This window comes from Eumetopias jubatus, unplaced genomic scaffold (genome assembly GCF_037043125.1).
Source record: "Eumetopias jubatus isolate StellerSeaLion01/CBP00866 unplaced genomic scaffold, mEumJub1_p1.0 scaffold_13, whole genome shotgun sequence".
Classification (NCBI taxonomy): domain Eukaryota; kingdom Metazoa; phylum Chordata; class Mammalia; order Carnivora; family Otariidae; genus Eumetopias; species Eumetopias jubatus.
In genome coordinates, this window is record NW_028274819.1 from 14277977 (window position 1) to 14350065 (window position 72089).

Below are 72089 nucleotides of genomic sequence, written 5' to 3' on the forward strand. Positions count from 1 at the left end.
CAATCTCTGCCCCGGAGGAGCCGAGAACTCGGGGTCTCACTCCTCAGTGCGCCCCAGAGAAAAGCAGTCAATCACTCCCATTTCCCCGGTCTCCGGGCGCACTCCGTCCTCACCCGGCCTGTGACCGAGCGTTTCTATCTCTGGCACCCGACCCCGTGTGGAGTCTCCAAACCCAGCAGATCCCCGCGGTGTGCTCCCGCGCTGCTCCTCCTGGGGGAGGAAGGGGAGTCTCCCCGGCTCTGCTGCTTGTTGGGTCCCTGCTGGAGGAGCAGTGGCCCGACTGGGCCGCGGATCACGGTTTATGGCAACCCCGAGCTGAGAGCCCGTGCCTCGGCTCTGTCTCTGCAGCCGGTTTCTCCACTCCGATACCTGGGAGCTCTGCCACATTCAGGCACCCCCGGTCTTTCTGTGACCTCGAGGTTCCTGAGACCACACTGTCCTGCGAGGGTTCCACCCCCAGCTTAGCCACTGGAGCGACGTCCCTCAGCGGAGCTGACTTCTAAAATTTCCGATTTTGTGCTCCGTGGCTCTATCACTTGCCAGAAGTGGCCGATGGAGGCCCCCTCCCCCGCTGTCTACCCTCCGGAATATCGCCTCAGATTGACTTCTCCGCACGTCCTACCTTCCAGAAAGTGGTCGCTTTTCTGTTCAGAGAGTTGCTGCTATTCTTTTCTTCAATCTCCTGTTGAGTTCCTAACATGTAAGCATTTCTTCCCCCTTTCAGCAACTCAGCCTGTCTCGTGGTGGTCACCCCCTTAATATTCCAACCACCTTCATGGTCACTCTCATGAGCTTTGGCTTGGACACACCTGGACTTGGATTATGCCCATCAATGAGTAGCTTAATGACATGACATATTACTCTCAATATTCTTATCCAAAATATGAAATTAGTAATAAGAGTGCAGCTTTATAGAGAGCCAATCTTTGGAATCAGGAGCTTGGGTTTCGATCTTTTTCTATCACATCTTACCTCTCAAACTCTTGGTGCCTTAGTTTCTTCATCTGTAAAAGAAAGAGGACAGTGAGGAAAACTGCATTGTAATTTTGTTAGTTTGTGTGTGTGTGAGACAAATTATATATAATGTGTTTAGAATATTGCATTGCATGTAGTAATCATTGTATAAGTGACAGCCATGATTAATAAAGCCTTGCTGCCTAGCACTGCTCATAAGCTAAGGATGGAAGAGAACAAGGGAGTAATTGAAACTAATCTTTGCTATTTACATACCATGTGTCAGTTTCTCTAAAGTGTGACCACATAGAAGGATAGACAAATAAATGATAGATGATAGATGGCTAGATAGAGATAGATGATGGATAGATAGAGACAGACATAATTTTTTCTAACCCATGAAGCAACTGTCTGAGATACCTGTCATTTTTACAGTACAAAGATATATACATTAAATTGCACAAGGTCACACATCTCACATGTGGCCAGGATGAGATTCTAACCAAATTCTTACTAACTCTAAAGTAAAATCTTATCTTTTCCAAATATCTTGATGACTTTGGAAACAGACAAAGAATAAATGAACCACTGTCTTATTGTAGTCCTGCATCTCGTTCACCCTCTGAAGAAATAGCATGACAATATATTAATCCTTCTGGTTCCCTTAGGCTTCTCTGTGCCTGTGCCTTAGGGTGTTTGAATGATTATATGACACAAACAAATGAAGTTCATACCACTGTCACTGAAAGAATAGGTTTTACATAAATGAGAGAACAACCCAAAACAATTTTGTTCCTTTCCTGTCAATATTACCATGGATCACTGAATACTTTCCTTGTTTGTTTTATGTATTTCCAAGTACATCTTTTAAGGTTAAGAGAAAGGCTTTTGTATTCAAGCTCAAGCTCCATTTTTTTTCTACTCCTGGAAAAATTCTGAGATCCCTGAAGCGAGCACTGACAGAATTTTTAGACTCAACACCCTGAATTATACTAGCATAAAAATAAATGGGAGCTATTTTTGTTTGCACAGAACATATAATCAGTGAGGAGGCCACACACAGTAATATTTTTGAATTAGAAGCCAACTTATTACTAAATTTTTTGCCCACTTTTTTCAGTCAGTCAACTAATATTCATCAGGCACTCACTAGAAGCCAAGAATTTTAATAAATGCCAAAGATAGAGAAATGATTAATTTAATCATTTTGGTTTAGTCTTTTTTTTTTTTTTGAAGATTTTATTTTTTTCATTTGAGAAAGAGAGACAGAGACAGACAGAACACAAGCAGGGAAAGAGGCAGAGGGGGAGGGAGAAGCAGACTCCCTGCTGAGCTGGGACACCCATGTGGGGCTTGATCCCAGGACCCTGGGATCATGACCTAAGCCGAAGGCAGACGCTTAACCATCTGAGCCACCCAGGTGCCCCATTTTGGCTTATTATCTTGATAGGATTTGTGGAGTCACCCTAAACACTTTCCTATCAAAAATATACTCATAGCTGATTTTAATGGCATTTGTTTTCACTTCATTAATATCACCTTTACTTCATATTAACAAAATAACCAGCACTGCTCTGCCTAGAGTATAGCATACTACTATCTATTAAATCCTGGAAAGAAAAAGCAAATTGCTCTACAGTTATCATTCCAAGGCAGACTCTAAAGTCAATTTATGTTTTTGGGCGCCTGGGTGGCTCAGTTGGTTAAGCGACTGCTTTCGGCTCAGGTCATGATCCTGGAGTCCCGGGATCGAGTCCCGCGTCGGGCTCCCTGCTCAGCGGGGAGTCTGCTTCTCCCTCTGACCCTCCCCCCCTCATGCTCTCTCTCTCTATCTCATTCTCTCTCTCAAATAAATAAATAAAATCTTAAAAAAAATCAATTTATGTTTAATAGTGTTTTTTTCTTCTCTTCATATCATTATTAGTCCATCTATGAATCCATCACTTTAATCCCTTGAACCAGCTATTGTGCTATATCTGGGTACAAAAAAGTAAGCAAAATCAGATCCCTACATGCAGCAACCAACCAACCAATGGAAGGCAGAGTCATTCATCAAATAAGATAAAACTATTGAACATGGGATCTGATGGTTACTAAATTCTGAAATACATCTCTCAGGGTTTATATTTGAAAGGAATTTTGGGCTTGGAGTGTTTATTTGCTTGTTTGTTTGTTCACTGCAACAGTAAAATAACCATGTAATTATATCTGTTTTTCTCTTTCCCTCAATGTACCATTTTAGGATGTTAGAATTCTCATAGAAAGAAAACAACGTGGAATATGGAATTGATGGATGGAAACTACAGTTTGGTGACTGAGTTTATTCTTTTAGGGTTTCCGACCCATCCTGAACTGCAGATTGTCCTGTTCCTTACGTTTCTGACATTGTATGGTATGATTTTAACAGGGAACATTGGGCTGATGATGTTAATCAGGATCGATCCTCACCTTCACACCCCTATGTATTTTTTCCTTAGCAACCTCTCATTTGCAGACCTCTGTTACTCCTCAGTCGTTGTTCCCAAAATGCTGTTCAATTTCCTCAGAAATTGAAAACAAAGCTATCTCCTGTTATGGCTGTGCCCTACAGTTTTATTTTTTCTGCACTTTTGCAGATACAGAATCCTTTATTTTGGCTGCCATGGCATATGATTGTTATGTCGCCATCTGTAACCCTTTACTCTTTACAGCTGTGATGTCTCGGAGCATCTGTACATGGTTGATTGTCTTGTCCTACATTGGAGGTAACATGAGTTCCCTGGTTTACACATCCTTTGCCTTTATTCTGAAGTACTATGATAAAAATGTCATTAATCATTTTTTCTGTGACCTCCCTCCCCCCTTGAGCTATCCTGCACAGACACATCAGTTAATGAGTGGCTTCTCTCCACTTACAGCAGCTCAGTGGAAATTACCTGTTTCACTGTCATCATCATCTCCTACTTTTTTCATCCTTCGTTCAGTTTCTTCTTCCAGTGGGAAGAAGAAAACCTTCTCCACATGTGCTTCTCACCTGACTTCTGTGGCCATCTATCAAGGAACACTTCTCTTCATTTACTCACCGCCCAGCTACCTGTATTCTCCCAACACTGATAAAATTATCTCCGGGTTCTACACCATTATCATCCCAGTGCTGAATCTGTTGATTTATAGTTTGAGAAATAAAGATGTAAAAGATGTTACTAAGAGAGCTATAAGGTTAAAGGTGGATTCTTTATGAACTATAATGTTCTGTGATTCATCTAAATCCCCAGTTACAAACTGTAATTGGGAACATGCAACATGCCTACCAGCAGACACACAAGGGATATTATAAAGCACCTGGTTTTCATAAAGCCAAATTCGAGTCATAACCCCGTGACATAAGAAAGCATTTAAAAGTTTCAAAATTGCTGCTAAATAATAGACTACCATTCAATGATTACTCACTTGGAGTCAATGCTAAAAGGTGTTTTATCAGATTGTCTTAAGGATATAATAAATAAGTCAGAAAAGTGTGTGTGTGTGTGCATGTGTCTGTTCATGTGAAATATATCTCAGTTACATGGTAGATTAGTGGATGAGGGAGGAGGCCAGATTCCCTTGGTTCTTATGCCAGCTCCGTATCTGGCTAGAGAGTGGCATTTTGAACAAGTTACTTCATTTTTCTATGCCTCAATTAACTTATCTGTAAAATGGGGAGAATATAGTACACATGTCATCAACTGTTGGATGATTAACTGAACAGATGCTGTGAATAGTACCTGTACCACTTTAAGTCCTTGATAGATGTTAATTATATATATATATTTATAATAGTTCACATTAATTAAAATGTATATTGTACAGTGAGATGGTAAGAGGCAGGGATGTCATGGGAGCAATAATACAAAATCAAATCCATTTTCTTAAGTTCAGTTCAGTAATATGATGCTAACCTTCTATACCCAATCTACTCCAAAGGAATTTGGAAACTTTTTCTAAATAGCACCTTGAAGAATACAGGTTAATTGCAAGGCAAATTATTTGATTTGTTTCCCTGTCTATCTTTTATATTTTATACACCGAAGTATTATTAGAGGGATGGAACATTTTTCTCTGGCATCTCAGAAACAAAATCAGCTCTCCAATATATCATCTGTATCTCCATGCAGAGATCAACCCACATGCCCTGATGGACATCTGAAGACTGAAATTAGAGGCATGTATCAGCAAAATGTATTTCAGTAACTGATATTTTATACTGTACATTGTTTTTTGTTATTATATTATTTTTGTCTCTATGATAATAAATATTTACAAGCTTTGACCCGGAAATATTAAAGTTTAAAAAGTATGTTTAAATCCATGTAATCTTTGTTGCAAAAATCCCCACAAGATACAGCCCAAATCGTTGTCAGTTTTAAATTCCCCTAGGAATCTTTGGATTTCAGACCAACAAGGCTTCTCCTGAGCATTTCTGTTGTTTCATTCGCTAAGAAGAGAGCGCAGTCACTCACAACTACACACCCACCAATATACTCTAATATTAAATTTATATTTACTTAGCCAAGATTTGCTTGGCCAAGATTATAGAGACTCACACAGAGCCATACAGATGAGTATCTATCAACAGCTTTTCATGTTCGCTAAGCTCTTAACATATGCAAGCATCTTTTGGTGAGAGGGTTCACAGTGCAATATTACATACCCAGCTGCCTACGAAAATCTTAGTTTTGCAACACCATTGTCTTTTCATGCTCAATAATTATATCACTAAATATTACACCACTTAGGAGAAAATATAGCTGTTTCCAAGTGAAGGAATAACTAAAAATACAGGGTATCAGAATTTTTTCAAGGTCAGAAGGGCTGTTGTTATTTGTTGAGCTTTCTAGATGGCCCACACTGCTTTTCCCACTGGGAGCATCCTATATTTCATCCCCGGGTTAAGGGGGGGTGGTGGTTTCCAGACACCTGCTAAATTTCCAAGACTGCATGGTACAGCAAGGCCTGAATTTGTACTTTAGGTCCAACACAGTCAGAACTTTCTGAGGCCACCCACTTAGCTAGGCCTTCCTCTGCGGTTTTTGCTGAAGCCTGTGTGGCCCCCGTATTCCTGAAGCTGCTGAATCATCATTTAGGTAATAAAAGCAGAACCACTATAAACATTATGGAAATAGGAGGTTTATGCCTGAACTTCATGCAAATTTCTTTTTACTAATTCTAACCTGAAACCACACTGGAAAGATTTGGGAAATGCAGATCCCAGCCATAACCACACTGGCAGCAGGATCCCAAATAATCCACCCCTTTTCAACATGCTCTTCAGAGACACGTCTCATAATCACAATCAACTTTCAAATAAAACAGCAAAAGGATGCTTATTTTTAACAGATGCATGCATACAACTGACAGAAAAAGGGGCTACACAAAGTTTTATATGCCATTTTATCCTTATGGGGTGGTCTAGGGTCCTTCTAGCTAAGTCACACGCCTTTGATAGCCTATAACTTACAAAAAAATTTAAGATAGAAGTTTAAACCTTCTTCCCATATTTTGTGTTAAGAGGCAGGGGGATGGGAGAGGTGGAAATATTGGTTAATATATTTATATCAAAACAAGGAAAATCACGACCATAACTCCTACAGTCTTGCTCTCACTACTGGCCACATGATCATAGCTGGCCCATAGAATTTCCTTTTCTCCGCAACCCCTTCCATAGTCCCTTTCATTTCAATGAGCATCCCAGGTGCCTTCTCTTCTTGTCTTGTGAAGTGGCCCAAACCTTTATCCCTCAAGTACAGGCATCATTATTAGTTCTTTCTATCTGGGACTGTTACGGTTTTCTGTCAACTTTTTAATCCTAGATATGGAACACTAAAAGGTGCTCCTAGAGGCTCTCTAGGAACAAGTCTATTGTCCACTCCCTATTCTCATCGCAGAGACAGATGTACATGTAAACACATGACACACATACATAAACACACACACAAGGAACAGAAGCTTGTATCTCTCAGAAGCATTTATAGTTCCTCATCTTACTTCCTTTTTTTTTTAAGAGAGAGAGAAAGCAGGGTTGGTGGGGACAGAGGGAGAGGGAGAGAGAGAATCTCAAGCAGACTCCGTGCTTAACGTGGGAGCCCTACTAGGGGCTCAACCTCATGACCCTGAGATAATGACCTGAGCCAAAATCAAGAATCAGATGCTTACCCAACTGCGCCACCCAGGCTCCCCATCTTATTTCCATTTTTTCATATAGAGGTCCATTCAAAATCCAAAGAGATGCAAATGTGTGTGTTAAATTCTGTTGTTTTTACCTTTTTTTTTTTTTTTGACCTTTTCTTTGGTTAAAAGACTCCTCCTTCGGCACCAAACCACTCCAAAAATAGGTCATGAGTACTGTGGCAAAGCAATAATACATTTCTAGAGAAAGGTGAATAATGCTTACTTCATGTCTCAGCAAACAATAAAGACAACTCAGACCAGGATCATTAACATAATTATTTTCATTATTATTAATGTGGGACATGATCATTGTTTCTAAAACGAATACAAAAAATCTTTTAACCTAATCATGTTTTTTGAAGATATAATAAATATACTCTTTTTTGTGTGTTCATGGAATATTTTCAAGCATACAAAATTGCTTAGTCCTACATTTTACAGCCTGGTTTCTCTAACATTGGTGTTTCTCCAATATAATTTTTTTTAAAGATTTATTTATTTATTTATTTATTTATTTATTTATTTATTTGACAGAGAGAGAGATAGCAAGAGCAGGAACACAAGCAGGGGGTGTGGGAGAGGGAGAAGCAGGCTTCCCGCAAAGCAGGGAGCCCGATGCGGGGCTCGATCCCAGGACCCTGGGATCATGACCTGAGCCGAAGGCAACCTCTTAACAACTGAGCCACCCAGGAACCCCCTTCCATATAATTTTTGAAGATGTAATGAGATATCAATTCATCCAAATATCTTCCTTGATACAAGGGAGGAAATGCTTGGAGAAATTAAAGAGCTTGTAGAAAGTCTCATACCTTATAAATGTCATCTAGATTTAGATCAGAGTTCCTCAACCTACCTACCATAAATATTTTTTATTACTGTCACATTATATAGTAATGTGTCTTTAAAGAGTGACTATTGACCAAGTAATTTTATGAGTATACAAGACAATTGCAGAAAGAAATTGTGTTCTGCTTTACAGATATTGTGTGGTTGTCAGAAGAGTTGTATGTGCATCTATCATTTTCTTGATCATTTTCTCAAAAGTTTAGACAAGAATATAGAAGAATGGATGAAGGAAATTGCACATCCTTGGCAGAATTCATTTTCTTGGGCATTACCAATAACCCTGGGATGAAAGTGACCTTATTTACAATGTTTCTTGTTGTTTATCTCATTAATCTTGTTGCAGATGTTGGAATGATCATTTTAATTAGAATGGATTCCCAGCTTCACACACCTATGTACTTCTTCCTCAGCCCCCTCTCCTTCTGTGACCTCTGCTATTCCACAGCAGTTGGGCCCAAAATGTTGGTAGACCTTTTAGCCAAAAACAAATCAATCCCCTTCTTTGGCTGTGCTCTTCAATTTTTGATCTTCTGTATATTTGCTGATTCCAAGTGTCTACTTCTGGCAGTGATGGCCTTTGATCGGTACAAAGCCATTGGCAACCCCTTACTCTACACAGCCAACATGTCCAACAGAGTGTGCTCCCTGCTCATGGCTGGAGTTGACATGCTGGGAACGGCAGATGCTTTGATACACGCGACTTTAACATTCCACTTATGTTTCTGTGGACTGAATGAGATCAATCATTTCTTCTGTGATTTACCCCCACTCTACTTCCTTTCCTGCTCAGATACAGAGATCAATGAGTTGGCATTATTCATCTTTTTTGGATTCATTGAACTGAGTACCATTTCTGGAGTTCTCATCTCTTATTGTTATATAACCCTATCAGTCATGAAGATCCACTCTGCTGAAGGGAGGTTCAAAGCTTTCTCCACCTGCACCTCCCACTTAACTGCTGTTGCAATTTTCCAGGGAACCATGCTCTTCATGTATTTCCGGCCGAGTTCTTCCTACTCTCTTGATTAAGATAAAATGACCTCATTGTTTTATACCCTTGTGATTCCCACATTAAACCCACTGATTTATAGCCTACAGAGCAAAGATGTGAAAGAGGCCTTGAAAAAACTGAAAATTAAAAAGTGGTTTTAAGTATTTGTATCACATACACAGGCATTGTGGTTGTTGTTTTTGTAAAATTATATTGCATAACACAAGAGACACAAAGTTGTCTCAAAAACTTTAATTTAACAAAATGAGTTCGTTTTAAAGCCCTATCACTATAATTTCGCATTTCCCTAAATATATCATACTTTATTATGTGTCTACATTTTATATATAGTACTCCCACTTTGTGGAAATCTTTTCTGACCTTTCTAATTTTGTCAGATATTTATTTGTTCATTCTTTCTTTCAAACATCAATTTATTACACTTAGATGTATTGTGTGTTTACTAAGCGAACTTGAGTATGTAACTGCTTTATATCCTATGGTACATCTAGTAGTGTTCATCCTAATGAATCTTATAATTTATTCAAAGTAACCAACATTACTTACTTAAGCACCAAGTAATTCGCAAGTCTCAAACTCATTATGAAGTAAAAACATGGGGCTTTTATCCAAAGAAAATGTCTAAATCTAGAGTAAAAGAAAGGCTTCATTGGCTAGAGATACTGAGTCTCAGATCTCAAAAAATGCAAGTTGGGAGAAGTAAAGATAATAGGCAGACTATCTAACAATTAGAGACATCTTGAAGTGGACAAGTGGTGACATTTTAGAAGTAAAGAAGTGTGGTTGCCAAAACATGGATGGACCTTGAGGACGGAAGTTATGCTAAGTGAAATAAGTCAGACAGAGAAAGACAAATACTGTATGATCTCACTTGTACGTGGAATCTAAACAAGTTGAACTCATAAAAGCAAGAGTGGAATGGTGATTACCAGGGGCTTGGGGAGCGGAGGAAATGGGAAGATGTTGGTCAAATAATACAACCATCCTGTTATAAGATGAATAAGTTTGGGGGAATGTACTGTACAACATGGTGACTTTAGTTAGCAATACTGTATCGTGTAACTGAAATTTGCTAAGAATTTGCTCTTAAATGTCCTCAACACTACAAAAAATTGGTAACTAAGTAAGGTAATGAATTTGTTTATTAACCTTATCAGCAGTGATGATTTCACAAATTATACATATATCAAAACACACATTGTACACCTTAAAAAGGCCCAATGCCATATGTAAATTTTATCCTAAGAATGCTGGGGGAAAAAAGAAGAAAATAAGTCAAATGGTTAGGTTATAAAGAGTAGTGGAAGGGGCCTTGGTAGAATATTTCATTGTCCTATAATTATCAAAAATCGATTCCTCTATCAACGCTCCAGGGAAATTTCCTTCTTTCCTTGTCCCTTCTCAGTCCTGGATAAATGTCCATTTTTGTAATGCACAGTAAAACCTCTCCTTTAAACACTGTTTTAATATCATTCTGTTTATTAAATCACTGCTTCTAATATGAGACTGGAAGCATTCTTAATCAAGGATTGAACATTTCATCCCCATTATCCAAAACACCTGCATACACCCCAGGACACAAAATGGAAAAGCAAATAAATAATAAATTAAAAACACCAGATAATATTTTTGAGTATTTATTATAAGTTAGTAACATAATTATATGATTGTAAGTCATGGGGCCAGAATATATATATTATATATTATATTATGTTATATATATTATAACTTTTAAGAAAGTACATAAAATCATAAAATGGTTGTGGATACTAAAGTAATGGATCAATAAAGGCCTACATATTAATTACACAAGAAGTAAAGAGCATTCGTCTGTGTATGTTCTTGATATTGGTCTATTTCATCTTTCTCTGCTCTAGTTTCTAATGGTTAAAGCAAAAGGCAGCTTGTTGAAATAACATGGAAATATCGTTATGTTTAAAAAACTGTATCAGACCCAAGGACACTCTTAATTATCTATTAAAATTGTAGAAGCTAAAAGCCATTGAATTTCTTAGATTTTGTAGCTGCTATTTTTAAATATTTTGTGCAGAAACACTTCAGAGTGGATGAAACAGCTCCTCTGCTTTTTAAGGGGACGTTTGTGGAAGACTGGTCAGTCTTCCACTAGGTATCATGCTGGGGGAAAAAAACAAAACAAAACGGCAAAGAAATGTATTCTTTTTAATAAAGGCTTTAAAGATTTCCATCTGTACCATATTTTCTCAATGAACACATACACTTTTGAAATTGTTACTTATGAGCGGCAGAATGGAAGAAAAAGTTGTTTTAAATACACAAGTCCAAGAAAAATAGAGTGTGGGTGGGTTGTTGTTTAAACTTAGAGGATTTCAATATGTAATCTGATTAACCAGCCTTGCTCCCTTATGACAACCATATTTTACAGCCTCTAAAGATTGATTTGATCTACATGTTGACTGTTTTATCAGATCTAGGGAGTTTGAACAGAGAAATAGAAATGGAATTCCAAAAATAGAATTGACTGATTTCGATTAATTGTGGGCTTCCTCTCCCTAAATTTAAAGCCAGGTAATATAAATTTCAGAAGGCCAAGTGCTTGTAAATATGACCCATTTGAGGGGACAGTTATGCAAATTCAGAATTTCATAGACACTTCAAGAGTGGATATCCAACTTTCTTGGTATTCAAAGAATAAAAATGAATACTTAAATGTAGTATATTATGACTCACCTACAGAATTGCAAAATATGTAAACAATTGAAATGCTGAGTATTGATGAGGATTTGGAGCAACCATGGCTCTTACACACTGAGAGTAGAGGGGAGAACTGGCATTTTACTTTGTAAAGCTCTATGCTTGTCCATGCTGAACACAGAAATGTCTTATGACATAAAATTCTATTCCCAGATTTATACTGAAGTGAAATGAGTGACTATGTTTGCCCAAAGACATGTACAAAAACATTCATCATTGCGTTATCATAGTATTAAACTGAAAACAACTAGGATATCTCCATATATAGTTAGAAGTCTATTTCTTGGTTTGTCTCTCTTTCTCTCTCTCTTTTTTCCTTTGCTCTTTTGTTTTGTTTCTTAAATTCCACCTATAGTGAGATTATATATATATCCCAACATGATGTAATATTATACATAAATACATTACTCAGCCATCTAAAAGAATAAAATCTTGCCATTTGCAATGACGTGGATGGAGCTAGATAGTGGTTTTTTTTTTAATATTTTCTTTATTTATTTGAGAGGGAGAATGAGAGAGAGAGAGAGAGCACATGAGAAGGGGGAGGGTCAGAGGGAGAAGCAGACTCCCTGCTGAGCAGGGACCCCGATGTGGGACTCGATCCCGGGACTCCAGGATCATGACCTGAGCCGAAGGCAGTCGCTTAACCAACTGAGCCACCCAGGCTCCCCTATAGTGTTTTGTTAAGTGTAACAAGTCAGTCAGAGAAAGTCAAATACCATATGGTTTCACTTATGTGTGGAATTTTAGAAACAAAACAGATGAACATAGGAGAAAGAAAAAAAAAAAGAGAGGGAGGCAAACTATAAAAGAGATTATTAACTACAGAGAACAAACTGAGGGCTGCTAGAGGGGAGGTGAGTGGGGGATGGGCTAAATGGGTGACGGGTATTAAGGAAAGCACTTGTGATGAGCACTGGATGTTATATGGAAGTGATGAAACACTTAATGCTACTCCTGAAACTAATATTGCACTATATGTTAACTAACTAGAATTTATATAAAAATTAGAAACATTAAGAAATAAAGTAACCACCATCTTATGAAATTAAAAAAAAAACTTACAAATTAACCTATCACACTAGACATCACTTTGCGGTGGTTCTAGGGATGATTTCTGAAGATGCTAGTCGTGTTCCTTTTTTGCCTCGTTCTGAGTGAAGGGAATCTTTGTTTCTGAAAATATCTGCAGTACACTTTCTCAAATAAAAATTTTCTAGAAATATCTATATCTATACCTATCTATCTATATCATATATATATGATACTCTAAATATATTTTCCAAAAACAAAATATATTTTCTATCAGATTGTAAGCAACCACAGGGTTTTTCTTAAATCTTGTGTTCCTTGCACACAATCAGTGATGTTCATAATATATCCATAAAATTGATGCAATGCACATATGTCATAGAATACCTCTGTGTACATTCTTCATGTTACTGAAAATTCTGACTTGCTTAGAGAACAATGCCTTTATCCACCTACGGGCACTTCTAGTGTTTCCTCCAGCGGCAGGGAAAGTCAGTGTATTTTGGTACCAGCATCATGCCAGGAACCCTTTGTCATGCTACTCAATGTTTCAGGGACAGATAACTATATTCTGAAAAGTGTGATCTTCTGGGTGGATGCTTGCCTACAGAGTATTGCTTTAGTATCACCAGGGTTGTCCAGAAACCTGTAGTTAGAGATATTTTTTTCTCAGGTGCTTGTAACTCATGTATAGAATTTCTCCTAAAAGCATTCTTTTTTTCAATTATTTATAACTCTATTCTTAATGAAAACTGAGATCCATCGGGAATTAACTTAGGTTATCTAATGTGTAGTCACACAACCTCAGGTGTAAATCATGGGAAGGAGTATTCTGAAGGGAAGTTAGTTTACAGGATCTTGAGGAGAAGCCCTGTTTGAGAGGCTAAAGTTAGGTCCTGGTTGAACCAAATGGAACCTGAGGGATTTTCAGGTCCCTCTGGGCAAGGGAGTGCCTGAGGGAACAATTAATTTGAAAGGAATCAGAAGAAAGGACCAAGGACAATTCCACATCCTCCAAATATGTACTAAAGAAGTAAACAGTGGTAGAAAATGTCTTGGGAAACACAAATGCATCAGTTTCTTGAGTTTAACTCTTGGGCAATTAGTAACAATTGGTTACACGGTTTTGCCTTGCATCCACAATATCTCCCACAGCAATATTTTTGGTATCTTAGTATTGGGACCATCACACTTTCCAAATTTAAAAGTGTGCTAATTTTGTCGAGGATTGTTCTAGCTTTATAGAAAGCAAAGAACAAAAACAACATACTAATAAAAGAGAGAGAGAGAGGGAAAAAAAAAAGAAAACAAACGAAGCAATCCTGTGCCCCTGCTAACTCTCAGGTGAAGTTTCTGAATAAATAGGAGAGTACCCGGAGGACTCAAGAACAGAAACTCGTATATGCCTAACACAGCTTACTTTCTTCCTTCCTTAGCTTATGCATTTACTGGTTTAGTAGCAATTAAATTAACTATATTAAGACTCAGAAAATATAGTGGGTGTGCATAATTATTACACATTATCTGGAAATATCTATCAACAGTAGCAATCTGTGGTGTCAGGTGTCTTGCCCTGATTAGCATATTGTAAAATGTCACTCAGGATATGACCAGTCCAGAGAGCATCCCCTGGGGTTGCCATGGTGCACCGCCTCAGGGCCACCAATTTTCTTATTTTCTATTTACGCAATGCAGCCCCCTCCACATTATATTCTCTTCATACCAATGTCAGTGATGTTCTAGAGGTCAGTTGTAATATAGAGCACAGAGCATGTCTCCATCTGGTGACCCTCCTCTATGCTTCCCTCGGTCATGAACCGCGCAGGCTGAAATCCCGCTGCATCACAGAGCACACTTAGAGGAACTCTTAGTGGTTTAGACCCTGAAAATCTGTCATCACTGTTTTTTTTTTACTTTTCAGATGAGACTTTAAGGTAAACACACGTTAGTCTTCCATGAGATTAAGATTTTATTTATTTATTTGAGAGAGAGAATGAGAGAGAGAGAGAGCACAAGGGTGGGGGGAGGTCAGAGGGAGAAGCAGACTCCCTGCTAAGCAGAGAGCCCGATGTGGGACTCGATCCCGGGACTCCAGGATCATGACCTGAGCCGAAGGCAGATACTTAACCAATTGAGCCACCTAGGCGCCCTAAGAATTATTCTTTTAAGATTTTATTTATTTATTTGTTTGAGAGAGAATGAGGGAGAGAGAGAAACAGCATGAGAGAGAGGGGAGAGGGTCAGAGGGAGAAGTAGTCTCCCCATCTAGCCAGGAGCCCGATGTGGGACTCGATCCCAGGACTCTGGGATCACGACCTGAGCCAACTGAGCCGCCCAGGTGCCCATTAGTCTTCCATGAGATTAACTGAGAGAATTATTTCCTAGATGGATTTATTTCATGATGCTGTCATTAGGAATCTATTGAGAGCAAGAGGTTTGCAGCCGGAAAACCTTAGTATCTGTGAGACTTCAGATGCCACTGTCTGTATCTGTAGGAGGAGATTGTTAATAACCAGTTGGAATACAGGAGATAACGTAGTAAATATGTGATATTTTATAGTAATGAAAGAAATAATTTATGAAAACTCCTAGCATTTGAAAGCAACTCCCCAAAATGGTCTCTTTTCTCCCATAAGTCCATTTCTAAGAATTTCCATAAAGAAATACAGCAAAGAAGAATTATATATGCACACTCTCACTCATTTCAAGTTATTTATGATATAAAGAATTGTATATTATAGGGAAGGGGAACTTTCCCTTTCTTCCCTTCCAGGTTCTCTGGCCGTTCTAATAATTAAATTAGCATAAAACAGATTAACAGGAGAAAACAAAATTAATTTCGTATGCTCGGGTACACATAGAAATATGAGACTCAGTGACCAAAGCAGGCAGCTTTTATACATTCTATACAAAGAAACAATACAAAGAAGTTTGGGCTTTGGGTAGTAAACTAGTAAAGAAGTAACACGGGTTATTTATATATCCTTTTTGAACCTGAATTTCTCTGGCAATAAAGATGTCCCTCTCCTTTCTGGTACAGGGGAGGGCACTTTTCACATGGGAAATTTAGTTCCTGCTTTCAGGAGGAAAAAGGTGGGTCAGTGTGTCCTTCTTACATCTAAGAAAAACATCACTAGTTCAGTTGTAGATAATTAACTTTTTTTGTGGTTTCATATTTAATTTTTTTTAGTTAATTTCTTTCTTCATAAAAATAAAAATGTTCAGTTCACATAAACAAAGTTGTCCCATTTATTGTGGAGAAAATCTTAATTAACTACATATTTTTACCACATAGTGAATTAGGATAGACTTTAGAGGTGTAAGTCCTAAGTGTCATTGAACAAAAATGGTTACTCTCTTCTTATTCAGTTTCAGAAAGAAATAACACATTATCAGTCATTTTTATTCAGGTTGACTCTTCTCCAGTTAAACACAGATCCCTATTATTTTTATAATAAAGACATGAACTCAAAATAAGGGTTTTATGGTGATACCATATTTAATGCATGTTTACAAATTTTAAAAGCAATCACTGTCTGTTAAATATGGCCAAAAAAGATATTTGATTTGAATTCAGATGTATATATATGTAGATGGATTGATATAGATAGATATAGAAATATCTAGTGTGTGAAAGAGAAAGAGAAATGAAGAAAAACACTATCCCTGCCCATTTTTAAACAGAATAGAAAGAATATTCTAACAATTATATCTATAAACCATGTACGAAGTGCATTCTTGCTATTTATTGATTTCATCTATCTCTGTTCTAGTTTCTAATAATCAAAGCGCTGCATCAGCCTGTTGAGACAACATATATATGGCATATATTTGAAGGACCATGTAAGGCTCAAAGACACTCTTAATTAACCATTACCATTGTAGAAGTTAAAAGCCAATGGACTCTGAGAAACAAACTGAGGGTTCCAGAGGGGAAGGGGTAGGGGATGGGCTAGACTGGTGATGGGTATTAAGGAGGGCATGTATTGCATGGAGCACTGGGTGTTATACGCAAACGATGAATCATGGAACACTACATCAAAAACTGATGATGTGATGTATGGTGATTAACATAACATAATAATAATTTTTAAAAAAGCCAATGAATGTCTTAGATTTTTTAGCTTCTATTGCAAAATGCCTTTGCGTGAAAACATTTCAGAATGGAAGTAAAGCCCAAGAAGATTCTCTGGTTTTCAAAGGAGCACTTGTTGAATGTTCTGACTTTTCACAAAGTATCATGCTGGAAAAAAGCCTATGGAGAATTTTATTATTATTATTATAATTTTTTATAATTATATAATTTTTATTATAAAATTATATATAATTTTTAATAAAAGGCTGTAAGGGTTTCCACCTGTATGATATTTTTCCAATTAACACATACTCTTTTGGAGTTATTACTTATCCGTAGCAGCTAGGTAGAAAACACTGTTTGAAATGCATTGTCCAAAAAGTATGGGGTTTCAGTGGATTACTACCAATTAAGAGCGTGTAAACCTGTAATATGATTAACTTATCTCACTGCCTTATGACAACTATGTATTACAGCATCTAAAAACTGATCTATGTGTTAGCTGTTTTATCAGATCTAGTGGTTTTAAACTGAAGAATAGGACATTTTAAGCCCTATAAATAGAATTACAAAAGTAGAATTGACTGATTCAATTAGTCGTGGGCCTCCTCTCTCTGAATTTGTGTAATTGAATAACATTATGGAAAATATCTTTTAGGGAATTGTGACTCAAATAGAAGCTGGGGCAGATGGCCTATAATGAATATCTAGGTATTTTACATAAGTAGGGGACACCGTATCAAAAGGTTTTGTATATTCTCACCTGTCTACTTCAATCCTCATCATTCCCTTCCCTTCTTAGTCACTCTACATCACATCCTTCTCACCTATCCCCAGGGACTGATGGCAAATAGCTGTTTCCAAAGGCAGTATTATCAGGGCCAAGGGGAAGTCTTTAAATAGGGTAACAAAGGAGGCTCCAACACCTCTCTTCCCATGGACACACCAAATGAATACCTACAATTCCTTCTGAAAGAGATCAAGAAACTAGCTGAGTGACTTCCACACATGAGGCAAGTTAGCAAAAACTGGTACAAATGTAGTCTTTGTAAAAACGAAGTGGTATGACACAAACTTTTAAAAAGTGGGAGAAACCTGTACAATCTTACATGTCAGTATCTCAGTAAAACTAGGAAATAATAGCCTCATGGAAATACATAAATGAAAACACACACACATACACAAACATGTAATTTTTTAAAAATGAGATAATCTTACAGACTTTTGAATTTTACTTTCTTAGTGGATAATCTTTCCCTTCATTACTTTATTTCACACATTCATCTCCAGTATGCTACATCTTTTTTTCCTAATGTACACTTCAAAAATCCCATGACCTATGATAACAGCTTGTTCTTTATATTTTCTTATTTTTCACCATGCTCATTCATTAGTAAATATATGATCATCACTTGCTTTTCAGAAAATAGTGTATATATGATTCATTGCATGTTAAATTTCCCAATTAACTTTAGTCTCTTGCAAATCCTTTTGCACCAATATAAAGGACTCCAATATATTCCTTTTAATGATTTATAACGATCCATATCATGGAACTATCTTAATCCATTAATTTGTTCCCCTATTCATGATCATCTCTTTGTTTCTAGCTTTGATTATTATTAACTTTGTTAAAATAATATATTAGTAAAAAAGTATATGCCTCTTGAAAACTAGTCCCAGAAAGATAATTATTTTTTCCATACTGTATTCATCAAAGCAGTCAAAGGCTAACTCAATTTAATGGGGGACGGGGGAAGACATCATGTGTCCATGGGAGAAATGTCAGAGAATTTGAAACCATCTTTAATTAGACACAACTACCATCAGTCAGTAGTAGAATCTTCAAAAATCTCATTTTCCCATTATTTTGTTATTAGCTTTTCATATATTCAAATTAAATACATAAGTATGTGTGAATGAATTTTTCTTATTCCTTGCAAGCACACACAGAACAAAATGCACTGATTGAAAAGAGAGTTGAATTTTACATTACAGAAAGGAAGGGTAGATGAAAGTTTATACCAGTCAGGTCAGTGTGAAGGACTGATTAGCTCTGGTTACTTCTGATGGTCATCAATAGTGACAGGGACCAAGACGATAGGAAAAGGTTCAGGGATCATTGAGCGTTACAACACAACTGTTAGAAGGGATTTGGAGAGGACACAAAATTACACTCCAATACTTCTCAACTTTGTAAAAATTGGAATAAATAAAAGCAAACAAAATTTTTAAGGAACGAATAGAACCTTGGTTTTTCTTAAACCCTCTTCCATGCACACATGTAATATATGATCTATGTTAGTTGAAACAGTTTGCAAAATCTCTGTATTTCAACTATTTGTTGATCACCCATGAGCCTATCCACCTAAAATACTTCAGAACAAAGATTCAATTAGACATTACTTGTACCAGAGCTGGTGCTAGGGCTGTAGGGTATAAGGAAATTAGCTTAATGCAGCTATTATTACTAAAGAAATAACAATGTAGACATATAGCTCAATAAAGTGAAGATAATGCAAGGAAAAGTGTGCTATGCACAGTGGATATGATAGTCATAAAATAATTGAAATCCGGTTAGATGATGTGGTTGGAGGAATTGAATCACATGTACTTAATGAAAAAAATGTATTTAATATAACCATTGAAGAAGTGTTCTGTTTCTAAGTGGGAAGGTGAAGGAGTTTGTTTCAGAAATAAAAGAAACAGGAAAAAAATTAGGGTAAGCAATAATTAACAGGAAAATAATCATTTTATTTAATAAACTTATTAATGTAATAAATTAAACAGAATAGATAATAATTAACAGATAAAGTAATTAAGTAGAAGGTCTCTTTGAGTTTCATTAGAAGCCTCATCTGACTGGAGGAAGATGGTATAGACTCAGAACAGCAATGAATCATACTATAAAAATCATTTTATCTTCCTAAAGATCTATTTGGTACAAGTGCAAAGAGTTGAAACTCAGACTTTGCTGAAATTGTTGCAATATTCATGAGGGAAAACACAGAACTAGAAATCTAATTAATCAGATTTGTATAGTATAAAAGTGTGAGGCCAAGGCGTGAGAGACTTCAGCCCCAAATGACGCTGAGTGAAAATAAAATGCAATCTGTCTGTATGGTTCAGCTGCTAGGGGCAAGCACAGAAGGAGTTACCCATCACAGGTAGGTTTCTGAGTCATTAAATTTAAAAAATCAAGAAATAAAATGCTTATATTTGGAAAAACGAGGAATCAAATTTTTAAAAAATTATAAATTTTTTTTTACTTATTTCCTTTGGTTAATACTCTGCAATTTAATGGCAAAAAAGGAGGTATTTCTCATTTAAGCAAGGTAAATCACATCCATTTTGATTAGCAAATAAACAATTTTACTTATTTATATCCTAATCAAAATTAAAAAGAAAAAAGGTGGGTTTTTTTAATATCTACAAAAGGGTATATGCAAAGTTAATATTTTTTTCTATTTTTATCTGTAATAGTTGAGGTATCAAAACACAAATGCTAATTTGTGTAAATTCAACCCCATATGAACCACATATTGTATTTATTCAAATCGAAAACAAAATCAGATCACCCATATTCCAGTTTTCACCTTTCAACAGGAAGACAGGGGCATGTATACACACACACACACACACACACACACACACACACACACCCCTATAAAAGATACATTATTCTTGTTCCCATCTCTGTTTTTTTAAAAGTTTTTATTTATTTATTTATTTGAGAGAGTGAGAAAAGAGTGCACAAGAGGGGAGGTAGAATCAGAGGGAGAAGCGGACTCCCAGCTGAGCAGGGAGCCTGACGCGGGACTCTATCCTGGGACGCCAGGATCATGACCCGAGCCAAAGGCAGTCATCCAAACAACTGAGCCACCCAGGTGTCTAACAGCCACCCAGGTGCCCACCCATCTCTATTTTTAATAAAAAAGTCAGGTTTAAAATACAAAGAGATGGAAAAGTATGTGTTAAATACTGTAGTTTCCACTTATTTTTAGTATTCTTTTTTTTACTGATCAAGAGAAATATCCTTTGGCACCAGGTCACTCCTGCATGTAAATAATAAAAACGTGGCAAAATAGTAATATATTACTAGAGAAAAGTTTATTAGAATATATCTAATGTCTAAATAAATACTAAAAACATTGTGGATGGGGATAGTCACAAACATATTGCTCATTATTCTTAAATCAGAGATACGTTCATTGTTTCTGAATTTAATACAGAGGCTTAAAAAATCATGATACTTAAAGAACTGAGAAAATGTAATCATTTGTGTTCAATTAGCTATTTATTTTTAAAATATAAGAATGTATATTCCAACCTTGTTTTTAATTTAGGTATTGCTTTCATATTACATTTGACCTGTAATGAGCTTTCATTCATGATTGCCCACTGGGATAAAGCAATGCAGGTGCACACAGATCATATATCTTATGGATGATATCCACATTTGGAATCAAATTTTCTCTAAGATCTTTCCCAAACATTTTGCTTTTGTCAGCAACATAACAATGAAACTTGTCTGTCTGAAGAATAAGACTATAAAGAATATGATGTACTGAAATAAATCCCTTTTAATTTAGAGATGACAGTTTTCTGTGTGTCAAGAAGAGTTAAAACTTTGGGCTACCATTTCTTGATTATTTCTGTAGCATTTTAGATGAATCAAGAAGAATGGATGGAAAAAATTGCTCTTCTGTGAATGAATTCCTTCTCTTGGGAATTAGCAATGACCCTGGAGTTAAAGTGACTCTATCACATTTCTAATTGTCTATCTCATCATTCTTGTTGCAAACCTCGGGATGATCATTTTAATTAGAATGGATTCCCACCTTCACACACCCATGTATTTCTTCCTCAGCCACCTCTCCTTCAGTGACCTCTGTTATTCTACAGCAGTTGGACCCAAGATGCTGGTAGGCTTCATAGCCAAGAACAAGTCAATTCCCTTCTATGGCTGTGCTCTGCAATGGTTGGTGTTCTCTACCTTTGTAGATTCTGAGTGTCTACTTCTGGCAGTGATGGCCTTTGATCGGTACAAGGCCATTAGTAACCCCTTGCTCTATACAGTCAGCATGTCCAGCAGAGTGTGCTCCTTGCTCATGGCTGGGGTTTACATGGTGGGAATTGTGGATGCTTCAGTAAATACGATAACTAACATTCCGGTTATGTTTCTGTGGATCGAATGTGATTAACCATTTCTTCTGTGACGTCCTACCTCTCCTCTTGTCATCTTGCTCAGATACACAAGTTAATGAGTTAGTGATATTCACCATTTTTGGCTTCATTGAACTGATTACTCTTTCAGTTCTTTGTGTGTCTTACTGCTACATCATCCTAGCAGTGATAAAGATCAACTCTGCTGAGGGGAGATTCAAAGCTTTCTCCACCTGCACCTCCCACTTAACTGCTGTTGCAATTTTCCAAGGAACTCTGCTCTTCATGTATTTCCGGCCGAGTTCTTCCTACTCTCTTGATCAAGACAAAATTATTTCATTGTTTTACACCCTTGTGATTCCTATGCTAAACCCTCTGATTTATAGCCTATGGAACAAGGATGTGAAAGAGGCCCTAAAAAAACCTTAAAAATAAAAAGTGGTTTCATTGAAAACATACATGTATGTATATTTTCTCCCATTCTTACACTATAATTCATGGAAATCAAAATTGTGATTTTGATGTGGTGATTCAATGAGTATTTATAACATTACCAGCCATGCCATAACGTGTCATTCCCTAAATACTCTGTGGTTCATTTTATGTCTTGAATTTATATTTGGTACTCCCCATTTGTGGGAAATTTCTAGACTCCTAGTTTGCAAAATTTTTGTTTCCTCAATCTTTCATTTGTGCATGAATTGATTTTCTATATGTTCTTGAGTATTTTCTAAGTACCTTTACGTACTTCGAATTTCATGGTGAATCTAGCAGTTTATTTACTAATAAATCTTATTGCCTCATGCAAATTACAATTTTAATTAAGTAATACTAAATTACTTGTAATAAACTATAATTACCCATAATGTAAAAAAAAATACTAGACACTATAAACCCAAAGTACATTGTTCAAATATAGTGAAGGAAATTGTTTGAAACAACAAATTTACTTGTTTATGACAAAATAAAATTGTTTATAAGAGTAAAGCTGGGGACACCTAGGTGGCTCGGTCGGTTGGGCATCCGACACCTGGTTTCATGATCTCAGGGTGGTGAGATTGAGCCCCATGTCAGACTCTGCACTCCGCACAGAGTCTGCTTGAGTTTCTCTCCTCCCTTCACCTGTTCCCCTACATAAGCTCTCTTTCTCTCTCTCTCAAATAAAAAATAAATAAAATCTTAAAAAAATAAAACAGTAATGCTATTTTGATATAAGAATGAAATATGTTTTTTTCAGGATTTTGTTATCTCATCTGTTTTTACTTATAATAATAACTCAGTAGCTCAACTCCTGAGGAGGCTTATTATAAAAAATACATGAAGAATCAACTTTGGCAGAGGGGCCCTTAAGCTATAAATACTGAGACTTGTGAGGACTCCTTGAATGTGTATTATCTGGGTAAGGCTACTATATGTACCTCTATGTTTACTGCAGTGCTATTTACAGTAAACAAGATATGAAAGCAAGCCAGTGTCCATTAATAAACAAACAGATAAAGAAGGTGTGGGATGGATGAAGTGGAATATTATTCAGTCATAAAAAAGAATGAAATCTTGCCATTTGCAGCCATGGACGGACCTAGAGAATCTTATGCTAAGTGATATAAATCAGACAGAGAAAGACAAATACCATATGCTTTTACTTATATGTTGAATCTAAAAAAAACAAATGAATAAATAAGCAAACAAAAAGCAGAAATGCAGAAAAGAAACTAGTGTTTCCCAAAGGAATTGTGGGTTGGGGAGGTGGGCAACATTGGTGAAGGGGATTAAGAGGCACAAACTTCCAGTTATAAACTATGTCACAGAGATTAAAAAGTACAGTAAAGAAATATAGTCAATAAAGTTGCAATAACATTATTGGCAATAGATAAGGAACACACTAATGGTGAGTAGTGAGAAATGCGTAGAATCACTATGTTGCACATCTGAGCCCAATGTAAATTGCATGTCACCTATACTCAATAATAAAACATTTTATTTTATTATTTTTTAAGATTTTATTTATTTTTTGACAGAGAGAGACAACGAGAGAGGGAACACAAGCAGTGGGAGTGGGAGAGGGAGAAGAAGGCTTCCCACAGAGGAGGGAGCCCAATGCAGGGCTCGATCCCAGGACCCTGGGACCATGACCTGAGCCGAAGGCAGACGCTTAACGACTGAGCCATGCAGGTACCCCAATAATAAAACATTTTAAAAATTAAATTTAATTTAAAAAATTAACTCTCCAACGACCTTGGAGCAGTGAGCTCCTTCCTGGTAAAGGAGACCCTTCTACTGGCAGTGGTGATAGCCGAGAGCCAGGTACAAGCCCGTGAAGATCATCCTGCTCATCAACACTGACTCTGTCATTCCCTAGCAATGCCCTCTAGCAATAGGGGACTTTTACTTTTGCACTGGCAGCTGGATGACAGCTCTGGGGTGGCTAAGCTATCTCTCCAGAGTACCAACTCCTATAAAAGTCCACTTCAACTAAATTTGGACTTCATTCCTTTCATCTCCCCCTGCCTGGAACAATAGTGCAATTAATCTATCATTGATTGGAATATGTAATTCCTTTATTGTCTTATTAAAAGACATTGCTGTATGTGCTGTAGGCTCGTGAAATTCGCACAGTGAGCTTGTGTTAAATAAACTGCTAGCAAAGACAAACTCAGACTCTGAGCATTAATTTGCCTCCCCAAACAAAACAGAGGTCAAAAAGTACTTCTTGCAAATGCAGACAGTTAATCTGGGATCTAAAAGGTAAATAGGGATTAGCTGATAGATGCAGGTAGGTAGAGAAAGCATTCTATGCTGATGGATCAGCAGCTAGAGGGTCCTCAGGGGCACAGGACCAAGTCATCTGTGGAATTTAAAGACAACCAGTGTGGCTGGATTATAGTGCTGCAATTCACAACTCAGTCACTTCCTCCACAGGCTTTCCTTCCCTCCAGCCCTTGTTAAGCTTGGTTCATACACCACCGTGTGTCAGAGAGCACTGTTGAATTCCTGACTGTTTCCTAAGTCATTCCCCTCAGTGTAGGATAATGAATTCCACAAAGTTCAAGGACTGTGCATTTTTATCTCTTTACTCAACACCACCATACCACCTGGGTAAAGGAAGAAAGAGATACCAAAAACAGTTAATTTTTATTAAATTCATGGAGGCAAAATAAATCATCGGGTTCAAGTATGTGCCTTAAATACATTTTTGTATCATATATGTAAGCACATAAAGTAGTTGTGGATGCTAAGTGTAAGGGAAGATGAAAGACCTACAAATTACTTGGGAAATAATTTTACCAAGGACCTCTTATCTGGGTGTTTACAAGATATTTGACAACTTGACTCAGCTCTAGTTTGCTGATGATCAAATTGAGACAGGAAAACCAAAGGGACTCCATAAGAGAAAAAGCTGAGGTTTTTTTCCTTTGCTTCTTTTTTCTGCCTTCTATTCTTCTAGCACCTACACTCCACCTCACTCTACACATGCCTGGTACTGCAAATAGCATATGTCCTCCTTGTAAGGGACAAAGATGTGATGATCTCATTGGAGTCTTCCAGCACAGTAGATGAGATATAAGGAATGACTGAGCAGAGCCATCATGTGCCTATTCCAGACCACTGTCACTATCTCAAGACCAAGACCCCTGGCTTCAGGGAATGTGTGACTTATGAAAAACACCCAGACCCCATCCTTCCTCTGACCAGTTCCTATTTCCCGAGAAGACATGTGCACAAGACCATAATCGCCAGTAAAAATCCCAGACCCCAAACAAAGACAAGACTCCCTCGTTCCTTTTCCAAGTCTCCTGGATGCTCCATCTGTATCTCTCTCTATATATATCTTCAATAAAATCTGCTTTTACCTCCTGCTGGCTCAGGTTTGATTTCTATACTGTGTGAAGCCAAGGACACTCTTGGGTGATCCTGCAGGACCAGGACCCCCTTCTGGGCCCTTGGATGCAGCCTGCCTGCATCAAAATTACTGAAGTGTCTTGTTTAGTAAACAGGGATAAAGATATGCATTTCAAGGACGGACATACAAGAATACTGGGCACTCTTGGGATGCCTGGATGGTTCAGTCAGTTAAGTGTCTGACTCTTGGTTTCAGCTCGGGTTGTGATCTCATGGGGCATGGGATTGAGCCCCACATCTGGCTCCATGATCAGCACAGAGTCTGCTTGGTATTCTCTCTCTCCCTCACCCTCAGCCCCCACACACCCACCCACCCCTTCTCTCTCTCAAATGGATAAATAAATCTTTAAAAAAAGAAGGAATACGGGCACTCTTAAATGTTTGTTACAATTGCACAAACTAAAAGTCATTCAATGTCTAAGGCTACCTAGGTGCCACTGTAGAAGGCTTTTGTGGAACTCTTTCAGATGGCCAGTAAAGCCCGTGTAGGACAATGAGACTCCTCGTTGTCCAGGGTGAAATTCTTTCTGAGGTTCTCAGACATAGTAGCAGGAGGTCTGGAGGTAGAAAAAAACGAACAAACAAATAAATGGGGGATGTTTCCTTTAGTCACAATATACTCTCAATTAACCAATAGTATTTGGACATTTTTTTTTTAATTTATTTTTATTTGACAGAGAAAGAGAGCACAAGCAGGGGGAAGTGGGAGAGGAAGAAGCAGGCTTCCCGCTGAACATAGAGCCCAATGTGGGGCTCCATCGCAGGACCCTGGGACCATGACCTGAGCCGAAGGCAGATGCTTAACTACCTGAGCCACCCAGATGCCCCTTATTTGGACATTTTACCTATAAATTAGGTACTCTCACGAAGAACAACATGGCAGGAGCGTAATTTAATCAGACTGAAGCCAAAGCACAGATGGATGTCAATATTAGAAGCATAAAGACGCCTAGTTTCTAGCACTTTGCTTTTCCTTAAGACAACTGGAATGCATTTAAGCTTAGATTTGATCTGTATCTTGGCTCCTAAAAGCAATTCTTAGTCTAATGTGTGAACTAAAAAGAAGGATGTGAATTGTATTAAATGAGGCATTTTAAGATCAATAAAAGAGTGTCCAAAAATGGAATAGACTGATCTATAAAATTTGCGAAATCCATGTGCCTAAGTTTGTGAGAGCGGAAGATGAGTAACCACTCTGTGGAAACTAGGGAATTCAAGACCAAAATAGGAGGTTGGGTTAATGACTTGCAAAAGTTCATTATAGAAATCTCTCTTGACTTTCCACAGAAATTCAGAGAAAGTTATATCAAAATAATTTATATTAACTTATCTAATCCAATCCTTGCCATTCCTGTTACTGTCTATATCTGTAACTCAATGCTTCTCATAAGTGTACCTGCTACCGGTTGGCGGCCAATGTAACTGTCCCACTAAGACATTAGCGATGTCTGCATGTAATGAGTCAATAATATAGGTCCACGCCTTCATCTTACTTATTCGTTACTTCCACACAGGCACTGACATCTTTAAACATAGGTATAACCAGAGAATCCAGAATAAGGTATATCCATAATGTTACAAGCAGTTAGTTCTATACTATGGAAAGATGATTAGAAAATTTGCTAACACAGCACTAATCCTCACTACTTTGCTAAGTGTCTGGCTCTTTTTTTAAAAAAGGCTTATTTATTTATTTTGAAAGAGAGAGAGAGAGCAGAGGGAGTGGCATAGGGAGTGAATCTCAAGCAGACTCCTCACTGAGAGCAGAGCTGGAGATGGGGATCAATCTCAGGATGCTGAGATCATGACCCTGAGACCATAACCTGAGCTGAAATCAAGAGTCCCTTGCTTAACAGACTGAACCATTTATGATCTAGTCTCTCAGCAACTTTGAAGTATCTCATACAGTATTGTAACTATAATCACAATGCTGTGCATTAGATCTTCAGAATGTAGTCATCTTATAACTGCAAGTCTGTACCCTTTGTCCAACATCTCCCAATTTCCCCACCCAATTCTTGCCCCTGGAAAGCACCATTCTACACTCTACAAGTTTCTGTGAGTTTGGCTTTTTTAGATTAGACATATAAGTCATACCACATGGGTGTCCATCTTTGCTGTCTGACTCAGCTCACTTAGCATAATGCCCTGCAGTTCATTACACTGTAGTCCGGAAACTATTATGGGCAAGTTCTTTGAGTCTTAAGAACTAATGCTATGAAACTCCAGAGGTTAGTACTGATTACATCTGGATCTCACTTTCTGTTTCTGTATAATGAGGTTGGTGAAGGCAGCTCAGGAAACACGAGGTAATATTGGAAATATGATGATGTATATGGGTAAGTTAAATAATATATGAAAACCACACAGAGTTTGATAAGATCTCCATAATTTTTGTGTCACCAATCTAGTGCTGAGTAAAGAGGTGCTTAAAGGCACGTTTATAGAAGACAGAATAGAGACATTTTATAGGTCAGAATAATGGCAACATAAGATTTAGCTCTCAGTCCCAACAAAGGAGTCCAAATGAGTCAGGGACCAACAGGAGTAACCAGGATACGAGAAGGTGGAGCATTACATTTGTATCTGTATGGGAGGGATGTGGGTAGACACAAAATTCACACTTCAGTATCTCTCAATTCTCAAATAATTTTTGAGAATTTGCCACAAACAATAGCACACAAAACTTATTTTTTAAATAAATAGAAGTTGGCTTTGTTTTAAGAGCATTATTTCCACATATTTTTTAATAAAAGTTCCTCCCATGAGGTGCCTGGGTGCCTCAAATCAGTTAAGCGTCTGACTTGGGCTCAGGTCATGATCTCGGCGTCCTGATATGGAGCCCCTTGTGGGGGTCCCTGCTTAATGGGGAGTCTGCTCGTCCCTCTCCCTCTGCCACTCCCCCACTTGTGCTCTCTTTCTCTCAAATAAATACATAAAATCTTTAAAAAATAAAGATGAATAAATAAAAGTTCATCCTTGTACATGTGAACTCTGTAAGTAGAAGGGTGGTTTATTATCCTTTGTTGAACATCTACCAGCCTAACAACAGGAAAATATTTAATACCACACATTTACTGAGTCATTACTTATGCGTATCCTATACTAAGGATTGTAGGAGTGTAAAAAGACACAAGTATAAATAGGTAAAACAAATAATTTCATAAAGAATGTACTAGGCATAGATGTTTTACAGTGGAAGGAGAGCAGAATATGCCTCTGAAAGCAGGAGATTAATCTCCCAGATGAAAAGTACACTTCCTGTACCACGTGGTAAAGTGGCATCCTTATGACCAGAGAGAGGGGATTTAGGGCCAAGAAGGCTGTATAAATAAAAATCTTGTTAATGCCTCACTAATTTATTACCCCAAGGACAAACCTCTTTGTCTTGTCAATTCTTCACAAGTTTATCATTTCCTTGTCTAAAAGGCATAAAAGCTGCCTGATTTGGTTACTCCTTTGAGTCTCATATTTTTTATGGGGTTCCCTTATGAATGAAATTAAATTTGTTTTCTGCTGTTAATTTGTCTTATGTCAAATTAATTATTAGGCTACTGAAAGAACCTAGAAAAAGGGAAAAGTTTTCCACCTCTACACAGTGAAAAAACCATTGAAATGTGGGTTGAGAGAAAGGAAACAAACAATGACTAATGAAAAAAGCAGTATGTTAGATTATCATACTTCTAAATGGGAAGTAAAGGGGACTTTTCAGAAATGGAAAAAACAGGGTGAACAATGAAAAGAAACTGAAAATTATTAAGCAGAATGTTGCTGTGCATTGAAAATAATATACTCAGATTCAGTACTGAGTGGGCATGCAGGATTGCCTCCAGAGCAGTGACTGAACAGGTTTAGACATGGTTATTTTTTAAAAATTTGTTTACATATTTTATTTTATTTATTTTATTTTATTATGTTATGTTAATCACCAGAATCATGATTACATCATTAGTTTTTGATGTGGTGTTCCATGATTCATTGTTTGCATATTAACACCCAGGGCTCCATTCAGTAAGTGCCCTCTTTAATGAGGCAGGCTAACTCAATCCCCCAGGCTATCACCTGGCTAACTCAATCACCAGGCTAACTCAATCCCCCACCCTCCTCCCGTCTAGAACCCTCAGTTTGTTTCTCAGCGTCCATAATCGCTCATGGTTCATCTCCCCCTCCGATTTCCCTCCCTTTGTTTTTTTTTATTGAGAAAATTATCTCGAGGTTTCATCGACAAATTCAAAGCAAGGAAGGAGTAGAACAAAGGAGAGCTATTACTTTTAAACATGAACTACTAACTCATTCATAGGCTATTGCAGTTATTCAGAAAGTAGTATAGAAAAAAAAGATGGGTTATAATTATCCCTGCCCCCTAGAGCCTCGTTAAGGGTCATGAGAGCTTTGTCTCAAATACCATCGCTTGTGAGGGGTTGAGGTAAAGCTGATTCTGACATTTCAGCAAATGCCTTAGTGTCATGCCCAGGGGTTCAAATCATATTTTCTAAAGTTAACTCCACATTTCCCCCCTTTCTGTTTTTAGTAGAAGACTCTGAAGGCTCCAAGTTTAATGCTAGTTGTGAGCATATTTGAGGCGGCAGCGAGCATGATATTCTCGTGGCAGGCACAGGGACAATAGGAGAAGATTATATTTATGACTAGAAGAAAACATAAAACAAAAATTATTAGTAAGGCAGATGCAAACCAAGATCATAAGTTGAGGCCTAAAAACCAACTTTTAGGGTTAATTCAATCAGAGATATCACTTAATTGTTTTATACTAGCCTGTTGACTCTCCTCTTTGCGTTTGGATATTTGACTTTGTAACCGAAGCTTTACGCTTTCAATGGAGTCCTTCAATGGCGTATTGAAAACTTGAGAAAGATGTTTATGAATCTGTTCCCGAGACCCATTATAAATATTAGGGGTAATATAAGATGTAGAAAACCCAGAATCACATTTTATTTTTTTTATTATTTTAAGGATTTATTTATTTATTTTTTTGACAGAGGGAGACACAGCGAGAGAGGGAACGCAAGCAGGGGGAGTGGGAGAGGGAGAAGCAGGCCTCCCGAGGAGCAGGGAGCCTGATGTGGGGCTCGATCCCAGGACCCTGGGACCCTGACCTGAGCTGAAGGCAGATGCTTAACGACTGAGCCATCCAGGTGCCCCAGAATCACATTTTAATTGGGAGCAGGTCCATAGTGTCTGTTGATGTTCTTCTAACCAAACCACTGTGGCTTTGAGGTCCTCTAGCCAGGCTAAAATTCATTTATCCATTTGGATCTGTTCCTCTAGTTCTGTAGTGGTGTTTTGCATATATAGATTGATTTGATGGCCTGTTTTCAGGGAAATGGTCAACGAAGCTGCCATGGTGATGGCTGTGGCTGCAATGGTAGTGATGACCAGGATAGCGGCCAGAAGAATACCTAGCAATCTTGTTTTTTGTGTTCCTCTAGAGCGGTTACTACTCATTCAAGGGGGGAATCCACCTTGCCAGGTTTGGGACAATTTAACTGGCAGCCATAATTGGGCCCTTTGTTTAGCTGCATAAATACAGGTGATGTGATGGTTACTTATATTGTGAGTGGGAAAACACGGGGTAACCCAAGTTTAATTTAAATGAAAGAGAGTGTGTGTCTCATTAAAGGAAGGGGGTCCTGAGGATATCAAAAAGATGTATGGTTTGGAGGTGCATATGAGGGTATCACCGGTTTTATCTATATATGACCATTTGAATTTCTTAGCTATGAAAGTTGCAGGTCCATGCTGATAAATTTTTTCTATTTGGGGGAGGTCTACTCTCCAGGAGGTCGTTTTAAGGGAGGAATAGGCACCATTGGAATATTTTAGTCTGAGAATTGGCCCTGAAAATTCAGGATTCCAAGAAGGATTAGAGATATTGTAATGGAAGAGGAGGGACCAATTCCATTGGTGTCCTTCCCAGGTTTTATTACTTTCCATGACCATGAGGCCCTGTGGGCTCCAATTTTCTAATTTAGTATTATTGTGCAAAGAAATGAGAGTAAAATTATTTGCACGACATAGGTCCCAAAAGAAGCCATCATAGGCACCCATTTCCAGCCTTTGTCGAGTACATACCAGTATGGGAGCTTTTGCATCCCTTTTCCATTTTTTTAATTCTCCACCAATTCCTACCATGTGGATGAAATTTTGGTATTTAATAATGTTTGTGGGAGCCATTTTGGGGGGTTTTTAGGATACTATTCATATACCATTGTTTATGAAGAGGGACACAGAGTCTAAAATTAGTATTGATGGATTTCAGGGTTGTAATAAAAGCAAAGTGGTACTCCCTTTGGGTGAAGGTCCAATTAACTGAAAGTTTATGGATGGGATATTGAGGGGAATCATCAGTGCCAATAGGGGGCCCAGTGCCCTCCTGTAAGAATCAAAGCATTAGAAGACAGGAGAATTTCAGGGTCCTCCCAAGAGACCAAATCAAACATGGGGGGGTGTTCATGATATGAGCACAGTGAGTGTAATTGGTGGAAACAATAGGTTTTGCAAGCAGCAAAAGAAAAAGCAGAGGTCCTACCTTAAGGTTAGAGTTAGCAGTTAGCGGGAGAGGAGGAAAAAAAACATGTTTTTAGGAGTCACAGGCATTCCCATGTTCTTGTGTGTTTCCTCTGCTTTAGAAGTTAGGTGTTTAATATCATCCCAAGAGGCTTCATGGGTGGATGGATTTTCATATCTCCTCTTCTTGGGGTTTGGCATTCTGCTCGGTGTTGACAATATCATCTGCTGAAACTTCAGGATGGGGTTCTTCAGTCCTTTGTGCCAGCTCATGATAGGGCTTAATAAAGCATACAGGCATCCAAACAGGTCCCTAAGGAGAGAGCACAGCTGCGTAGCATCACCCCCTTGTTAGCAAGGGGCCCAGCCACTGAGATCTGTTATTGGGTAATTTATACCAAACTTCGGGTTTGGGGAGTTGTTCATCAGTATGAAAGTGTTTTTCTAGTGACAGTTTAAAGTTTTTATCAAGCTGCAAGTGATTAAGAGTAAATAGAGTTCTTAGTATTTTTGTCTTGGAGGTATGATTTCCTCCCTTATGGTTTTGTGAAAATAATTTGATAAGGCCATTGGTACATTCTGTGATGGCCTGTCTTGTAGGATTGTGTGGAATTCTGGTCACATGGTGGATATCCCACTGAGAAAAGAAATGTCTAAGCTTTTGAGATGTGTATACTGGAGCATTCTCTGTTTTTATTTGTTTTAGAATTCCCATAACAGTGAAACATTCATGTAAATGGTTAATATAACATGATTTGTGCATTCTCCTCATAGGGGTGAGTCCCATACTTCTACAGTAACATGTAACCATTGGGAAGGTCCAAAAAATAGAACGTGTTTAATATCCATCTACCATATTTGATTTGTGGAGAGACCCTGGGGATTGACACCATAAGGCAAATGTGTTGGGGAACATTGTTGACATTCTGCACAAGATTGGATAATGCTTTTAGCTTGAGCAAGAGGAATTTTAAAGGTAAGAGCTAGAGATCGAGCACCTTGGTGAAAATAAAAGGAGTGGGAGTCAAGGGCCAAAGAAAAAAGAGAGTTTACTAGAAGTGAGTCAGCATGGGCATTTCCTTCTGTTAATGGGCTAGGTAATGGAGTGTAGCTTCTCATATGTAGTACAAACACTTGTGTATATCAGGTTTGTAGGAGAGATTGTACGGTTAAGACCTTGGTAAGAAGTAAATGATCTATATTGGTTTTCAAGGTTCCCAGTGAAATACCAATAAGATGTTAGTGACATATTGAGAGTCAGTAATGAGATTAATAGGTCGTGAGGAAAAGATTGTGAGTACTAAAATAGCAGCTGCAAGTTCAGCCCTTTGGGTAGAAGAGGTAAAAGCAGTATAGGTGTGTTCCATTGTCCAGTTTCCTGCCAGGTGACTACACCTCTGGAGGCCTTTTTTGATCCATCAGTAAAAACGGTGAAGGCTTGAGGTATGGGTTGAAGGGAGATAATATTGGTGGGTAATAAGGGCAGCTGTTGTAAGGTGTTAAGTTGTTTGTCGGAGGGCAGAGAGTAAATGACTTTCCAAAAAAAAATCAGCCAAGGTAATTTGGAATGATTCATTATGGACCCAAAGTTGATCAATTTCATCTTTATTGAGCCCTGGAAAAATACAGGTAAGGTTGTGTCCTGATAGTTGAATGACATGGTTATGGCCATATTTCAGTAAAGTAAGTCTCATATGAAAATAAAATAATATCCTTGGTTTTGGCTGAGCGGGGGGGGGGGGGAAGCTGTTCCAAGATAAAGAGTTTAGAGGAAGAAATTTGACAAATAAGAGTAGTGGGAGAATGAGGTGTGTTAAGAATTATTATAGAAAGAGGAAGATGAGGGTATCTATGGTCCAGGAAGGATTCTGAAAGTCTTTAAGAGACAAAAGTGAGTTGCTCTTGTGTCTCAGGAGTAACTGTTCTCTTTGAGCAGGGGTCATGATCCCCTTTAGGTAAGTTAAATAAGGAGGTAAGTTTATACATGGGAATTCGCAGGGATGGGTGTGGCCAGTTAATATGACTTAGAAATTGTTGTAAAGAACTAAGAGTAAGAGGGTGTGGAAAATTAATAGTTAAGACATTGAGGTGCAGCGTATTGCTACAAGATTAGAAAACCCAAGTATTTCCAAGGGTTATATGTTGTATTTTTTCAGGGGCAATGATTAATCTGAAAGACATAAGAGATTCCGACAGGAATCGTAGGCAATCATGAAGAAAGGAGGTATCATGGTGAGCGAGAAGTGTCATCCATATATTGATAGATAAGAATCGAACCAAGATGTCCATCGACAGATGAATGGATAAAGAAGAGGTGGTATATATACACAATGGAATATTCTGCAGCCATCAAAAGGAATGAAGTCTTGCCATTTGCAAGGATGTGGATGGAACTGGAGGGTGTTATGCTGAGTGAAATAAGTCAATCAGAGAAAGACATGTATCATATGACCTCACTGATATGAGGAATTCTTAATCTCAGGAACAAACTGAGGGTTGCTGGAGTGGTGGGGGGGTGGGAGGGTTGGGGTGGCTGGGTGATAGACATTAGGGAGGGTATGTGCTATGGTGAGCGCTGTGAATTGTGCAAGACTGTTGAATCACAGATCTGTACCTCTGAAACAAATAATGCAATATATGTTAAGAAAAAAAAAAGAAGAAGATAGCAGGAGGGGAAGAATGAAGGGGGGTAAATTGGAGGGGGAGACGAACCATGAGAGACGATGGACTCTGAAAAACAAACTGAGGATTCTAGAGGGGAAGGGGTGGGGGGATGGGTTAGCCTGGTGATGGGTATTAAAGAGGGCACATTCTGCATGGAGCGCTAGGTGTTAAGCACAAACAATGAATCATGGAACACTACATCAAAAACTAATGATGTAATGTATGGTCATTAACATAACAATAAAAAATTTAAAGTAAAAAAATAAAAAAATAAAAAAATTTAAATGAGATGAATAAAAATAAATAAATAAATAAATAAATAAATAAATAAATAAATACCCCCCTCCCCCCACACACAGACAAAAAGAATCAAGGGAAGTGAGACCAAGTAGGCTCCAAAACTGTACTTACATAGTGTTGACACATGGTGGGGCTGTTCATCATATCTTGGGGGAGGAATTTCCACTGAAATCACCTTTGAAGCCTTTGATTATTAATGGGAGGAATGGAAAAGGCAAATTTTTTCTTTACCATTGGGGTGTAGAGGTATAGTAAAGAAGCATTCTTTACTGGGAATGTAGAATTAAGGAGGGATTGGAAAGTCTTAATTGTAAGGGTCCCATGGGTTGCATTCGGGAATTACTACCTCTAAGATCATGAAGAAATCTCCATTTACCTGATTTTTTTGGAATACAAATATGGGGGTATTCCAAGAACTATTGGAAGGTTCAATATGGCCTAAGGCCAATTGTTTATTTACTAAGTTTTCAATTTGTGGTACTTTTTCCCCTTTTAAGGGCCATTGCTTTACCTACACTGGTGGTCCTTCTTTCCAAGTTATCTTGTGTGGGGCGATTTTAGCAATGGCCATTAGGATAAATTTGTCTGTAATGAAAGGTTCCATTGAAAAAGTAGGTCTCTACCCCAAAGAGGCTTTGGGAGATCTAGAATGAAAAGTCAGATGATTTCTTGATGACCTTCGTTATCCTCTCAAACTATGGGGGATTGCACTTTTTAATGGGACATTTTTTCCTCCTATCCCCATAATAATTTGTGTGGTTCTTTTCAGGAGGATATCTTTTGGGCAATCTGGTGATCTTATAACTGTAACATCTGCCTGTGTCTATTAGACCTGTTAGATATTTATGCGCTAGTTTAATTTGCATAGTAGGTTTAGACTCTCAAATTGTTAAAGCCCAGAAAACATTCATGATTAGTGTTCCCAAATCTTTTATCTCCTCTTTGTTGCATTGTGGTCGTAGGGACCCAATAGGGAAGAAGTAATAATTGAGCTATTTTAGTTCCTGCAGGGATCTCATGATAACTAGATGTTAACATAATTTTAATTTCCTCAGTATAGTCTGAATCAATCACACCTGGCAGGACAAAATGCCCTTTAAAGAGGTGTTGGATCTGCCCAATAATAGACCAACTTTGCCAGGGGGAATGGGGTCATACGTATTAGTTTCTCCTGTTTTGACTTCACCCACCACGTTTAATAAAATGTCTGTCGTTAAAGTTAGATCGAGCTCAGCATTCCCAGAGTGTCGCTATAAGGTTTAAGACTCGGAGAGGTTGAGAAAGGGATTTGTGGCAGCGTTGGGAATCCATTCTTTGGCATGGATGTTCCAGGCTTGAGTTGGTGGGTTCCTGTTTTAGTTCGTGTCATGGGACCCAGCACCCCTGCTCAAGTTTCCCTTAATCAGGTTGCCTTGTACTTCTAATTTGGATCTACATTGATTAGCCCAATGAAAACCCTTTTGGCATCGGTGGCATTTTTGAGTAGGTTTCTTTTGTTCTTTATTTTGACATTGTTTTTGTAAGTGTCCTTCTTTGCCACACTTGAAACATTTTTGAGGCGTTAAAGCTGATGCCAATAGAATACCAGTCCCCACTTTTGGACAAGCTTTTATCATTTCTGCTATGTTAGGGTTTTGCCCTCTTAAGGGAGCTAAAACCTTTTGACAGTCTTGGTTGGCATTTTCATAAGGTTCAGTAGCCACTTGATGAATGGTGGCAAAAGATCCTGTTCATCAGGCAAATGACTCCATGACTTAACAGCAGCAGTGGCTATGTGGGGGAATACTGGCGGTCCATATTAATTTGGGTTTGTATATTAAGATAGGGGTCTTCTCCCAGTAACATCTCTATTCCTATAGGGACTCCATTGTTAAGGTTGTCCATGGCAGTATTTTGAGCAGCCTCTTTAAATACTTATAGCCATAGGGAATATTGGACAATGTCAAGGACAGTTTTAACCAAAGTTCTCAAATCCCCGGGGGCATTTCATATCTTCCTCTTATACCTTCTATAATACCCTTTGTGAAAGTACTAGTAAGCTCATTTTCTCTAATGCTTTGTCTTAGCTCTTTAAATATTGCAAAAGGAAGATGATCATGCCAGGGCATTTGGCCTTGAGCTCGAATAATAGGGAAGGCCATATTAAATCCTGCTAGGTGTTACCCCTCTTGTAACATTCGTTCATAATTCTAGGATCTGATTGCGATCCTTCCTAGACACCAGAGAACCCTGTGGACATTCCTCCAACTCTCTCTCTCCTGCTGACCCCAAGTTACCAATTATCTCATTAGAAAGAGTTTGTATACATGTCTGCACCCGTTTTTGCAACTGCCACCTGAGGATTATGTTCCCAGATCACTTGACTCTGATAGCCAACGGTGTTTCCATTCAGCAATGCCACAGAATTTTAAAATAATTTCAAGTATCTTTTCCAAACATAATAGTGAAACTAGAAATCAAAAAGAAGAAAAAAACTGGAAAAGTCACAAATATGTAGAGATTAAACAACATGTTCTTGAACATACAGGTTAAAGAGGAAACCAGAAATGACCTCAAAAAATATCTTGAGACAGAAATGAAAACACAACATATCAGAAGTTAGGGAATGCAGCAAAAACAATTCTTAGTGGGAAAATACAGTGATAAATGCTACCATGAAGAAAAACAAAAAACAAAAAACAAAGCTCTTAAATAAACAGCCTAACTTTACACCTCAAGGAACTGGAAAAGAAAAACAAACTAAGCCCAAAGTTAGTACAAGGAAGGAACTAAGAAAGATCACAGCTGAAATAAGTGAAAGAGACACTACAAAGAAAATAAATAAGATAAATCAGACTAAGAGATAGTTTTCTGGAAAGATAAGTAAAACAGACACATCTTTAGCTAGAGTTACCAAGACTTTCATTATAACTGAAAGAAGATACATTTCAATCGATAGCACACAAATTAAAGAATCATAAGATGCTACCATGAATAATTATATGCCAACAATTTGGACATTCTAAAAGAAACAAATACTGACCAAGACTGAATCAATCAAAAATAGAAAATCTGAATAGACCAATTGCTTTTCAGGAGATTAAATGAGTAATCTAAAACCTCCTCAAAAAGAAAATTCAGGACCAGATGTCTTCATTGGTGAATTCTAAAACACTTTAAGACGTATGGAGCACTGGGTGTTATACGCAAACAATGAATCATGGAACACTACATCAGAAACTAATGATGTAATGTATGGTGATTAACATAACATAATAAAAAAAATAAAAGAGAATGAAGCAAAAAACAAAACAAAACATAGACCGTGGCATTCCCTAAAGCCTCCTCCATGTACAAATGCATGCATGATCTATATGAGTTGAAATAATTTGCAAAACCTCTTTATTTCCTCTTCTCTCTGTCACCAATTCATCCAATCACTTAAAATATTTACCAACTAATATTAAATTATACAATACTTGTGCCAGACTTGGTGCTAGGGCTGCAAGATATACAGAAATTAACCAAGGCCAGTTATTATTTCTAAGGAGTTTACGGTGTAGTAAAAGATACATATCTGAATGAAAGAAAAATAATTCAAGAACAAGTGTGCTAAGTATATGGATGTTATAGTCATAAATTAATTGAAATCCTGTTGGATAATATGTGGTTTTAAGAATGGCATCAAATGTGATTCATGAAAACAAAGCATTAAATATAACAGTTGAAGAATGGTTATACTTCTAAGTGGGAAGGGGAGAGAGATTGTTTCTGAAGCGAAAGAATCAGAATAAAAATAATTAATAATAAATAATGATTAACAAATAATCATTTATTTAATAAATTTATGAATTTAATAAATTAAAATGAATAATAATTGAGATAAAATAATTAAATAAAGGGTCTACTTAAATTTCATTAGAAGTCTGGAGGAAGATCGTGTAGACACAGGATAGCAATGAATCATATTACCAAAAATCATTTTACCTTCCTAAAGATGATCCATGTGATGCAAGTGCAAAGAATTTAAAATCAGCCTTTGCTAAAATTGTTGCAATAGTCACAGGGGAAAATACAGAGCTAGAAATATAATTAATCACATGTTTGTGCACTACAGAAGTGTGAGGGCAGAGACGTGAGAGACTTCAGTCCCAAATGACACTAAATAAAAACAAAATGCAATCTGTCTATGGTGTTCAGCTACCAGGGACAAGCACAGAAAGACTTGCTCATCACAGGTAGCTTTCCAAGTCACCAAATTTAAAGAATGATGAACAAAAACCTTCCATGTGAAAAAATGAGGAGTCAAATATTTAGAAAATTGTAAATTAATATTTTTTTACTTACTTCCTTTGGGTAATAATCTGCAATCTAGTGGCAAAAAATGTATATTTCTTATAAAGTAAGGTGTTTTGGAATCATCTTCATTAGCAAATGTACAGTTTTATGTAGTTATACCTAAACCATTTCTTGATCATTTCTGTAGCATTTTAGAAGAATCAAGAAAAATGGATGGAAAAAAATTGCTCTTTTGTGAATGAATTCCTTCTCTTGGGAGTTAGCGATGACCCTGGAGTTAAAGTGACTCTATTTATCACATTTCTAATTTTCCTTTCTTTTTTTTTAAAGATTTTGTTTATTTATTCATGAGAGACAGAGGGAGAGAGAGAGAGAAGCAGAGGGAGAAGCAGGCTCCAAGGAGCAGGGAGCCCGATGCAGGACCCGATCCCAGGACCCTGGGATCATGACCTGAGCCGAAGGCAGATGCTTAACCATCTGAGCCACCCAGGTGCCCACATTTCTAATTTTCTATCTCATCATTCTTGTTGCAAACCTCGGGATGATCATTTTAATTAGAATGGATTCCCACCTTCACACACCCATGTATTTCTTCCTCAGCCACCTCTCCTTCAGTGACCTCTGTTATTCTACAGCAGTTGGACCCAAGATGCTGGTAGGCTTCATAGCTAAGAACAAGTCAATTCCCTTCTATGGCTGTGCTCTGCAATGGTTGGTGTTCTCTACCTTTGTAGATTCTGAGTGTCTACTTCTGGCAGTGATGGCCTTTGATCGGTACAAGGCCATTAGTAACCCCTTGCTCTATACAGTCAGCATGTCCAGCAGAGTGTGCTCCTTGCTCATGGCTGGGGTTTACATGGTGGGAATTGTGGATGCTTCAGTAAATATGATACTAACATTCGGTTATGTTTCTGTGGGTTGAATGTGATTAACCATTTTTTCTGTGACGTTCCACCTCTCCTCTTGTTTTCCTCAGATACACAAGTTAATGAGTTAGTGATATTCACCATTTTTGGCTTCATTGAACTGATTACTCTTTCAGGGCTTTTTGTGTCTTACTGCTACATCATCCTAGCAGTGATAAAGATCAACTCTGCGGAAGGGAGGTTCAAAGCTTTCTCCACCTGCACCTCCCACTGAACTGCTGTTGTGATTTTCCAGGGAACTCTGCTCTTTATGTATTTCTGGCCAAGTTCTTCCCACTCTCTTGATCAAGACAAAATGACCTCATTGTTTTACACCCTTGTGATTCCTATGCTAAACCCTCTGATTTATAGCCTACGGAATAACGATGTGAAAGAGGCCCTGAAAATACTTAAAAATAAAAAGTGGTTTCATTGAAAACTTATATGTGCATAATTTTCTCCCAATCTTACACTATAATTTATAAAAATTAAAATTGTTTTTACTAATGTGGTGTGATCCAAGAAATATTTATAATATGTTTCAGCCCTACCCAAATGTGTTATTCCCTAAGTGCTCCGTGGTTCATTTTATGTCTTGACTTTGTACTGGTACTCTTTAATTGAAAATTTCTGGACTCCTAGTTTGCCTAATATTTGTTTCCTCAATCTTTCATTTATGAATGAAATGAATTTTCTAAATGTTATTGAGACTTTTCTCAGTACCTCTTCCACTTTGCATTTCATAGCGAATCCAGTAGTTTTACGCTAATGAATCTCATCATCTAATGGAAGTGACAAATATTAATTAATCATTCAAATTATTTATAATAAACTGAAATTAGGCCATAAAATAAAAATACTGAGGCCTCTAAAACCATGCATAATGTTCAAATATAGTGAAGAACATTGAAAAGTGCTTCTGGTAATGGAGATAATCTGGCATCTAACAGGTAAGTAGGGATCAGCTGAGGATACATGTAGGTAGAGAAAGCATTCTATGCTGATGGATCAGCAACAAGACCATATCATTTCTATGGAATTTAAAGACAACCAGTGTGGCTGGATTATAGTGCTACAATTCACAACCCATCACTTCCTCTATTGGTCTTCCTTCCCTCCAGCACTTGTTTTTTTTAAATTTAATTTAATTTTATTATGTTATGTTAATCACCATACATTACATCATTAGTTTTGATGTAGTGTTCCATGATTCATTGTTTGCGTATAACACCCAGTGCTCCATTCAATACGTGCCCTCCTTAATACCCATCACCAGGCTAACCCATCCCCCCATCACCCTCCCCTCTAAAACCCTCAGTTTGTTTCTCAGAGTCCATAGTCTCTCATGGTTCGTCTCCCCCTCTTATTTCCCCCCCTTCATTTTTCCCGTATGTCTCCATTTTAAATAAGTCATGCTTAATATTTGGAAAACTGTCCACTCTTCATCTTAGTGTGCTAATTTTGCATTAGTTGTTTATTTTATGCATTAATTTAATTATTCTAAGAACTATGAGTTTTTAGTATACACCTTTTGCACTATAGGTGTCTTGCGTTTCATGGTGATTCCAGTAGTTTATATTCCAATGAATTCCATAATGTATTAAAAATAAGTAAAATTAATTAAATAGTCTTACAACTATTCATGAGAAACTCTAAATCTCTCTGAAGTGAAAAGGCAAGAAACTCTAAGTTCAAGCAAAATGTCTACCTGTAGAATGCGGAGAAGAAAAGATTCCTTGAAATTCTGTTTCAGATCTAAATGGTGAAGAGGGATACAATGGGGATGGGAGGAAAACAGGAATCCATAGGGGGAAGCTGGAATTACAGATCCTGAGGTGGATAAGACAGTGTCTTCTTAGAGGTGATGTAGTTGTAAGGGAGCAAAACTTTCCCTTCTTCCCTTCCTGGTTCTTTGGCTGATCTAATAATTAAATTAATATAAGCTAGATTAACAGAAGAAAAACAAATTCAACTTCTTATGTACAGGATCTCAAAAAAATATGAAACTCAAATAAGTGGCCAAATAAGGTATCTGTTATATTTTTTTAGACAAAGAAGCAATACATTTGTGAAGAATTGACATGACAGAGAGGCATGGTCTCAGGACCAAACTTTACTTCTAAGTAAAGAAGTAACAGAGTTTGTTTATACAGCATTCGTAGCCTTCAACTCCCTCTTTGGGGATGAGGAGGTCTCTCTTTCTCCTGGTGCAGGAAGAGTACCCTTCACATAGGAAATTTATTTCCTGCCTTCAGAAAAACAAAGGCGGCTCAGAGTGTCTTTCTTGCACCTGCTATTCCTTAAGTAAATTTGATTTTAAATAATCAATGGCCCAGACGCCTGAGTGGGTCTGCTTGTTAAACATCCAACCTTTGCTTTCCACTCAGGTCATGATATCAGGTTCAGGGGATCAAGCCCCAAGACAGCTCCATGCTCAGTAGGGAGTCTGCTTCTCTCCCTCTCCCTCTGCCCATACCCCCCCACTGCCTTTGTGCATGCACACACTCTCTCTCTAAGATAAACAAATACATCTTTTTAAAAGATTTTATTTATTTATTTGACAGAGAGAGACACAGCAAAAGAGGGAACACAAGCAGGGAGAGTGGGAGAGGGAGAAGCAGGTTTCCCACTGAGCAGGGAGCCTGATGCGGGGCTTGATCCCAGGACCCTGGGATTATGACTTGAGCCGAAGGCAGATGCTTAATGACTGAGCCACCCAGGCATCCCTAAATAAATAAATCTTAAAAGAATAAAATAAAATAATCAATAGCCAAAGTGGTATATTTTGGGGTGGTGTATTCTGCTCCCCTTCAACATCCAACAAGAGAAGGATAAAAGTGCAAAGTGGAGGGTCCTGGCAAAGTACATCCTTATGTTGAAATTCAACTCAGTCACTTTCACTTGTCTCTTCTTTCCTTCTTTTGCCTTCTCAGTCTTGGTTAAATGCTCATCTCTGTGGTTTATAAATAATACTCTCCTCAAGGCATCACTGTACCTATGGCTCAGTTGATTTGACCATTGTCTCCAATATAAGACCATGAACATTCTTTATTGGAGGTTGAGTATCAATTCTTATCAATCATTCTTATCAGTTCCTTTATCTAGTCTGGAACACAAAATGGAAAAACAAATAATAAAAACCACACACTTGATAACATTTTTGAATGTTCATTAGATATTTGTCAAAACATAATTAAATGAGGGTATAATGTATGTCTTGTGTGTGTATGTGTGTATGTATATATATAATTTAATAGCTTTTAAGAAAATGCATAAAAATGATTGTGGCTACTAAAGTAATAAACCTATAAAGATACTTATATTAATAACATGGGAAGTAAAAAAAAATTGCTATGTTGCTTCTCATAAGAAAGATTAGCAAGAAAATATGGTACAAGTAGAGACTCTTAAAACATTTTTCCCCAAAAACACCTTCCCCATAGATTTTTTTTTCACCGCCATATTTTTCCCACAATCTGTCATAGTTTCCCACAAATACCACCTGCAAAAGCAGAGGAAACTTTTGAGGTTTGCTTCTGAAATTCCTGCTCAAGTTTTCTGATGTCAACCACTGGAAGCCGGCTTGTTGAGAAAGCATGGATATGGTTGTATGTTTGCAAGATCACGGAAGACTAAATGACATTCTTTTTTTTTTAAGATTTTATTTATTTATTTGAGATAGAGCTAGAATGAGAGAGAGAGCACAAGCAGGGGGAGCGGCAGGCAGAGGGAGAAGCAGGTTCTCCACCGAGCAGGGAGCCTGATGAGGGCTCAATCCCAGGACCCCGGGATCACAATCCGAGCTGAAGGCTGATGCTCAACTGACTGAGCCACCCAGGTGCCCCGACTCAATGACATTCTTAAGTATCTATTAGATTGTACCCCTTAAGTAATTATAATTGTCCTTGGTGAAATAATTTCAGAAGGAATTCCAGAAGCAAACCTCAAAAGTCTCCTCTGCTTTTGCGGGTGGTATTTGTGGGAAACTATGACAGATTGTGGGAAAAATATGGCGGTGAAAAAAAAATCTATGGGGAAGGTGTTTTTGGGGAAAAATGTTTTAAGAGTCTCTACTTGTACCATATTTTCTTGCTAATCTTTCTTATGAGAAGCAACATAGCAAAAGCCATTTTTTGAAATGTATTAAAGTCTAAACAAAGCAGAGTCTCAGTGGATCAGAGGCTTCTAATTCAGAAGTTGTAAATATGCCATCGTCCTTCCATATGACATAGGACAGTAATATCATGTAAAGACTGATTTGATCTGCATATTGGCCTCTTCAATCACATCTAATGAGTCTGAACTGATGAGAAGGAAATCATAAACTAATTAAATGAGATATCTTAAGCTCAATGAATGTATGTCTAAAAATGGAAGAAACCAATTTAATTAATTGTAGGCTTCATCTCCCTGAATTATGTAATTAGAGAGTAAAAAAATCACTCACTGGGAATGTTGACTAGTAGACTCATGACTTAAATAGGAACTTGGGGCAGATGGCCTGAACTAACCCTTCCATATGGGATGCTACAGAAATAGGAAAAATATTAAAAGACTTTGGTGTATTCTAGCTCATTTACTTCCTTCCTCACCAGTTGCCTTCCACTCTCTGTGTAGCTACATCACAAGGTTCTCACATAGCCACCAGGGACTGATGAGAGAATCATTATCCAGTATTATATTACAAATGACTATTGATATAATAGGCATGTTTCTGTATCTGGACTCCTTTCCTTCAGCCTTGCACTGGAATCCCTAAGGATAAAAATGACATAGTGATGGTAGATTTGGGCATTTGTACAACATAGTGAGCAGGTAGATGCATACTAGTGGTAGACTGTCCAGCACCATGTGTTAGAATACAACAGTGGTAAAGCTCAATAACCCAGTAAGTGGGTGCTCCTGTGTGAAAGCCAGAGGCAGCAACTTTAAACCTCTTTGGACATTCCTTTCCAGAAATATGCTGTGAACCTGACATCGAATACAACTCGAAATCACTGTGGTGTTTAACAACTCGCTCTTCCTCACTAGACCTCAACCCTCACTCTGGAAAGAGGATTTATCTCATTTCTAGTTGCCATAATCCATCTCCCTATACCTGTTATTCTTCTGCTGTGTAAAACTATCTGCAGTATTGGAAATATTAAAAAAAAAAAGATAAGTAAATAAACCAAACAAGTGGCTTTCTCTTCATACAAAAGAATGGTATTATGTCTCAAGGCTGATTTGACATGAATGGCAATGATATTGGCTAGAAAGTAAGAGCAGTAGAAGGCTGAGTCCTTGTAAACACAGCTTCTTTCCTGACCTCCTATTCCACATTCAGGATCAAACAGACACTTCACAGAAATGATGATACACCATTATTAGTATTCAGGTAGATAAAAATTAAAACCTCAGTGTTGTACCTTGACCCACCTAAAGAATGGCCAAAATGAAAATGATTCAAGATCTTAATTAACATCAAGTACTTGTGTGGATATGAAACAATAATAGCTCTCAGACACCGACAACAGAGATCAGAACTGATGCACAAACTTGGAAAACTGTGTGGCAGGATCTACTACAGTTGTCCCCAATATTCTATTCCTACCTCTACATCCAATACAAATGAGTGACTATGGACATCCCAAGCTTGTACAAAAATGTAGCATTATTTAGAAATTGACAATAACATAAGGTATGTTTGTTCATTGGGATACCACACAGTGAAGAGAGTGAATAAACGATCACCAGGTGCAACAACATAAGGGAATCATATACATAACAATGAGTGTAAGACATACAAGGTTACCAACCAAATGATTTCACTTCAATATATGAAAAAAATACTAAACTATCATATTGGACATCAATTGGTATTAAGTCTCATAGTCTCTGAATGCTGTTATGTTCGTGGTTTGGTCTAGGTTATGTGTGCAGGGATGTTTTTATTTCTGAAAAGTCACTAGCTATTTTTTAAATAATACACATACACACAACTTCAAAATTCATTCTAAAATTAAGATATTTACTACCAGATTATAGACAGCTGCAGGATTTCATATTAATTTTTAAAATCTCTAGCAGTTTATATGTTTTCAAGATATTTCTGTAAAATTAATAAAGCATGCAACTTTTAGAAAATATTTCATTAAATAATTGTCCTATATGTTACTAAACATGAGTTGCTTGCTTATAGAATAGAGATGTTAGCAACCTATAACTCCTGATTTTCTTGTTTCCTTGTGATAAGAAGATTTAGTGAACTTGGTACCAGTATAATGCACAGAACTTATTCTTAACAGCCCATGACTCAGGGCCAGAAAACTACTATCCGAAGGAAGGTTTTTTTTGTTGTTGTTGTTGGTTTGTTTTTGAGAGAGAGAGAGAGCACGCGAGAGAGGTGGGAGGCAGAGGGAGAGGGAGAGAAAGAATCTTAAGAAGGCTCCATGCCCAGCACAGGGCTCTAAGCGGGGCTTGATCTTACGACCCCAAGACCATGACCTGAGCCAAAATCAAGAGTCCAATGTTCAGCTGACTGAGCCACCCAGGTGCCCCTGAATGAAGGAGCTTAAAAGTAGACATTTCTTATGTAGTGATATATTTAGGGGCACCAGTGACACCAAGGGAGTTCTTTAGTTAAAGACTTTTTCCCAATTGCCTGTCTCTGACTTCTTAAATTTGACCTTTAGTCTTTCCTCTCATAATTAAAGAAAGCCACTCTCTACTAACAAACAAATTCCTTAGGGAAGAGTCAGAGGTGGGCGGAGCAAGATGGCGCAGTGGTAGGAGACCTGGATATCCTCTGGTCTCAGGAATTCAGCTGGATAGGGATCAAGCCATTCTGAACACCTACGAACTCAACAGGAGATCAAAGAGAAGAATAGCAACAACTCTCTGAACAGAAATGCAACCACTTTCTGGAAGGTAGGACGTGCGGAGAAGTGAATCCGAGGCGATATTCGGGAGGATAGACGGCGGGGGAGGGGGCCTCCCTCGGCCGCTTCTGGCAAGTGCTAGAGCCGCGGAGCACAAAATCGGAACTTTTACAAGTTGGCTCTGCTGAGGGGCGTCACTCCAGTGGCTAAGCGGGGGGTGGAAACCTCACGGGACAGAGTGGTCTCAGGACCCTCGGGGTCACACAAAGACCAGGGGTGCCTGAGTGCGGCAGAGCTCCCAGGGATCGGAGCGGGGAAGCCGGCTGCAGAGACGGAGCCGAGGCGCGGGCTCTCAGCTCGGGGTGGCCATAAACTGTGATCCGCGGCCCAGTCGGGCCACTGCTCCTCCAGCAGGGACCCAACAAGCGGCAGATCCGGGGAGACTCCCCTTCCTCCCCCGGGAGGAGTGGCGCGGGAGCGCACCGCAGGGATCTGCTGGTTTTGAAGACTCCACACGGGGTCGGGTGCCAGACATAGAAACGCTCGGTCACAGGCCGGGTGAGCGCGGAGAGCGGCCGGAGACCGGGGACAAGGGAGTGACTGCTTTTCTCTGGGGGTGCACTGAGGAGTGGGGCCCGAGTTCTCAGCTCCTCCGGGTGGAGATTGGGAGGCCACCATTTTCACCCTGGTCCTCCAAAGCTGTACTGAGAACTTGCAGGGAACAAAAGCTCCTGAGAGCAAACCCGAGCAGCTTGCTGAGCCCGGACTCACAAGGGCGGGGCAATTCCGCCTCCGGCAAAGACATTTGGGAACCACGGCAACAGGCCCTTCCCCCAGAAGATCAGCATGAACAGCCAGCAAGCCAAGACCAAGTTTACCGATCAAGGAGAACGGGAGAACTCCAGCGCTAGGGGAATACTGCACATAGAATTTATGGCTTTTTTACCATGATTCATTAGTCTTTCAAAGTTAATTTTTTTAACTGTTTTTTTTTTTTGAATTTTTCTTTCTCCCTTTTTCAACCAACATCTTATCATCCCTTTTTTAAAAAAAACATTTTTTATTTTTCATTTTTAGAGTCATATTTTATCCCTTCATAGTAGTTACCCTTATTTTTGGCATATATATATAAGTTGTTCTCTCTTTAAAATTTTGAGATACAGTTTCTTCTAACAGATCAAAATATACCCTAAATCACTAGTGTCTGACTTTGTTCTAGTCTCCTGCCTGATCACATTCTCTCCCTTTTTTTTCCTTTTTTTTTAAATCTTCTTTCTTTTTTCAAACAACTTCTTATCTTATCAATTCCTTTTAAAAAATCTTTTATAATTTTCATCTTTACAGTCATCTTGCATCTCTTCATTGTATCAACCCTAATTTTGTACATACATAAGTCTTTCTTCCTTTAAAATTTTAGGAGGCACTTTTTTCTTAAGACCAAAATACGCACAAAATCTAGTGTGTGGTACTGATCTATGCACTAGCCTGATCATATTTGATCATATTCTGTTTTTTTTTTTTGTATTGCTCTGTTTTTGTTTTTATCTTTTTCTTTTTTCTCTCTCTCTCTTTCTTCTTTCTTTCTTTCCCTTTCTTTTCCCCTGGTTTCTGGTCTTTTCTGATTTGTATAGAGTATATTTGCTGGGGTCATTGTTAACCTGTTAGCATTTTGTTCTCTCATCCATCTATTATCCTCTGGACAAAATGACAAGATGAAAAAAATCACCTCAGCAAAAAGAACAAGAGGTACTACCGTCAGCCAGGGACCTACTCAATACGGACATTAGTACGATGTCGGACCTAGTGTTCAGAATCAGGACTTTAAAGATACTAGCTGGGCTTCAAAAAAGCGTGGAAGTTATTAGAGAAACCCTTTCTGGAGAAATAAAAGAACTAAAATCTAACCAAGTAGAAATCAAAAAGGCTATTAATGAGGTGCAATCAAAAATGGGGGCACTAACTGCTAGGATAAATGAGGCAGAAGAGGGAATCAGCAATATAGAAGACCAAATGATGGAAAATAAAGAGGCTGAGAAAAAGAGGGAGAAACAAGTACAGGATCACGAGGGCAGAATTCGAGACATAAGTGATACGATAAGACGAAACAACATTAGAATAATTGGCATCCCAGAAGAAGAAGAAAGAGAGAGAGGGGCAGAAGGTATATTGGAGCAAATAATAGCAGAGAACTTCCCTAATGTGAGGAAGGAAACAGGCATCAAAATCCAGGAAGCACAGGGAAACCCTCTCAAAATCAATAAAAATAGGTCAACACCCCGACATCTAATAGTAAAACTTACGAGTCACAGAGACAAAGCGAAAATCCTGAAAGCAGCTGGGGAGAAGAGATACGTAACCTACAATGGTAGAAATATTAGATTGGCAACAGACCTATCCACAGAGACCTGGCAGGCCAGAAAGGACTGGCATGATATCTTGAGAGCACTAAACGAGAAATATATGCAGCCAAGAATACTATATCCAGCTAGGCTCTCATTGAAAATAGAAGGAGAGATAAAATCTTCGAGGACAAACAAAAACTAAAGGAATTCGCAAACACGAAACCAGCCCTCCAAGAAATATTGCAAGGGGTCTTCTAAGCAAAGAGAGAGCCTAAAAGCAGCAAAGATCAGAAAGGAACACAGACAACATACAGTAACAGTCACCTTACAGGCAATACAATGGCACTAAATTCATACCTTTCAATAGTTACCCTGAATGTAAATGGGCTACATGCCCCAATCAAAAGACACAGGCTATCAGATTGGATTAAAAAACAAGACCCATCCATATGTTGTCTGCAAGAGACTCATTTTAGAACCAAAGACAGCCCCAGATTGAAAGTGAGGGGGTGGAAAACAATTTACCATGCTAATGGACCCCAAAAGAAAGCTGGGGTGGCAATCCTTATATCAGACAAATTAGATTTTAAAACAAAGACTGTAATAAGAGATGAAGAAGGACACTATATCCTACTTAAAGGGTCTATCCAACAAGATCTAACAATTGTAAATATTTATGCCTGTAACATGGGATCAGCCAATTATATAAGGCAATTAATTACAAAAGCAAAGAAACACATTGACAACAATAGAATAATAGTGGGGGACTTTAACACCCCCCTGACTGAAATGGACAGATCATCTAAGCAAAAGATCAACAAGGAAATAGACTTTAAATGACACACTGGACCAAATGGACTTCACAGACATATTCAGACCATTCCATCCCAAAGCAACGGAATACACATTCTTCTCTAGTGTCCATGGAACATTCTCCAGAATTGATCACATCATTGGTCAGAAATCAGGTCTCAACCGGTACCAAAAGATTGGGATTATTCCCTGCATATTTTCAGACCACAATGCTTTGAAACTAGAACTCAATCACAAGACGAAAGTCGGAAAGAACTCAAATACATGGAGGCTAAAGAGCATCCCACTAAAGAATGAATGGGTCAACCAGGAAATTAAAGAAGAATTTTAAAAATTCATGGAAACCAATGAAAATGAAAACACAACTGTTCAAAATCTTTGGGATACAGCAAAGGCAGTCCTGAGAGGAAAGTATATAGCAATACAAGCCTTTCTCAAGAAACAAGAAAGGTCTCAAATACACAACCTAACCCTACACCTAAAGGAGCTGGAGAAAGAACAGCAAAGAAAGCCTAAACCCCACAGGAGAAGAGAAATAATAAAGATCAGAGCAGAAATCAATGAAGTAGAAACCAAAAGAACAGTAGAACAGATCAACGAAACTAGGAGGTGGTTTTTTGAAAGAATTAACAGATGGATAACCCCCTGGCTAGACTTATCAAAAAGAAAAGAGAAATGACCCAAATCAACAAAATCATGAATGAAACAGGAGAGATCACAACCAACACCAAAGACATACAAACAATTATAAGAACATATGATGAGCAACTCTATGCCAGCAAATTAGATAACCTGGAAGAAATGGGTGCATTCCTAGAGATGTATCAACTACCAAAATTGAACCAGGAAGAAATAGAAAAACTGAACAGACCTATACCCACTAAGGAAATTGAAGCAGTCCTCAAAAATCTCCCAAGAAACAAAGCCCAGGGCCAGATGGCCTCCCAGGAGAATTCTATCAGACATTTCAAGAAGAATTAATACCTATTCTCCTGAAACTGTTCCAAGAAATAGAAATGGAAGGAAAACTTCCAAACTCGTTTTATGAGGCCACCCTTACCTTGATCCCCAAACCAGACAAAGACCCCATCAAAAAAGAGAATTACAGACAATATCCTTGATGAACATGGATGCAAAAATTCTCACCAAAATACTAGCCAATAGGATCCAACAGTACATTAAAAGGATTATTCACCACGACCAAGTGGGATTTATCCCTTGGCTGCAAGGTTGGTTCAACATCTGCAAATCAATCAATGTGATACAATACATTAACAAAGAAAGAACAAGAATCATATGATCCTCTCAATAAATGCAGAAAAAGCATTTGACAAAGTACAGCATCCTTTCTTGATCAAAACTCTTCAGAGTATAGAGAGAGAGGGTACATACCTCAATATCATAAAAGTCATCTATGAAAAACCTACAGCGAATATCATTCTCAATGGGGAAAAGCTGAGAGCTTTTCCCCTAAGGTCAGGAACGCGGCAGGGATGTCCACTCTCACCACTGCGATTCAACATAGTATTAGAAGTCCTAGCCACAGCAATCAGACAACAAAAAGAAATCAAAGGCATCCAAATCGGCAAAGAGGAAGTCAAACTCTCACTCTTTGCAGAAGATATGATAATGTATGTGGAAAACCCAAAAGACTCCACCCCAAAACTGCTAGAACTCATACAGGAATTCAGTAAAGTAGCAGGATATAAAATCAGTGCACAGAGATCAGTGGCATTCCTATACACCAACAACAAGACAGAAGAGAGACAAATCAAGGAGTCGATCCCATTTACAATTGCACCCAAAACCATAAGATACCTAGGAATAAATTTAACCAAAGAGGCAAAGGATCTGTACTCAGAAAACTATAAAATACTCAGGAAAGAAATTGAAGAAGGCACAAAGAAATGGAAAAACGTTCCATGCTCATGGATTGGAAGAACAAACATTGTGAAGATGGCAATGCTACCTAGAGCCATCTACACATTCAATGCAATCCCCATCAAAATACCATCCACTTTTTTCAAAGAAATGGAACAAATAATCGTAAAATTTGTGTGGAACCAGAAAAGACCCCGAATAGCCAGAGGAATATTGAAAAAGAAAAGCAAAGCTGGCGGCATCACAACTCTGGACTTCCAGCTCTATTACAAAGCTGTCATCATCAAGACAGTATGGTACTGGCACAAAAAAGGACACATAGATCAATGGAACAGAATAGAGCCCAGAAATGGACCCTCAACTCTATGGTCAACTCATCTTTGACAAAGCAGGAAAGAATGTCCAATGGAAAAAAGACAGTCTCTTCAACAAATGGTGTTGGGAAAATTGGACAGCCACATGCAGATGAATGCAACTGGACCATTTCCGTACACCACACACAAATATAGACTCCAAATGGTTGAAAGACCTAAACGTGAGACAGGAGTCCATCAAAGTCCTAAAGGAGAACACAGGTAGCAACCTCTTCGACCTCAGCTGCAGCACCTTCTTCCTAGAAACATCGCCAAAGGTAAGGGAAGAAAGGGCAAAAATGAACTATTGGGATTTCATCAAGATAAAAAGCTTTTGCACAGCAAAAGAAAGTCCACAAAACCAAAAGATAACGGACAGAATGGGAGAAGATATTTGCAAATGACATATCAGATAAAGGGCTAGTATCCAAAATCTATAAAGAACTTATCAAACTCAACACCCAAAGAACAAATAATCCAATCAGGAAATGGGCAGAAGATATGAACAGACATTTTTCCAAAGAAGAGATCCAAATGGCCAACAGACACATGAAAAAGTGCTCAACATCGCTCGGCATCAGGGAAATCCAAATCAAAACCTCAATGAAATACCACCTCACACCAGTCAGAATGGCTAAAATTAACAAGTTAGGAAACGACAGATGTTGGCGGGGATGCGGAGAAAGGGTAACCGTCCTACACTTTTGGTGGGAATGCAAGGTGGTGCAACCACTCTGGAAAACACTATGGAGGTCCCTTAAACAGTTGAAAATAGAGCTAACCATATGATCCAGCAATTGCACTACTGGGTATTTACCCCAAAGATACAAATGTAGGGATCCGAAGGGGGTACATGCACCCCAATGTTTATAGCAGCAATATCCACAATGGCCAAACTGTGGAAAGAGTCAAAGATGTCCATCAACAGATGAATGGATAAAGAAGAAGTGGTATATATACACAATGGAATATTATGCAGCCATCAAAAGGAAAGAGATCTTGCCATTTGCAAGGACGTGGATAGAACCGGAGGGTGTTATGCTGAGTGAAATAAGTCAATCAGAGAAAGACATGTATCATATGACCTCACTGATATGAGGAATTCTTAATCTCATGAAACAAACTGAGTGTTTTTGGAGTGGTGGGGGTGGGAGGGATGGGGTGGCTGGGTGATAGACATTGGGTAGGTATGTGCTATGGTGAGCATTGTGAATTGTGCAAGACTGTTGAATCACAGATCAGTACCTCTGAAACAAATAATGCAACATATGTTAAGAAAAAAGAAAAAGAAGATAGCAGGAGGGGAAGAATGAAGGGGAGTAAGTCGGAGGGGGAGATGAACCATGACAGACGATGGACTCTTAAAAACAAACTGAGGGTTCTAGAGGGGAGGGGGGTAGGGGGATGGGTTAGCCTGGTGATGGGTATTAAATAGGGCACATTCTGCGTGGAGCACTGGGTTTATGCACAAACAATGAATCATGGAACACTACATCAAAAACTAATGATGTAATGTATGGTGATTAACATAACAATAAAAAATTTAAAAAATTCCTTAGAGAATTAATTTAGATTTTCCAATTTTGTGCACTCTATTGCCAGACACACTCCAGATCTAAAGGGGACTAGGATTAGACTATGTAGTCTGGAGGGGAGATCATGTTTATGAAGTTCAAGTCTGGCTCCCCTATGAACAGAGTGTAGCCTGAGTTTTGACTTTCCTGTAGACAGACAGACCTGCGGGAAAAATGAGTATGGAAAGGAATCAGAAGAAGGTGACGGAGGATGGCTGTCCCTCCTCCAAATATGCATAAGAGAGGTAGAGAACAGTAGGAAATCTCTGAGGTAACACAAATACATCATTTTCTTGAGTTCCTCTGATGGCAAGGTACTGACAATTATTTAGGAGCTTTGAGAGTTTTCTCAACAATATTTCCCAGAGGAGTACATTTGGTATTTGGTATTTTGATTATCACACAAAGAATAACAATACATTTAGGAAAATGCATTAACAATTGTCACCAAAATCACTTTTCCAAAAATTAAAAAATATATTCATCTCATTGACTTTTGCTTGAAGGGCAATCTAGTTTTATAGAAAATAAGGGGAAATTCTATAACAAAGACAAACAAGTGAAAAAAATAAGTGCAAAACCTATGTTTCTGTTGACTCCAGGTGAGGTTTCAGGAGAAATACTTGAAGCATTGGGCGCATAAACTGGTAGATGACTTTTGCATCCTACTTTTTTTGTTGTTTGTTTACACAAATTTTGCACTTACAAGTTTGTGGCAATTAAATTACCTGCTTCAAAATCTAATATATGTGATGTTTTTACATTTTTTGTAACATTAATCAAGAGTAGACATTTATTTTTTATTTTTTTAAAGATTTTATTTATTTATTTGAGAGAGAATGAGAGATAGCACGAGAGGGAAGAGGGTCAGAGGGAGAAGCAGACTCCCTGCTGAGCAGGGAACCCGATGCGGGACTCGATCCCAGGACTCCAGGATCATGACCTGAGCCGAAGGCAGTCGCTTAACCAACTGAGCCACCCAGGCGCCCAAGAATAGACATTTAAAAAATACATAGGAACCTGTGCTTGTAGGTGCATAGCAATGATTCACAAACATGATAAACTATGACTCAGAAAACAGACAATACAGAGATTATTCCCCTTAGTTGCCAGGTTGCACAAGTTCAAGGAAATAAAATTTCTTTTCTATTCAATTCATGGAATTGTGCAAATGCAGGGGGCTTTCAAATCACTCTCCAACATTAATAATGTTCAAGTACCCAGCTAATTTAAGTAACCTGGGTTACTTCCCATGTGGCAACACTTCTGCCCTCCCTTATCCTTGGGATCTTACCTTGGTGGAGAAGTGGGATTAAACAGCCTCTCAGTTCTATTAGAAATCTGGGAAGTCTTTGGGAAATCTGAATTTTTGAATGTCACTTTAACACACACTATCACATTCTACCAGAGGGTTTAGAGTGCTAGTTTTTTAAGACAAAATTTGTTTACACTATATTTGTTTACACTATATTCAGGAACCTATTGTAAATAATTTCTGTAGATTCAATGAAACTTAGTATCAGTGAGACTCTAGAACTTTACTTATTACCTCTCAGTTTCAATTTCTCTAACACGTTATGGAGTGGTTAGAGACAAGTTAGGACATGTGATACATATGAAATACATCATAATATATACCTATAATTAGATAACAAAAACATCTGACTATGGTAAAAAGACTAAAATTACCTTTATTTAAGGTCAATCTCTGTGCTCTTAAAAACCATTTATAGAATTTATTTTTAAAAAATATATGGGTATGGTGGCGCCTGGGTGGCTCAGTAGGTTAAGCATCTGCCTTCGGCTCAGGTCATGATCCCAGCGTCCTGGGATCGAGCCCCACATCAGGCTGCCCACTCAGCTGGAGCCTCCTTCTCCTTCTCCCTCTGGCCCTCCCCATTGCTCCTGCAAGCACTCTCTCTCTCTCTCTTAAATAAAGAAAATCTTAAAAAATATATATATATATATATGGACATGATAAATTATATTTGTATAATTTTACTCATATCAAAGTTTTTATGATATGTAGAGTTGTATATAAATCAAGTGGTCAGGGTGCCTGGGTGGCTCAGTCATTAAGCGTCTGCCTTCAGCTCAGGTCATGATCCCAGGGTCCTGGGATCGAGCCCTGCATGCGCTCCCTGCTCAGTGGGAAGCCTGCTTCTCTTTCTCCCATGCTCCCTGCTTGTGTTTCCTCTCTCACTGTGTCTCTCCCTGTCAAATAAATAAATAAAATCTTAAAAAAATTTAAAAAATAAAATAAATCAAGTGGTCATTTAGCAGAGGATAGATAGAATGAATTAATGTACATTAATGCAATGGAATGCATGGCCTGTATTCATCATACTTATTTTTATATATAATGTTTATATCATGACATCACTTATTTTAAAAAAATTAAAAATTCAGTAGACAACAAAATATAGTTATCAATAGGCAATGTGATATCAATCAGTGGTTTTTTGCTGTTTCTACAAAAATCTTTACGTGGTGAATGTGTTTAATGGGAAAGAGTTTGTGTATCTGTGTAAGTACCTGGGCATGAATGGGTGTGTATTTGTTTTGTAAATTATGAAATTATCGCAAAAATCAATTCTAGGAGAGTATAGGGATTGGAGAATTAGAAATAAGGGATGCTTGTTGAATGGGATCATTTTGCTATTCCTAAAATAGGTATAATTTTGGGTGGTAAGGTAGAGAGGGACACAAGTTTTTTTAATGCCCTGTATTTCTTGTTCAATCACCATACCCCTATGAAATATCAGAAAATAAACCACCACAGTATAAGGTATCTCACTTATGCCTGTGAGACTAAGTGTTGAGCACCCAGGGACCAGACTCAGAGATGACTATATAATCTAGGTCAATCAGGAGACAATGCTGAAGCCTCCTGCAGAAAGAACTGCGTGGAGTGGAGGTCAGTAATTCTGGGACAGGTACTAACAATTTTTGCTGTTTTTCCGATTTTACTATAAATTTTTGTGTTTTTCTTATCCTTTCTTAACTGAAAACATGATATAAAACCAAAGAAGTGTATATGTTATGCAAACTTTCATTTCAATTTCTTTTATCAATCTACTTATTTAAAATAAATATACACATAGAAAGCAGGGAAAACAAACATTCATCCTTAGAATGAACTTTTTTATTGTTTTTCATGTATTACTTGTATTTTTATAAATTCTTTAAAAATTTATTAAGGAAGCATTTTTTTTTTCAAGATGTGTCTACAGGGAGTGATATTTAAATGAGTTTAAGCCAAGGGTTTGGAGACCTGCACATTGATCACTAGATCATTATTCAGATTTTTTTTTATCTCTTCTTCATCTAACTTCATCTTCACTTTTCCTAAATTCTCACAAACAGAGGAGGACTTGTATGAGATTACATACAATATAATTGATTTGATTTGGGTAAAAAAAACAGTGGAACATAAAAATCAATTGACCTCTCAACCACCATTTTTTTTAAAGCAAAAGTAGACAGATTTCAGAGATATTTAAAGGTAAAAGGGATAAAATAAAACAATATTAAAAAGTCTAGGGAAGTTGGGAAAGGTACAGCTCAAACTTTAATCTCTCTGAGGTGTAGGATTGTGGACATGAGTATTTTTAACATGCCTCTTACAGATCTGAACTATTGGTGAATAGACCATGAAAATTCTAGTAAATTGGGGCAGAGAGACTCACACAGTAAACCACCCTCCCTCGTTTGCTGCTCTGTCACCTGCTACCAGAATCTCTATGATTAGAGCCCAAATGTTCTTCATAATCTCCGTTGAGCAACAGCAACTGTCAGTAGGGAGCATGGTTAGCCCTGGCATTTTCCTGTCTGTCCAATTTAGAGTATTGCTCATGGATACCATCCACCGTGTTCTTCAGCAACCACACCCTCCCTGCTCCAGTGGGTCCTGAATCTCAGACTGGCTCTATCCCTTGTTTATTGAGACTGGATAGGGCATGGGGTGACTGCCTGGGGAAGTAGAAGCATGTCGTATAAAGGAATTTTTCATATGGCCCACTATTTCGGATTTTGGGGGGAAACAAAGGGATATATTCATTACTTGTGCCTAGGAAGAGGGGAAAAGATGGTGGCATTACTTGTGCCTCTCAGTTAGGCTTCTCTGTTACAGAATATAACAATATCTGTACTAGATGTAAAAAAAAAACTTCCTTGCTGAACACATGGCTATCTGGCCAAATAATTGTTAAGAACTATTGCCTCAAACAATGAGGAGATTAATTTCCTTATAGAAGAAACAATTAGCAAAGCTTATCATAAATACAACATATGTTGGTATGCAAATAGCATACTTTAATTTGAATGAAAGTGTGCTACAAATTCTGTACAGTGCTGTACAAATGTAGGTAATATAATTATCAAATCATTTATATTGATTTATATATATTTCCAGGACAGTCTGCTTCACCTAATAGTCCTGACATTGCTTGTCTCTCTTCCTAAATACAGAAAAATAGGACCCGCAGTTTACCTGCTAAAATGGTAAGATGATGCTAATCCTGGCTCTGTTTCCTTCTCTCACAAGCAGGGATTCCCAGATCTGAGTGATGGCTGTGGAGAACTGCACTGTGATTTCTGACTTCATACTCCTAGGACAGGAAAGATGTACAGCAGGGACTCTTTGTGCTCTTTTTGCTAGTTTATGGCATAACCGTGATTGCCAATCTAGGGATGATCCTTCTGATCAAGCTGGACTCCAGGCTCCACACGCCCATGTATTATTTCCTGAGCAATCTGTCTTTCTGTGATGTCTGCTACTCCTTCACTGTCTCTCCCAAGATGCTGGCTGACTTCTTGTCTGAACAAAAGAGGATTCCATATAATTTATGTGCAATTCAGATGTATTTTTTCGGGGTCTTTGCAGATGTGGAATGTCTCATGTTGGCTGTCATGGCTTATGACAGGTATGTAGCCATTTGTAACCCACTTCTTTATACAGTCGTCATGTCCAGGAATATCTGCATCCAGCTCGTGTCCCTTGCCTACTTTGTGGGCTTAGTAGATTCGGCAATCCACATCTGCTGCACATTTCGATTGTCATTCTGCAATTCCAATATCATCAATCACTTTTTCTGTGACATCCCACCCTTGCTAGCCCTCTCATCTTCAGATACATCCATCAATGAGATAGTGATGTTCACTCTCATTGGTTGTGTGGTGGGGTGCAGCATCATCACCGTCCTCCTCTCCTACAGCTACATCATAACTACCATCCTTAGAATGAACGCAGCTGAGGGGAGACGCAAAGCCTTCTCTACATGTGCCTCCCACTTAACCGCAGTGGCTGTATTTCATGGCACACTCCTGTTCATGTATTTCCGACCCAGCTCCAGTTACTCTATGGACACAGACAAAATGTCCTCTGTCTTCTACACAGTGGTCATTCCTATGTTAAACCCACTCATCTACAGCTTAAGGAATAAGGATGTGAAAGGTGCCTTGAAAAAAGCAATCAGCACTAAATTATGTTCTGGGTGAAGCTGTATTTTTCACCCAATGGTATTTATTCAAAGATTCTTGTAAATTGAAGCTGAGGTCCTTTGACATACATTCCTATAGTCTCACCAACACAACTTTCTAGATGTTTCCTATTGTTTATCATTATACTAAATTGAGTGTGGGAAGAGCCATTATTGATCTTGGTCTTCTGTTCAAACAAAGGAAGAGTAATACTAGGTTCAATTGCTGGTTTGCAAAAAGGATCTTTTCATACTTGGCTTCTCTGTTCAAAGTTCCACGAATGCAATGCCCTTTCCAGTATTGTTCACTAATATTTCTACTTTATTATTTACAAAGCTCAGGTCCAAATGTCATTTAAAACATTTGTTAAATAAATGCATGAGTGTCCCTTGCAAAACTGACGCAAAGGAGCCTTTGCAAATTCACACACACACACACACACACTCATGCACTCTCACACAAACACTCACACATACACAAACACAGAATCACTCACACAGAAACTTGCTTTTTAAATATTATTCTAGTATGTTCATCTTAGATTAAGTCTTCCTTTACATCTTTTCTTTTGGCCTAGGCTGAAATAACCATCAGGGACAGGGAGGGATCATTTGCAGTAAAAATCTTCATGGACCATGTATTCCTCATCATTCTGGCCCAGTTATATCAGCAGACATCTTCAGGATCAGTTGTTCTAGATTTATACTCCATCTCAGAGTGCACATCAGCCTGTGGATTTCCCTTCTTGCCCTCACTCTGGAGAACAGATATGGTGCTGTTGACAACTGTATAGAAGCTGCACAAAGGAAAGTTGAAGATAAAGGACCCGCACCTTGTCCAAAGGCCACTGGAAAGACAACTCAGTCTCCTTGATGTGTTCATAGCATTACACTAATAATATTTTTTAAATCCCTAATTGATACAGTTTAAGTTGAAAGGAAGATTTATTTTGTTTCCTGAGATTAAGAATTCCTCATATCAGTGAGATCATATGATACATGTCTTTCTCTGAATGACTTATTTTGCTCAGCATAATACTGAGGGTTGCTGGAGTGGTGGGGGTTGGGAGGGATGGGGTGGCTGGGTGGTAGACATTGGGGAGGGTATGTGCTATGGTGAGCGCTGTGAATTGTGTAAGACTGATGAATCACAGACCTGTACCTCTGAAACAAATAATACATTATATGTTTAAAAAAAAAAGAAGATGATAGTAGGAAGGGAAAAATTAAGGGGGCGGAATCGGAGGGGGAGATGAACCATGAGAGACTATGGACTCTGAGAAACAAACTGAGGGTTCTAGAGGGGAGTGGGGTGGGGGGGATGGGTTAGCCTGGTGATGGGTATTAAAGAGGGCACGTACTGAATGGAGCACTGGGTGTTATACGCAAACAATGAATCATGGAACACTACCTCACAAACTAATGATGTAATGTATGGTGATTAACATAACATAATAAAATTTAAAAAAAGAAAGGAGGATTTATTAACTTAATATGTTCAATAAAAAAGAACAAAGTAATATTTACATAGAACTCTATTTGTAATAATTGGATCTCTGTGCATCTGTGAAATGAACACAATTTTAATAATGGCCATTGCTGAGTAGCTGGATGTTAAGTAATCTTGTATCTTTCCCATAAACTTAATTAATTGCATGTGTTGTTTGCACTGTCATCACTAAGAATTAATCCATTTATGAAAAACATAACAAGAGATTTTTAAGAGTATTCTTTTTATTTTAGGTCACTGTCAAGAAGGGAACATAAGGGCATTTTTTTTCTGTTTCCAGGAGGAGAGAGCAATGGTGGTAAAAGGTTTTTCATTTAAATCTTCCAGATTTTTATGTTTTCCTTTAGTGTATAAAATGGGCTAAGTGTACCTCAATATATCATAAGAATTAAATAACACATTTAAAAGATGCAATTTTCAGCAAGTTGTTAGTCTTTCATTACTGATTGAAGAGTTTTAAGACAAATCAAATATTTCATTATTGAGTATTTTACTTTACAATCTCAAATAATTTATTTGTTGTTCATAGAATATATCATTTTTCAACACCTCTCCATCACTGTCCAAATCCCTTCCCATCACAATGTACTTTATTGAAATTGTATTAAATATATTCCTATCTGTAAAGATTAAACCTATTCACGTTATACAAAATTGGATTCACTACTCAGCTTTTATATAGGTGTAAAAATAATAGGTATTTATTTTTTTCTTCTTTATCTTTTCTTTTAAAGATTTTAATTTAATAGCCTTTACACATGATCAGGAAACCAGGATTTTTGTTTTTGGTTTTGTTTATGCTTTATTTTCATTTTAAAAAAATGGTAAAGATGAGAGAGGGTTTAAGATAGGAACTGGAATTCAGAAGAAGACAGACCTGGTTCACATCTATATACTATCATTTACTTGTTAGCTGTGTGACTGTAGATTACTAGTCTTGTTAACACTCAGTGTCCTCATCTCTTTAACATAGCTTTAATATATATATACATATATATATATATTATAAAGACATAGGTATTTTTATAATCAGGTATATATCTATTTTCCTGAGGATGATAATGGAGTGTCTAAGATCATTCAGAGCCACCTAACTCTCTCTCAGGAACTGAAATCTGGAGCTGAAAGAGAACATGGCATCATTCATGGCATCCTGTCATGAAATGGTGTCTCCAGGATCCATCCTTATCCACTTTAGAGCCTGCTTCCCCAGTCATTCTGATTCTAGGTGTACCTCGTAGCCTCAGGTCCTCTTTGGAGCTCTCTGCCCAGCCACCTTGGGACTTGTTTTTCCTGATGCTTCCTTTACTCCTGGTTGGAGCTGAGCAAAAATTTCTTCTCGGCCACCCCTGCTGGCCACACCATTCCCAAGTCCAAGCCAGATGTCTGAAACAGTAGTTCTGATCTTAGTTTCAGACCTCACATTGCCAAGAAATGAGTTTAGATAATTAATCCCAGAGTACCTCATTTTATGTTATCCTGTGTGACCCTATCCCAAGGGCCACAGCTGAAATAAGATGTTGCTGGAGGAGGTCATGGAGAGGATATGATCACTGGTTGACCTGTGAGCTGGACCCAAGGAATCAGAGGATCCTCCCCCCTCCCCTGTCCTTGGAATGTACATTCTGCCCACCAGTCCCACAGTTTGAACTGTTCCAAAGACATAGCCTTGAGAGATCAATGTGGTGTTGAGACCACCTGGATGGTATACATGACTGAACCCAGTTAAGGCCTCTGTATAAACTTTTAAGATTCTGGAGGGCAGAAGTGGAGATCTGCTCATTGTGTGGCTGCCGAAGTTCATTACACCTGCCACCTACCAATCTGGAGTGGTCTGCCTCTTTCTTCCATCTCTTCCTACCCTCTGTGGGGTTTCTGAACCAAGATACGCTTAACAACAAAGGAACAAATATCCGTCTGTTGTGATGAATCCATACACTGTAGTAGTCATTTTCTGCTCAGTATTTAGGATGAAATACTTGTTTCTCATTGGCATCAAGCTGCCATTCCACTCTTCCTTATTGACAGCCCACATTGACCAGAGCCCTAACTCACCACTGAGCTGTATGGACAAAAACCTATTTTTAAAGATAGTTTCCACTACAGGGAATAGAACTATGATTTTGGTTTATAACCCAGCCTGCATTTTCACTGTCAGATGGCTTTTTTGTCTAATTTACCTTCTCCCACTATTCAACCTCACCCTTGGTTTAATGCTTTCCTTTGGCTTTTTGCCACACCTTGTCTATGGGTCATGTTCCAGTAACCCACCTAACTGTGATCCCACCATTTGTTGGCTTCTGATTCCATCTCTTGCTGTCAGAGGATAGCTTCTCCCAGAAAGTTCAGCTGTTTGCTTACCAGTCAAGAGATTTCAGACTGAACTTATTCTTGGGGAAATAGTTTATGAGCCAGACTTTAATTTTGGTGATATTTGTAAATTGTTTTTTAATAAGTCACCATACTTGACAATATTTTGCAATAGTCACATGTGTATATAGTACCCTTCTAGAGAAGGAAACAAACAAAAAAAAACTGCAAGAGAAACAGTTATAGGTATATAATCTAAATTAAAAACAATCAATAGCAAATATACTCATGTTTATTTCATAAAAATTTACTCAGGATCTACACTGGAGAAAATACTGTGATAAAGAGGCAAGGCATCAAATAAGGGACAATAATTAATGATCAGTCTAGTAGAGGGATACAAACAACTACAAGATTAGATAGAAAATTCTAAGAGTTTTTAAAAGACGCACACTTAAGATTCTAGTGTGGCTTAGGATGTGACTTACCATCTATAATTGAAGGGGGTATCAAAAAAATCATATAGGAGTTAAAATTTGAGGAAGTTTTTTTAGAGAGAGTATAATTAGGCAAGTAAGCTACAATGCACACATATTTACATGGAAATAAAATTAATTGAGAAACGGTCTCAGTAAATTGCATTTATTTTCTTTCACAAAAAGAGTTTTGTGATATTTTAATGGCTTATCCAATATTGAAAATAATTGCAGTAAAATTTAGGATGGGAGAGAAAAGGGGTAAGAATATGGAATATAGGACATTATGCAAAGGGTAAATCTACTCCTGAAATATATATTAAAAATGTCAACTTTAAAATAATAAAGAGATAGACATAATATAAGTAATGTGACAGGACCTGGTTCTTATGTTAGGCTTGGGCCCTAATCTGTAGTTGAGACATCATTACCCATGGATTTGGGGAACGTCCATATTAAACTGACTTTCTCAATAATTAGAACCAAAGGTCAAAGAACAGACACTGTTGGAAAGTTGTCAGGCTCAGTTTCATTCTTCCTTAAGAAAACAATTTTGGACTGATCATTTTCCTAAAGGCATTTTTGACATCTTTGTTCCTTAGACTGTAAATTAGGGGATTCAACATAGGTATAATCAATGTGTAGAACACAGAGGTTACTTTGTCAGTATCCAGTGAATGACCAGTGCTGGGGCACAAATAAATAAAAATGAGGGTACCATGGTAGATTGTGACTACGGTCAGATGGGAGGCACAAGTGGAAAACCCTTTTCTTCTTCCTTCAGCAGAACTTGTTTTAAGAATAGCTGCTATGATGCAGACATAAGAGAGAAGGACTGTTAGAAGACAGATAGCTTCCACCAAACCAGCGAAGACTACCAGAATAATGTTATGCATGTAAGTATCAGTGCAGGACAAAGAGAAAAGCGGGGAGATATCACAGAAGAAATGGTTAATCTCTTTGGAGCAGAAAGACAGATGGAAGGTATTAGCAGTGTGAATAACTGAGCTCATGGTACCTCCCAAAAATGCTCCAATGGCAAGCTGGCAGCAAACCCTTTTGGACATAATAACCTTATAAAGCAGTGGGTTGCAGATTGCTATGTATCGGTCATAAGCCATGGCAGCCAAGAGGAAAGATTCCGTGTCAACCAAAGAGCAGAAAGAATATAACTGTGCAGCACAGCCCTTGTAAGAAATGGTCTTTTTATCAGAAACCAAGTCCACAAGTAATTTGGGGGCAATGACAGAAGAGTAGCATACATCTATAAATGACAATATACAGAGGAAAAAGTACATTGGGGTGTGCAAGTGGGAACAGGTTGTGATTAATAACATCATCCCAAGGTTCCCCATGAGGGTAATGGAGTAGATAAAAAGAAACACAGCCAAAAGAATCCTCCAAAGCTCTGGGTGGTCACTAAATCCCAAGAGAAAGAACTCTATCTTCACAGCGCGGTTCTCGAACTCCATTCTCTGCAGTGCCCCTGGACTTCTGAAGTTGTGGCACAGTAATAATGGCAATATTAATAACAACCTCAGTATTCACTAAAATATAAGAAATAAAACAGTGAAAATAAGTACAAGAGGAATTCTAAATCCACTTGGACATCCTGGTAACACCTAGGCACATCTACAGCTAGTGTAGTATTATGCATTTCAAATTTTCAGATTTTCAAATTTTTAAAAGATTTTATTTATTTGAGAGAGAGAGACAGAGACTGTGAGAGAGAAAATGAGCAGCAGGAAGAGGCAAAGGGAGAGGGAAAAGCAGGCTCCCCATTGAGCAGGGAACCCAGTGCAGGGCTCAGTCCTAGGACCCTGGGGATAATGACCTGAGCCAAAGGCAGATGCTCAACTGACTGAGTCACCCAGGAGCTCCAGATTTTCAGATTTTTATTAATTTGACCGTGTATCACTTCTATTACTTAAAGCTGTTGTTTTCCATATTTAGGGGCACCACCATCAAATCAGTTGTTGAAGCCCACTTTCTTCAATTTCCTCATCTTCCACCAATGTCAAGTAATAGTGGTTAACCACACGGTTATATAACAAACTGAAGAAATAGCCTCTGTCCCCATTTGTGTTGTTTTTATTTTCACAACAGACAGCATTGCTGTTCCAGGTGAAGCCCTGTATAGGTAGGGGAGCAGAAGTTCTATGTTTCTCACCTTGAGATGTGGCTTCACCTCCGAGGAACAAAAGAACTCCTAAGAGTTGTTTGAAATCCACTGATCAAAGAGAAAGAAGAAAGGTTCTACATTAGTTATAAAAGTCACTGAATCCCCGCTCTGTCGCTCAGAAGTTGTGAGACCTTGGTCAGGCCAATGAACCACGGAGTTTCAGTTCATCATCTATGGAAGTGATAGTACCTTTCCCGTCAAACTGTAAGTGTTAAATGAATGTCCTTCTACAGATTCAACCATCTCACCATCTTGTTCCTTCGCAGTTCTAAAACTGGCAGCATAGCAATGCTGAGTCAATCTAGACATCTGTTTATTTTTCTGGAATTCAACCTATGGAATACCACTAGAGAAATCCTCATGTCCATAAATGTGTTAAATTCAATCCAGGCACTGAGAGGATGATATCCAGGAATGTTTCCATGCCCTCTGCAGTGAAAAATTGTAAAAGATGTTGGAAAAAACCTCACCTACCCAGTTCTTTACTTTTCTGCCTTTCATCATCCTTGGCTCTAGTTTAGAAATCTGTTGGACAACCAATAGCAACACTAGTGGTACTTGCCTACAGACATGCACATTTTGTCCAGTGTAAAGACAATCGATTTCCCTCCCTCCTGTGGAAAAAGCCAGTTTTGTAGCTATTTGTATATTTATTTGTGAATTCTTGATTTATAATTTTTTGCATTATCTTTTATAATAGTTGGAACAGTTGAATAAATGAATGAATGAATGAAGTAAAATCACTGACATGGTTTCATCTTATATTTGTATAAAAGTTAGATATATATATGTGTATATATGATTGAAAAAATTGTTCTTTACTATTGCGTATCACACACAACTATTTTCCTCCTTTAATCACTATTGTAAACCTTCAAAATTCTTCTTAGGTCTCATTCTATGATCTTCTCACTGCCAGAAAATGATTTCTGTCTTGTAGACAAAAATATCGGATAGCAAATAAGTATGTGTTCAACTTTCTCATCAAGTCATTCTATAAGCATTTGGGTTCATCAGTGACCTCCTTTCTCCCTTCCTTTCCATGCTTTTCCTCTATGAGGTTAATCCCTTCAGTTGTGCACCCAATTCTGTCTACCTGCACAAATTAATATATTTATACTATTACTACTAATGTTTCCTTCATAAACTTGCAGCACATACCATTGAAGTCAATCTCACCTTTAAAAATATTACTCTGGAATTCTTAATCTCAGGAACAAACTGAGGGTTGCTGGAGTGGTCGGGGGTGGGAGGGATGGGGTGGCTGGGTGATAGACATTGGGGAGGGTATGTGCTACCGTGAGCGCTGTGAATTGTGCAAGACTGTTGAATCACAGATCTGTACTTCTGAAACAAATAACGCAACATATTTTAAGAAAAAAGAAAAAGAAGAAGATAGCAGGAGGGGAAGAATGAAGGGGAGTAAGTCAGAGGGGGAGACGAACCAGGAGAGATGATGGACTCTGAAAAACAAACTGAGGGTTCTAGAGGGGAGGAGGGTAGGGGGATGGGTTAGCCTGGTGATGGGTATTAAAGAGGGCACGTTCTGCATGGAGCACTGGGTGTTATGCACAGACAATGAATCATGGGACACTACACCAAAACAAATGATGTAATACATGGTGATTAACATAATAAAAAAAACTAATTAAAAATATTACTCTGTATCTATTTCCATTTCTTTTCTTTTCTTTTATTCCAATATTTTCTTACAGACATCTACACTGGTTTCCACTTTCTCACTTCAGCCTACTGAGATAGGATTTTTATCCCAACAGCTTAAAACCCTTTTTGTTTCAATCCCAAAGTACACCCCAACTGTCAAATCCAAGGATTTTCGATAGGTAATGAACTTTATTTCTCTACTCCATGTGAGAGCTTTGACCTCTCCTTTCTTTTTAAAACCCCCTTCTCTTTTGGCTTCTATATACCTCTCTTGATTTCAGTACTAATCTCAGTATGCCCCTACTCAGCCTCCTTCATACGTGTTGGCATTTTCCTAGGGCTTCATTCTAAACCTACTTCTCTCCTCACTATGCACACTCTCCCTACATTATTCTGTGCCTTTTCTTACAATACCAAGTATACAGTGATAATTTCCATGTACCCACTCCAGAAGCATCTGTCCAACTCAAAGTGAGCTATCAAATAGGCATGTGTACATTTCAGCATGCTTAAAACAAAATTTAATTACTATCACTTCCTACAACTTATGCCTATCCTATGATCCCTATCTTGGTATATATCTCCACCACCTCCATTGCTAGTCCAAATAAGAAACCTCCTTTAGCTCAAAACTGAACAAGAGCCATTGATTCAAGCTGTGAAATTTGGCAAATATCGAATGTCTCCTTCTTGTCATCACTGAGATTCCATTATTTAATGTCATCCCTCATTTTCCTCAACTTGAACTTCTTAATTGGCCTCATTCTCTCCAGTTAATTCCCATCCTACTTCCAAACATGATCCAAAATGTTTCCATAAACCACTGGAAGAGTTACCTGTATAAAATAGATTTTGTATTGTGTTGCCTTCTTCTTAAACCCTTAAATTATTCCCTGTTCCCTACAAGCTCAGCATTTAAATACACTCAGTTTTCACATATATTCCCATTTTTATCTCCTATACTCCATCTCACTCCAAACACTTTGCCTTAAAAAAAGTGTTAATTGGAGAAAGAAGCATCTCAGATCTACTAGTCAACTCTTTGAAACACTCCTTTCCTGAAATATATATGGCATCCTCCTTAGAAAATATCAACTGTCTTTGAGTGACAGCCCATCTGTTCCTGTCTATGAATATGAGAGGCAAGATTGTCGATCAACCTAAAAGTGGAACAATGGCCACTGCTATGAAGGCAAATGAAAAAAAAAAATCATACCAGTGGCTAGAAAGGCAAAGGTGGATGAAAATGCCTTTTTTGTGTGTCATTCACTCTTTTGGAAATTATGAAAAACAACTATCAAAAGGTAGGCATGAAAGAAAGAGGCTCCTCTTTAGGGACAATGTTTAAATAAGCTTGGGGTCTGAGCCATGGAGAACAACCACTCCTTTGCTGAAGTTATTTTCTACCAAATCCTTTATTTTTAATCACAGAAGTAGAGGTACTGAAGAAATCCATTTACATAGAGAATATTTACTTGTAATAATCTTTCAAGGATGTTATATGCTTTAAGACCATAGAAGACTTCCAGGATTGAAAAATGAAATATGGAAGTCAGTGGGACAATAGAAGAGGAAAGGAATACAAGATAAAAAATTAAGAAGAGTCCAAACATGAGCCAAAAAATCTGTTCTTCTATGCAATTGGTAGGTGAGAATGAAAATGAACTCTAAAAGAATTCAGCAAAATTACCTCTTCCTGTAGTCAGTTCTCTATAGTGAGCCTTAGTTTCTACCTTTGTAAACCATTTTTTCTGTTCCCTCAAAGCCACTCCCTTAACCCTACCCCAGTCCTGTTACCTTTGTATTGATAACTGTTCGTATCAACACATAACCACAGAATAGAATAAATAATATGATATACAAATTGGGTGAGTCTTAATTTATATCTCAGTCTGATTAACTTTAAAAAAATTAATAGGCAATGAACACTGTGTTTATAGTTAGATTTCTAATCAGAGTCCAATAATACTGAAGATTGTTTTAGGAATATCATCCATTAAATGTGCTTTTATGTTGGTGGTGGTGTGTTTGTTGGAAATGCCTTGAGAATTAAAACCTGTGTTATGCTTGGCATATGTATTCTCAAAACATCAGTTTCTTGCATGTAAAATAAATGATTATAAGATGAGCACTTAAAATCCTGTTCAACTCTGATATCCCAGGATTATGTGAAGGGCACTTACCAGATCTCTTTCATTTACCTTCTTATGACCCTGTTGTCAATATCAGTTCATTTTTCACTGGAAAAATCAGTGTTGACAGTTAAATATTTTAAAAAATCGACCCATTGCAACATTTTCCATAATCCATTCAGGCAGTCCTTTTGTTTTCATAGAAGAAATCTGTGCCTCCCTTAGGAAGGTCGTGGTTCCTCAGGATAATGCAAGACCTTTTATATTTTGCCTCAAGTCTTTTGAGGTTAGCTTTCAGATCTCACTTAGGATCCTAGGAACTCACAGTCTGATATGCAAATCCCAGTGGGAAAAGATATGTGAGCAATTAAACAGTTCTACTGAGGAACTGATTAAACACAAAATGAAATGATGCAATGTGTTTTTCTACATCTTGAGGATGTCTCAGAGAAAAATATATTTTTTAGTTTTGAAATGGTAGATTGTTATACATAAAATTAGATTATATTGTTTGCTGACTAAATTGATTTAACCAGCTAAGAGCAATTTATCAAACAACTATCAGAGTATTATCCTATGTAGTAGGATAGTAAAATAAACTAGAAAGAAGCAAAAATATACCTATCTGGCTGTTGAGAATTAGAAGACCTTGAAAGTTAAATGTCAGTGGAAAACCAATCATGAATGAAGTTAATGACTCTATGTGTTAATGTGCTATGTGTGCATCTATTGTAAGTGGAATTCTGACCATCCAAGGACAGAATAGATCAGAGAATATTTCTTTAATGAATACATCTATTTGGCGCAACTGGCTAGCTCAGTTGAAGAGCATGCAACTCTTGATCTCACGGTCATCAGTTCAAGCCCCACATTGGGAGTAGAGATTCCTTAAATAAACGAACTTAAAAAAATACATCTACTCTGTGAATATGTATGCCAGGTGACAAAACAGAAAAGAGAATAACTTGCACTACACATTTAAGAATTTTGTCAAGGCGCACCTGGCTGGCTCAGTCGATTAAGTATCTGCCTCCGGCTCAGGCCATGATCGTAGGGTCCTGGGATTGAGCCCCACTTCGGGGTCCCTGCTCAGAGAACAGTCTGCTTCTCCCTCTCCCTCTGCCACTCCCTGCTTCTTGTGCTCACTCTTTCTCTCTCTCTCAAATAAATAAAATCTTTTTTTTAAAAAAAGAATTTTGTCAAGTACAGAATAGTGAATGAGAGATGGTAAAAGAAACAGCATAAGCAATTGCATAAGTAGTGGAAAGTGTGTGGCATGATTGTAGACCTGAAAATGAGATTTAGAGACAATGTGTTGCCTCATGAAAAGAGATAAGGCTAGGTGTGTGTGTGTGTGTGTGTGTGTGTGTGTGTGACCAAGAGTGCGGAGGTGGAGAAACTCTGTTCTAGTTGGAGGACCAAGGAAGAAAGATGTTTCTATCACCTTCATCTTAAAATCCAAAGTCTCGTGGGTGATGTGGGAAATTTACTCCATTTAGAACAGTCTGAAAAGCAATACAGAGCCATATTTTCATCATATGCATAACATTATTATATTTGTCATTATTTATTCATTTATAAAAATAAATAATGAGTAGCTGTCTTTGCTGGAATATTTCTAAATAACTCTTGCCCTCAAAGACGTCTTTTTAAGAAACATTAGGAAGAATGAATTTTATAAGCCAGGTTTTTACAGGTATTTTTGTTATTATGTTTAAGTTCAGTGATAACGCTGAGACTGGCTGCTTATCCCCAGTTCATATTTAAGAGCCTCGAGGTTAAGCAAGTTTAACTATCTTCCTCAAAATCACTCTTCAGGGCCTGAATCTAGACCAGTTCTTTAAGAGTCCAATGCCCATCGTACTTCACTAAAGCAACAAGGACCTATGTTACTTTAAATAACCCATCCCAATAGAGATATAAACAATAACTATT

General features: G+C 38.0%; 2 protein-coding genes and 4 pseudogenes across 2 annotated transcripts; 5 read left to right on the forward strand and 1 right to left on the reverse strand.

Moving 5' to 3' along the window:
• The first annotated feature begins 3234 nt into the window (after positions 1-3234).
• On the forward strand, positions 3235-4174 carry LOC114215203 (olfactory receptor-like protein OLF1; annotated as a pseudogene).
• Positions 4175-8146: 3972 nt separating this feature from the next.
• On the forward strand, positions 8147-9138 carry LOC114215149 (olfactory receptor 5W2-like). Its single transcript, XM_028111070.2, is given in 2 exon segments — positions 8147-8174; positions 8177-9138. Coding segments are annotated over 2 exon segments (990 nt in total).
• Positions 9139-21521: 12383 nt separating this feature from the next.
• LOC114215439 (olfactory receptor-like protein OLF2) lies at positions 21522-22455 on the forward strand (annotated as a pseudogene).
• Positions 22456-39884: 17429 nt separating this feature from the next.
• LOC114215202 (olfactory receptor-like protein OLF2) lies at positions 39885-41012 on the forward strand (annotated as a pseudogene).
• Positions 41013-58967: 17955 nt separating this feature from the next.
• LOC114215201 (olfactory receptor 5W2-like) lies at positions 58968-59898 on the forward strand (annotated as a pseudogene).
• A 4816-nt stretch (positions 59899-64714) lies between these two features.
• Positions 64715-65713, reverse strand: LOC114215160 (olfactory receptor 5I1-like). The gene has a single exon (XM_028111079.2). The coding sequence runs from the start codon at positions 65645-65647 to the stop codon at positions 64715-64717; it is 933 nt and encodes a 310-aa protein (XP_027966880.1). The 5' UTR covers positions 65648-65713.
• Between the last annotated feature and the right edge of the window lie 6376 nt (positions 65714-72089).

Coding starts and splice junctions, on each gene's coding strand:
- LOC114215160 (XM_028111079.2), bottom strand. CDS start 65,647: ATGGAGTTCGAGAACCGCGCTGTGAAGATAGAGTTCTTTCTCTTGGGA.